The sequence below is a fragment of the Vombatus ursinus genome, unplaced genomic scaffold, assembly GCF_900497805.2.
Source record: "Vombatus ursinus unplaced genomic scaffold, bare-nosed wombat genome assembly UNPS02014813.1, whole genome shotgun sequence".
In the NCBI taxonomy this organism is placed as follows: Eukaryota; Metazoa; Chordata; class Mammalia; order Diprotodontia; family Vombatidae; genus Vombatus; species Vombatus ursinus.
The window spans coordinates 6,816,087-6,888,175 of record NW_020954591.1 but is presented as its reverse complement, the minus strand read 5'-3'; the positions used below and the strand labels follow the sequence as shown (position 1 = coordinate 6,888,175).

The window sequence follows — 72,089 nt, the reverse complement described above, 5'->3', positions numbered from 1 at the left end:
ATAGGAAAAACACACCTTGGCCAAAATGTCGTCTAGAATTCTAGGAAAAAAAAAGGAAACAAGAAGGAAAAATAAATAGATAGATTAGATAGATAAATAGATAAAATGTAAGTGAAATGAAAGTTTTAGACAAAAGAATTAAAAAGATAGGAGAATACTGAAATAAAAATCTTTGGACAAGAATTATAAAATCTTAGCCAACTAACAGACTCTCTGACAATTAGAATGGATAAAATTTAAGTTAAAAACTCCATGAACTAACAAGAAGTGTTAAAACAAAGTAAAAAAAAAACTGATCTGGAAAACAGGTCAAGGACAAAAGATGGTTTTGTTTGTTTGTTTGTTTTTTTAAAGAATCACTGGACCATGTGAAAGTCATGGCTGAAAGATCCTGGATATAATATTTCAAGAAATCATGAGTGAAAATTTCCCAGATTTCTTATAATAAGAGGGCAAAGTGAAAATTGAAAAAATCCACTGATCATTTTCTAAAAGAAACCCCAAAATGAAAACTTTCAAGAAAGCTATAGCCAAAATCCAGAGCTTTCATATTAAAGAAAAAAGCACTTCAAGCAGCCTGAAAGAAAGAGTTCAAGTACTGAGTGGCCTCAGTCAAGACAATATAAAATTTTACAATTACCCTTATAAAGGAGCAGAAATCATGGGATATGATATTCAAAAAGGCAAAAGATATAGCTATACAACCAAGAATAACTAACATAGCAAAACTGAATATAATCTACAGAGGAAAAAAATGGGCCTTTATTGAAACAGAGGACTTCCAAGAATTCCTGATGAAAAGGCCAGAGATGAGTAGAAATTTTGAAATACAAATGCAGGAAATAAAAGAAACATAAAAGTTGAATATATGAAAGCAAGTGGAAGAAACTATACGAGGATAAAATGTTTACATTCTAACTGGGGTTATGAAAGAAGTATTAACTCAGAATTCTAAAGTCATCAGGGACCATAGAAGGAGGTAAATAAGATAGAGGTCCTGGGAGTATGTTTTGATGAACTTAAAGGAACCAAAAAAAGTGTGAGAAAAAAATCAATAAGCTAGGGAAGAAGGGGAACTTAACTCATATAATCAGGGAACACGAGTAGAAGACTATAAACACAAGGAAGAAGGGGTGTGGAGAACATCCTACCTAAGTCCTGACAGAGAGATGATGGACTCAAGATACAGGATGAGAAACACATTTTTGGGTATGAACAATGTGAGAATTTGTTTTGCTTGACTATGTATGTTTATTTTAAGGATTTTGATTTTCTATAATCAATTGAGAGGTGGGAAGGGGAGGAAATAAATGCTTGTTAATTTAAAAAAAGCTTTAAAAAAGAGTCAGTCTTCCTTAGTTTTGAGTAAGTTTTGGAAAACATGCTGTATTCTTTTGTTGTTGTTATATTGGCTTTAAGAGCACTCATTGTATGAGCATGCATTATGACTGAGCTAGGAAAATGGAACTTGGGGTGAGGTGGCATTATATGTTAAGAAAACTAATGTGAATAAATCCAAGAAATGTGGGGAGAGATAAGCATAACAGAGAGCATTTAGGTGAAGGTCAATGGAGGGAGAAGCAGAAGCGATTTTTGTCACTTGGGCTTACTATAGACTACCTGATCAAAAGAGGAAATAAATAAGGAATTTGGGTAATGGATTGAAAAGTTGAGACAGAGGCATGATATAGTAGTGATGGGAGACTTCTATTATCCATATATTTATTGGAGCTCTCTTTGCTAAACATAGAATTGCTAATAATTTCTTGACTTAGTGCAAATTCATCCTTTAAAAGGGGGAAAGTGAATGAGGTCACATTCTGTTGTGGATTTGAAGTCATTCTCACTATTAGGGAGGAACTGGTTGCTAGGGTACAAATGATAGGAACCCTGGGTGGGAAAGGGCAAGTGACTGCCCCCTTTCAGTGTTTTGAGAAAGCAGATTTCAGATGGTTCAGAGAAAAGGTAAGTATGTGATCCCATGGACTAAAATTATACCAAAATTATAGGGGCAGCTAGATAGGCTCAGAGGATAGAGCATTGGGCCTGGAGTCAGGGAGACCTGAGTTCAAATCCTGCCTCAAACACTTACTAGCTATGTGACTTGGGCAAGTCACAACCTCTGTTTGCCTTAATCCACCAGAGAAGAAAATGTCAGACCACTCCAGTATCTTTGCCAAGAAAACCCCATGGACAGTATGGTCCACAGGGTCACGAAGAGTCTGACACAACTGAATAAACTGAACAACAGTCAGGGAAGAAAAAATAGGAGATGCTGAAAAATGAATTCTGAACTTACAAAGAGAAACAATTCCAAAGCAGAGGAAAACAGAATTTTTCTGGAGACTGACAAAGTTGCACTGAGAATTTACTAGCCATATTAGATGGCTTTTTTAGTTTTGTTAATTTTTTTTTGATTTTCAGAGTTTCTATTTTTGTATTAAATTAAGATTTTGGGGGTTTCCCCCCCCCCAATTTTTTTGGTTACATATTCAATTAATCAGTTCTTCTCTTTTGGAGACATAAATTTTCTCTTAAGGACTGCTTTGGCTGTGTTCCAAAAGTTCTGGTATGTTGTCTCATTGTTTCTGTTTTCTTTAATAAAATTGTCTATTATTTCTATGATTTGTTCTTTGACCCACTAATTTTTTTAATATTAAATTATTTAGTCTGCATTTAAGTTGAGTTCCTTCTTCAAATTCCATTTGTTGATTGTAATTTTATTGTTCCATCTCTGGAAATAACAGAGCTTGAGTCCCATTGAAAGTGGTGTCTTTGTATTTGACATTCTGTCCCGTTTTCCAGTTTTCTACTCTCCAGATGCCAAATGGATTTAACTTCCCAAAATGGTTCCCTGATTCCTGGTTCTCATGATTCCCTGAAGATAATGTGATTGTCTTCCTTATTTCTGGATTCCGAATTCTTGAGATTCTTTTTTGTCATAGTCAGGCATAGCATCCCCTTTAAATTCCAGCTTTGCTACCTAGTTAGGGAAAATGGAAAATACCTATGTGTTCTAAAATGTTTATAGCAGCTCTCTTTGTGGTGGCAAAGAACTGGAAATTGCAGGGATTCCTATCAAATGGGGAATGGCTGAATAAGTTGTGGTATATGATTGTGATGGAATACTATCATACTATAAGAAATGATGAGCTCAATGATTTTAGAAAAACATGGGAAGACTTGCATGAAATAACAAAGAATGAAATGAGCAGAACCAAGAGAACATTGTATACAGTAACAGCAATATTGTTTTAAGAACGACTTTGAGCGAGTAAGTTATTTTGTCTATTGTAAATACCCAAATTAACTATAGAGGACATATGGAGAAAGACACTATATGCATCCAGAGAAAGAACTGATAAATAGAAATATATATAGAATAATTTTACATATATACATATATATATATATATATATATATATGTATACACACACACACACCTATTTGTGTCTAATGGTAGCCATCTCTAGGGCAGGAGGAGGGAGGAGAGAAACAAAGGAAAAAAAAAGAAATTTGCATGATGATTTTGTTGTATATTTGAACAGAATAGCAAGTTGTGCATAGGAGATTTGAAGTTTCATGTGCAATCATCTTGTTTATTGTACTATGTTATGGAAGTGCTTGTTTTAATCTAGAAATTAAAAATATAATAAATTTAAAAAAACCAGCAACCTGGCTTCCAACTTTATCATTCTACCAAAATTGCTCTCTCCAAAGTTACTAATGATGTCTTAGTTGTTAAATCCAATGACTTTTTCTCAATTGTTACTCTTTGACCTCTCTTCAGCCTTTGATACTGTTGATCACTCTCTCCTCTTTCATACTCTTTTCTGCGTAGGTTTTTGAAACATCACTCTCTCTTGGTTTTCCTTTTACCTATCTGACCACTCCTTCTCTTTCTCCTTTGCTGGATCCTCCTCTAACCCTGAACCCACCCTCTAACTACAGGTGTACCTCAAGATTCTGTCCTGGGGGCTCTTCTCTTTTCCCTTTAAACTATTTCACTTGGTGATCTCATCAGTTTCCCTGGATTTAATAACCACCTCTATGCTGATGATTCTCAAATCTACCTTTCCTGCCCCAATCTTTCTGCTGACTTCTAATCTTGTATCTCTGGTCGCAAACATCTTGAACTGCATGTCCAGTAGATATCTCAAACTCAGTATGTCCAAAACAGAACTCATTATCTTTTTCCCTAAAAATTTCCCTCTTCTATCTTCCCTTTTACTGTCAAGGTCAACACCATCCTCCCGGTCCATCAGGCTCACAACCTAGGATTCATCCTGGATTCTTCACTATTTCTCATCTCCCATATCCAAGTTGTTGCCAATGGCTGTTGATTTCATCTTTGTAACATCTCTTAAATATGTCCCCTTTTCTCCTCTGACACTGCCACTACTCTAATGCAGGTCCTGGTAATCTCATGCCTAGATTACTGCAATAGCCTGCTGGTGAGTCTGCCTACCTCAAGTCTCTCCTCCATTCAGTCACTAAAGTGATTTTCCTAAAAGACAGGTCAGATCATGTCACACCCCCTACTCGATAAATTCCATGGCTTCCTATTGCCTCTAGGATCAAATACAAAATGTTTTGTTTGGTGTTCAAAGCCCTTCATAACCTAGCCTCTGCCTACCTTTCCAGTATTCTTACACCTTACTGCCCAACATGTACTTTTTGGTCTAGTAACATTGGCCTCTTGGCTATTTCACAAACAAGACACTCCAGTGCTCAGCTCTGGGCATTCTCTCTGGCTGTCTCTCATACCTGGAATGTTCTCCCTCCTCTACTCTGACTACTAACCTCCTTAGCTTCCTCTAAGTCCCATTTAAAATTTTACCTTCTACAGGAAGCCTTCCATAACCCTTCTTAACCCTAGTGTCTTCCCTCTGTTAATTATTTCCTATTTATCTTGTATATAACTTGCTTTGTATATGTTTGTTTGCAGGTGGTTTCCCCCATTAAACTGAAAACTCCTTGAGAGCAGAGACTGTCTTTTCTTATTCTTGTATCCCCAACACTTAGCACAGTGCCTGGCACATAGTAGGTGCTTAATAAAAGTTTACTGATTGATAAATATGAGCAGAAAGAAAGAGAGTTTCTGCCTTTAAAAAACCTACATCCTCGTGAGGAGGATGGGGGAGGAGAAGATAACAAGTACAGGGGAGTGAAATAGAAGGGGAAAGGAGAAGGTACACCGAGATGGGGTATAGTAGAGAAAACCAGCTGAACAGAAGTACAGCTTGGGGAAGAATGAAGACATGGTTGGCCTGGGCCTCCTCCTTAAAATGGAAAAAAAGAAAGTTTTGGGAAGAAACTAAACAATCAGAGGGAGAAGCCTCCAGAGGTGGGAAGGTTCTTCCAATGTAAGAAATTGCATAGGGTGGAGTGAGTTTCCATAGTAAAAAGGTTTTATCTCATGTTAGAGAAAGTCTTGTGGGAATCAGTCAGCACTGCATCCTAGAGAACAACTAAATGGGATGTGATAAAGTAGCTAGCTTTCAGCCAGACACTTTGCAAAATCTGTTTTATCTTTTCCAACAAGATGGAAATGTGGGATGAATGACAATAAAATTAGTTGGATTCATAGTTCTTGAACTCCTTTATCCAAAGAGCATTGATTAATGGATTAATGTCAACCTTTCAGTAGTAGGATGCAAGCCTCTGTCGTTGTCACTAGTATGTTTCAAGTTTTTTTTAATCAAAGACTTAGCTATAGGCATAGAAAGGATGTTTATCAAATTTGTGGATAATAAAAAACCGGCAAGGATTAGCTAATCTATTGAGGGACAGAATCATGATTTGAAAAAATCCCAACAGGCTGAAACAATGTGCTAAAGCTAACAAGATAAAATTCAGCAAGGATCAATGCCAAGTCCTACACTTGGATTAAAAAAAAAATCAACTTCCCAGGAATAGGATAGAAGAGATCTGGCTTAACAGCAGTTCATATGAAAGACCTGATGTTTTTAATTAACCACTGATTCAATATGAGCCAATAGCATGAAACAACTGCTTAAAAAAAGACTAATCTTATCTGAGACTGCATTAATGAATGCAATGACCAGATCAAAGGAGGTTAAGAGTCTCCCCACTTTGGTCAGATCATTGGAGTGTGCCCAGAGGAGTATGATTAAGATGTGGAAAGCAGATCACATTAAAACCAGTTGAAGGAGCTAAAGATACTATCTCGGGAAGGAGAAGATTTAGGGGAACAGAATAGTACCTACAAATAATTTAATGGCTATAACATTGAAGGAGGTAATGGCATTCTGTATAGCTATGGAAGGCAGAACTAGGACCAATAGGTAGGAATTACAGGAAGATTTTAGCTCAGTGTCATGAATAGAAATTGTAATAGTAGAACTGTCCTTAAATTAAATGGATTGCATTGTAAAGGAATGAGTTCATCAGCAAAATGGTTTAGCAGCTGGATGACTATTTCAGGGATGCTATAAAGGGATTCTCACACTGGATGATGCTCATACTAGATGATCTCCAAAGTTCTTTCCAGATTTCATATCCTATGCTTTTATTATTCCTTCTCTGCAGAAAACCAAAAGCTTTGAATGGCATGGGTTAAAGAAGGTATACTGATCCTGAATGATATTGACATATAGATTTGCATTGTTCACACTCCCCATTCTGATTTTCTGCCAGACTTTTCCATTTTTTCACTCTCTGTCTTCTAACGCTCTTTCTTTTGCATTTTGTAATTATAGTCTGAGAACTTGTGCTGAAGAATGGATACATGAGTGAATTTATTAAGTGCTTACTATGTGCAAAGTATTGTACTAAGCTGGGGGATACAAATAGAAAAGTAAGACAAACCCTGCCCTCAAGGAGCTCACATTCTAATGGGGGAGATAACACATGGAAACTTTCAGTTGCAAGTAAGATGGTCCCAAGGGTACAGCAGCAAGGCAGATAGTAATGCCCCTCATTTAATGTCATTTCCATGAATAAAATAATCAGATTCTGATATTGAAGCTTTGATGGTGCTAAGGATTTTTGTGACAAGAACTTTGTTTTCTGGATCTTCAGTAGGTATAACTGTAGCAGGCAATTACCAGGCTGCTTCTGCAAAGGGATTGCTTCCTAGGATGATGGCCAAGGGCAGGCACTTGCCTGGAATCAATGCTACTCCCAAGATTCTTGGGTTCAAGGTCTTGCACTGACTGAAGGAAGATTGTGGTCAAAGTGGTATGGGTGATTTGACTTGTCCAACACATGCTGCTTCTTTTCTCCCCCTAAGTCTGCCTTGCTGCTTCAGCTAGGCTGGCATTCCTGCCCTGTGAGTAGCAATTGGTTGACATTTGGTAGGTATGGTTGGCCCCTTCTGCATAGGAATTGCTTCCCTGGATGATGGCTGTAAATGCTGAACTAGAAGTAGGACTGGTGATCTGGAAAATGCTACCAATTCCAGGGATCCTGTTCCTATCTGCCTGTCAATGACAATTGGTCAGTAGCTTTTGCTGATGGTGATGAGGAAGGTGGGCCCCTTCTTCACAATAATTTCTCCCCTCAATGATGGCTCTGGGGGCTGGTTTGAAAGCAGACCTGTAGCAGAAAGAGCAGTTGATAAAGAATTAAGATACCTGGGTTTGAGTCTCAGTTATGTCAGTAACTAGCTGTTTTACCATGGGCAAGGCATTTCATTGCTCTAGACCTTAGTCTCCTCATTTGTAAAATTAAAGGGTCAGACTAGATGATTTTTAAGTTTGTTTCCAGCTATAACCTATTCACAAATATCTAGGAATATCTATGAAAAAAAATTATTGTTTGAATGTTCAGATTATGCTCTTAAGAGGAAAGAATAAATAAGAAAATGAAAAATATTTTATATATACATATACATACATACACACATACACATATATAGATACAGATATAGATACATATATATGTGTATCTATATATGTATATGTATGTATATATATAAACTCTTCAGTCACCATCTTGGATTAGATCCAAGCTCTAGGAGCAAGAAATGGAAAGGGAAAGAACTTTCAGGAAAGCCAGGAGTATAGAACTGGTATTGAGGTTCAAGACAGTAGATAAAAATTTACGACTGGAAATTGAATAGAAGCATAAGTATAGAACTAGAATGTAGCTTGAAGATTGTCTTGTCCAATGCCATCATTTTCCAGATAAAGAAATGGAGGCCCAGAGAGGTTAAGTGACTTGCTTAAGATCACACAGGAAGTAAGCAGAAGAGCTAGGATTTGAACCCACATGCTGTGACTACAAATCCATCATTTTTACCCAGAAAGGAAAATATAGTTGAGCAAGTAGAAGGAACTAAGTGATGACGAACAGCTTGCAATTCTAATAGAGGAGAAAAAACAAGTCCATTCAGAACCTCGCTATCTTCAAACAAGCAAAACAAATTAAATTCAGAGGGTAAATTATAAAGGGGAGATCAAAAGGAAAGAAAGAACTAGTGATGTGGGTCTGGGTGAAGTGAAAAAAGGAGGGGCAGTAAAGCAGAAGGAGAGAGTTTCAATTACAGTTCATTGTGTTGATCAGAGTCCTTCTCTTACCACCTTCTTTATAAAGAGAGATAAGGGGAGAAGGAGAAGAAAATGTACAAGAGGATATGATGGAGGGATATACACAATTAACAATGAATGGGAATGGGGTGAACTCACCCATAAAATGGAAGGGTGGCAGAACTGATTGTTAAAGACTCAGCTCAAGTGATACCATCTCCAAATAACCTTTGATAGTTAATACTCCCCCATCCCATTTTTTTAGTCTTTTGATTTTATTCTAATATTTCTTTTTGTTTTTTGGAATCATTGAACACAGTTTGGTCCATTTTAGTTTTCAGGGAGTTTGGTGCTTGGGTATGCTTTCCATCTTTTGTTCTAAACTACTTATTCTCCTTTCCATTTTTTCCATCCACATTTTCCATACAGTTTTTTCCATTTATAATTTTTCTGGTGTACCAAGACAGAATATTATGGACCTCAGAGAGTTGCGTGGGTCACTGAGAGGTTAAATGATCTGTCCATGATCCAACATCTAGTATTAGAAGATGTATGCACCTATATTCTCATTTGTATCATAGTTATTTTGTGTACCTGTCTTATGTCCCCAACTAGATTACAAACTCCTTGAGGGAAGGACTGTGTCTAATTCATTCTTTTATCACCTAGGAGCCTAGTATCATGCCTTTAAACCAGGAAACTTTTAATATTTGTTGAAGACAGTTCATGAGGCACTATCTCCATGTAATTTCCCTCATCTGGAAAGTTAGAAATAATCTCTGGAGGTTCAGGCCCTAGGAATACAGAGACTTGTTGTGGGGAGGGTAGGGAGGAGTGGGTGTGTCTATGGCAATAGTGACTCCTGTTTAAAAGCTTGTACTGTTCAGAAGTTCATAACCTCTTTCAAGCTATGCCTTGTCTTCTCTCTCCAAAGTCTCCACTAATCAGGAGTCACATCTGGCTTATGTTTGATATACACAGTATCCCAGCCTCAGTCAATCAATACCTTTACTTGTCTAATGTCTAATGTCCTATCTTGGGATTGTTCTTCAGGAAACTACCTAACCCTCCTCTGGGCTTGAGTGTTACAAATATGTTGATAGGATGATGATATGCACATATTAAATTGTTGAACTGTTGAATTGTTGAACATAGAGCACTGTGATGATGACATCATGGTTATGATGTCACCTAGCTTCATAAAAGATTTCCTCTGATACATGGCTATTCAGTCAAACTGATTGACTAGATCTGTTGGCTATTGATTTAGTCTCTGACTTCATCTATCTCAATACTACATAAAGTCTTACAGTTGGTCTATAGTAGGAGTTATTGAGGGGCAGCTAGGTGGCACAGTGGACAAGGTGCTGGGTCTAAAGACTCTTCTTTCTGAATTCAAATCTGGCCTCAGACTCTTACTAGCTTTGTGACCCTGGAAAAGTCACTTAACCTTATTTGCCTCAGTTTCCTCATATATAAAATGAGCTGGAGGAGGAAATGGCAAACCACTCCAGTATCTTTGCCAAGAAAAACCCAACTGGGGTCACAAAGAGTTGGATGTGACTGCATAACAAAAAGTGATTCTTGACTTTTTTATGTGCTATGGACCCCCTTGATAGTTTGGTGAGGCCTGTGTACCCTTTCTCAGAAGAATGTTTTTAACTGCATAAAATAAAACACATAGAATTACAAGCAAAATCAAAAGTTAGTGAAAATAAAGATATAATTTTTTTTCTCCACTCCAAGTTCACAGACCTTCCCAGTGTATGAACCCCTGGTCTAGAGTGAGGCAGGATTAATAGTACAAATGAGAGGCGGCTCAAATGAGACCATGTTTATAAAGATCCCTGCAAACCTTAAAGTCCTGTATAAAAGTCAGTTATTACTATAGATTGAAATAGTTTGGATAATTGAGAGGTTGGATGAATTACTGAAAACTCATTCTCACTACAGGAAAAACAACTTTAGTCATAGGTCTTTTTGGAAGGCAAGTCAGGAACATCATCTTCATATATAAAATATAGGTTAGTATTCTTTCAAAAGAGTTTTGTCCTGGAATATCATTTATATTTATATAGCTAAGGTTTCAAAGAACTTAAAAAAACTTATGAAACTGTGGATTATCTTTTCCATTTTACAGATAAACCAAAGTTTAGAGCAGTTAAATAGAATTACACTGCTCTTAAGCAACAAAGGAGGCATTCCAGTGCAAATCTCCTGATTCGACATGGCAACTCAAATAAAATTCACATTACATGGTTGGTAATGGTTACTACAGGTCACAAACATTATGAAATAAAAAAGTTAAAATATATTGCAGTAGTAATTGGCACTTCAAAAATGTGATAGTAATCATAGGTGGAACTTTGATAAATAGATATTTCTAAAAATAAGAGTTGCTTATCACAAAGTCTTCAGTCAAGTTAAAAAAGGATATTATCTTCTGGGTACATCTATGGGTGAAAGTTTTAATATTACCCTAAGGAGATCTGTATTTCTTAAGTTTCTTTTGTACAGCTGAATTTTAGACATGATGCATTTCATTAGCTTTTTCTTTTCTACTAGTTCTAAAGTTATCTTTGGATTTTATGTTGTTTAAGTAAAAGAGTAGTGGTAGATACAATCTATCCTGATGAACAAAGTACATGGAAGTTAATACGTAGCCTAAACTTTTTTTTCCATGGACCTCTGAAGTATTCCTAAATGAAATTTAACATGCTACATAGAGCCAAATCATTTTAAGAAAAAAGTGAGGCTGCATTCAACAATTATATTTTATTAAACCCATGGAATGGTAGTTATATTATTTCATATTTCAAATTTACTCACAATTTCAGAATTTTCATGGCACTGACGTTCTAATCTTACAGATAATGTTGCATGCTAGTTACACCTAAATTTAATAAACAGTGCAATATTTACAAATGCAAGGGAAGAAATGGAAGTAATATCATTTGTGGTATTATGCTAAGCAATCCAGAAATGACTATTCCATGATAATGGGCTACTGTATGGTCCATGATTTCAGGGATATCAACAAGTCCTGTGGCACCACAGCTTTTTGGATCAAGATTTCTTTTTGGTATCTGGTAAAATATAAGGGTGTTTTTTATTGTTTTCCCCTCTCATTCTCCCTATTTCCATGAGCTTTATAACACTTAAACAGATCATTTGTTGGCTGAAGCCTCTAGGCATCGCTGAACTTTAAGATAATTTAGTTGCTGGTCTGTAGGAGAAATTTTAAAGAAAAGAATAGAAAGAATAGTGGGATAAATTACCATTACTGACCATCCAAACCTTCATGCTAGATACATGAAAAAGTTAATATTGTTGATTTGAATTTCAACCAGGCATTTTTCATAATCTCTTGGAAAAGCTAATAGGCAATGAAATGGCTAAAAGACCAAGGGTAAGAGAAAAAGGAAGCGGAAAAAGCACTAACCACGCAGAGAATGGACAATTAACTCTGAATCATTGAGTAGTGGTAAGATACATTTCTATCACAATCAGGTACATCATCGGAAGACCTCATTTAGTGGCTGGTAAAATGTGCGGGGAGGGGCAATGCCCTGAGAATGTTTGAAGTTAGGGTCCTGAAAAACTTGTCTTCATTTTGAAAAATCACTTACTCCATCCTTTTCCTTTCCCAGCCGATTAAAAAAAAAAAACAACCCAAACACCTCTTCTACAACCCAAACACCTCTTCTGCCTATGTTTCAAGGTAAAGTATATTTTTAGGTAACAATCTCGGTAACAAAATGAGGAAGCAGGTGCTTTTGGGGGAAGGTCACTTGTTTGATGATAATGTTGATAAAGTAATCCAGACAGGGAGGCAGATTTCCTTTCTGGGCTGTCTCCAACCTCTTTTGTGGAGATGGAATACGGTTTCAGTCAAAGATCTAGTTCTGTACTCCGGGAAAGTTGTTCTTCCTCTCACTTTCCCAAATGGCTGCACACACACCCCTTGTCTTCGCTGATCTAGATTTGTAAATGGGAGAGATTTCTCTATCCTTATGCATCAGTTGCTTCTCGAAGAAGAGCAGTGAACTGAAGATTAACAGGTGCTTTTTCTGCTCTGATGCGTTGTCTCCAGTAGAAGATCCGTGTCTTTCCCCTCTCCCTGGGGTCTCCAGGGTGCCTGGCTCCCTCTGTCCCCTCCCTCGGTTCTGCCCTGGGTATCCCTCTCTCCTCTTCCAGATCCTGGCACTAACCTCACCACCAAGTCCCGGGATGTAGGTTGGGAGGGGAAGGAAGAGAGGAGAAGAGGGAAAGGCGGGGGCTCCCAGGTAATTATTGACAGACTTGCCCACTGAGGGAAGCAGAAGTGGGCGAGACTGTGGAGAAGGCGCGGAGCGCGTGCAGGGGCGGGGAGGGAGGCAGGCGGGCGCAGAGATAAAGGGGTCCGGCCTGGGAGCGAGGGCCTCACATGCACGCTCCCCTGCTACCCCTCAGGTAACATGAGCCCCCACGCTCGGGCCAGGGCCGCCCCTCTGCGGCTGACTCTGCCCCTGCCCCTGCCCCTGCCCCTGCCCCCGCTGTGCCTGCTGTGCCTGCTGGGCGGCCGCTGCTTGCGCGCTGATCCCGGGGATGGCGTGCAGACTTGGGTCAGCTTCAGCCGCGCTCCGTCGCCCGAGGCCGCGGGCTTCCTCCACGACAGCTTCCCCGACGGCTTCCTCTGGGCGGTGGGCAGCGCTGCCTACCAGACGGAGGGCGGCTGGAGGCAGCATGGCAAGGGCGCCTCCATCTGGGACACCTTCACCCACCGCCCCGCTGCGCCCCCGGGGGACCTCCCTCCCCAACTCCCAGCCCCGTCCCACTCGTGGTCCTCACAGCCCTCTTTGCCGCCGGCTCCGCCCCGTCCCGCCACGGGGGACGTGGCCGGCGACAGTTACAACCATATCTTCCGCGACACCGAGGGGCTGCGCGAGCTCGGGGTCACCCACTACCGCTTCTCCATCTCGTGGGCTCGCGTGCTGCCCGGCGGTGGCGGCGTGGGCGCGGGGCCCCCCAATCTCGAGGGGCTGCGCTACTACCGACGCCTGCTGGAGCGGCTGCGCGAACTCCGCGTGGAGCCCGTGGTCACCCTGTACCACTGGGACCTGCCCCAGCGCCTACAGGACATCTACGGAGGCTGGGCCAACCGCACCGTGGCCGACCTCTTCAGGGACTATGCCGAGCTCTGCTTCCGCCACTTTGGCGGTCAGGTCAAGTACTGGATCACCATCGACAACCCCTACGTGGTGGCCTGGCATGGCTATGCCACAGGGAGGCTTGCCCCTGGTGTGAGGGGCAACCGGCGGCTGGGCTACCAGGTGGCCCACAACCTGCTCCTGGTGAGTCCCGGGGGGAGTGGGGTGGTGTCAGTCCAAGGAAGCTTTGCAGGACTGGGGTGGGGGGTGTTGGGGATGGGGGAGGGCCGGGGAAGGTGGAGCGCAGGGAGAGACCTAGGGACCACCTAGACCTAGAGCTGGAAGGGACTTTGGAAGTCATCTGGCCCAAACTTGGCCCAAACAGGTGAGGAATCTGAGGCTTAAAGCGGGGAGATTGGCCCAAGGTCACCCAGTTCAGTTACAGCTGGAGAAACTAGTTGGAAAGGGCTTCGATATAAAAGTAGAGTAAAAGAAGACAAGTGTTCCAGATGTTCCCATCTGAAAATGAAGCTAGCATAAAAAGTTGTGGAGGTACCAGAGCTGGGAACCTAAGGGACCAAATTATTAATAGAATTAAGAGGAAGATCTTGAAGGCGTCTAATACAATTTGGTCCCTTATAAATGAGAAAAGTGAAGTAAAAAGTTCACCAAGATAGCAAGCATGGGAGTTGGGATTTAAACCTAAGTCGTCTGACTCCATTGCTAGGGATCTTTTCAGTGTACTTAGTTCCCTCTTCAGCAACCCAGACTTAACAAAACTGGTACTAAATTGGAACAGGGTAGGGAAGTAGTGAATCGGGATGAGTCAGAATAAATGTATTGGATCATGGGATTTAAACTCAAATAGACATAATGATAGTAGTAATAATAATAGTAATAACAACTGTCTTATATACCTCATTTGACCCTAGAGATCATCTACCCTGGTACCCAACAGCTCATTAAGAGGTTTAAAGTGCCTTTCCTGGTAAGAATACCTTTGGGATCACCCTGAATTTTTGTATTAAGCAAGTCCTAGAGGTTTGGGAAGGGTTTGTGGGGTTTTTGTTTTGTTTGGAGTTGTATGTTTTTTACTTATTTAATGATTGGAGAAGAAAGAGGAAGTCCACCAGACAAGTTTTTCAGAAGCCATTCACATAGTCAATTACCAGTCTTATGTAGTGGGTAGATATGGGATGAATTGAATGTTGCCAAGAAGGGCAGGATACATTGACCCTTCCAAGAAAAAAAACCACTCTAGCAAGTTTTCTTGTTCATACAGTAAATAAAATAGTTTCAAAATGACATCTCAGGGGTCAAATTGTACTTGAAAGTATCACCTGTGGCAGAGTGGCAGAACTACTTGAATTACCATTCCAAATATCTTTTGGTTCAAAATCTCATAGAAAATCTCAAAAATAAGGTCAAAACACACATTTTGTTTTTTATTGTACTATGATTGTTGATCTATACATACTAGTTTCTCTGCAGTGTCTCCAGTTTTGAAATCTTCCACAATGAATGAAATAAATCATATTAACCCACTACCTGATAAAAATTAGTTTTAACAGTAAGTTGCATAAAATTTTAATATAAAAAAATGGTAAAAAACAAACAGTCCCCCCAGTGGAACAATGGTTGGTAATGGGTTAAGCATCATACTCTCTTTTTCTTTTTAGGTAACATTTAATCTTTTAGCATAGTAGCTCTGTGCTGAAAGGTTTCAGCTCATTGTAAACATATTATTTAGATGCCTAGAGTTTCTACAAATATTGCTCTTTTTTTTTTACAAAAAATATCTTATTTGCATTTTACATATTTGTGAAAGTTATTTAGTTTTCATGTAAAGCTTATGCTAAAAACTTCTGGTTTGAATGACTTTTAACATCTATGGGTTTTGACTAGATTCTAGATCAAGAACACTAATAAAAACTTTTTTACCCAAAATTTTGTTTAGAACTAAAAGTGAATCAGTTCAAAGATATAGCACTAGGATGTCACAGAGTTGGACTGATAGTGTTTGTAAATTACTTTATAAAGTGATCTTCAGGTTTTAAATAATGGCAAGAGCAGCTTCTTAAAATCTGTTCCTCACAAATGGCACTAAGCAGTAAATAATGTTGAATGTTTATGTGTCTATTGATTTTTTTTTTTTGTATTGATGTGCCCATTCTGTTGCCATATTCCTTTAGAGAATACTTTTTTGGTCTGTCCATGGACCACTTCAGTCAGAGAAAGGATGTGAGGACGACTTACCTCTCTGTTTCTACTTGCCATTGGAGGAAAAGCCAAAAGCCAAAAGCCAAAAGCCAAAACTTGAACCCAGTATTACAGCTTAATAAGGAGTGCTTTGGATGAGATATCATTGAGTAATATTATAATTAAATCATCAAATTCAGACCAGAAAAAAAGATAAGATACTGTCATTAGTTTTAAGGACATAAGCAAGCAGTCCATGGAACGCTTGGAGCTCCATACTTTGGGGAACCACAGCTATAGATAATTATCTCAGCCTGTATTGTTAGTGTCTATTTTTTTCTCATGTACAGAAATGGTATTATCTTCATTGAAATAATGCCTATGCCATATATAAAATGAGGAATTTTGTCTGCGTCATTATATATTCCACATTTACAATCATCAAAAAGTATTGAGTTGTTAACCCCCCCTTTTTTTATTAACATCCTTACTGCTCATGTTTGTGAAACCTTCACACAGAAAAAAATTACAGAGTAACAACATATCCTTCATTGAAACAGTAGACTTTGAAACTAAAGGAAATTAGTAACAGATGAACACCTATTTTTGCTGATGTTGCAAATAGAATGTTAATGGCTATAAAATATTAACAATTTGAACAGAATTTGAAATTTGGACATCTTTTTCTTAAAGAGAACAAATTAATTGACATCTCAGATATCTGGAATATTCTAATTATGTAATTTCTGGGAAAATTTAAATGGAAACAAAAATTTACTTTTGTGTCACAGACAATAATTACAAGTGATGATATAAATTACATCTGTGAGACTCAATGATAGAATAATAAGTTTGAAGGAGATGGTGTCCTTATTTTGCCATACATCTTTCAAGTATGGAGAAAGGTAAAAAAAAATCTTTCTCTTTCATGTTTGGGGATTGAATGTCTGTTTGCTATATATCAAAAAGAAAATTGTTTTTAATTCTTTCAAAAGCACAAATTCCCAAGAATACTGATCAATTAAAGACAACATGGAAAGAACATTTTTTCCTAGCTATTTTGAATTATTTAGTCTTAGATTAGAGAGGTCATGGATTAGATTGGATAGTGAGCTGGCCTTGAACCCGGGAAGTCCTTGGGTTCAAGCCCTGCCACTGACCCATACTGTTAACACTCTAAAAGTTTTATGTCACAGAAAAGGTGCTGACCTGGATTGGTAGAAGGAATTTTCTCTCTAGGAGTTCTCTGTAGTAATGGAATCACAGGGTCAATCCCTATGTTTTAATCTTGGATGAATTTATTTATATACCCTGGACATACAGAAGTATGCTAATCTTATTTTTGATCCTATCCTGTTCATTACTGACACTTTTTACTTAAAACTTTCAATGTAGTCTCAAATTAATATTTTGATGATAAATCTTTTTAAATTTTAAACTCACTTATTAACAATTTTTTCATTGTTTGCTTAATGATTTATTTCATAAGCTAAATCCATCTTTAAATAAATTCATAAATTTATTAAATTTATTAATATTTAGATTCCTAAATATTAATGTGTCTGTCTTAAATTTTTAATATCTTCTTATTTTTCTCAAAGTATGGCACTTAAAGCTAGTATGTCAACCCTTTATAAGTGGGATTGTTTCATTTATTGTATTGGTATTCCCAGTAACTGGCGCATACTATGTGCTTAATAAATGCTTTTTGATTGTTGATTGATCCAGTGAAATTCAAGTGAAACCTGACTGTTGGTAAGTAGAAGTAGGATTACTTATGATCACCATGAACAAAAAGCATTTATTCCCCATTTGGAGGGTTTCATTAGGTGATGTGCAAATAAAGTCTTGATCTTAGAATTTTGGGACACACTGTATTATTAAATAGACATGACCCATAGTTTCTAGAGTAAATGCTCTCAACCTCGTTTGTATCATGGACTCCTTTGGCAATCTGGGGAAGCCTATAGATTGCTTCTCAGAATGTTTTTAAATGCATAAAATTACAAAAGAAAACAATTACATTGAAATACTGTTATCAAAATATTAAAATCAAATATGTGATATAGTAACATGTGCTTTATTCAATAAATAATAAAGACATTATATTGAAAATGTAGGCAAGATGTCTTGGTGAGGGGGAGGGAAGGGAAGGAAGGAGAAAAATTTGGAACTCAAAACCTTTCAAAAAATGAATGTTGAAAATTGTCTTCATGAGTAATTGGAATAAATAAAATATTATTAAATAAAAAATTAATTAAATTTAAAAATGAACTATAGGCAAGTTAAAGGATCTAGTACCTATAGTACTTTAGAAGTAGTAAGAGGATAAATAATATTTCAATATAGTTGCAACATCTATAATGAGAAATAAAAATATCTGATTTCTATCAGCAACAGTCACAGGTACTACTAATATTACTGTGGTATGTTGCCTCTATTTATAATGGAAGAAAATGCTAAATTTCAAATAGAGGTTAGTGAAACAAAGATGTTATCTTTTTTTCTCTCCACATTCATAGATCCTTTGCAGTCTTTCCAAGGACCCCTAAGGAGTTTGTGGATCTCAGGTTAAGAACTCAGGTTAAGCTTAGATCATATCTCTACACAGACATTGTATTTCGCTGTGGCACAGCTAATAGAATAATTTTGATTCTATATGTGATTGTGAAACAATTTGCATTGATTGTCAAGATGGCTAGAGAGAATTGGTCAGAGTTGTAATCTGTTTATTTTGTGAATGGAGACATTCAGTATTCACTACAGTCACTAATCATATTAATTACCAATTGTAATTTGCTTCCTGCTTCAACCACTCTACATTATTGATTGCTTTTAGTTTATAGGTTTTGTCTTATTTTTCTCTGAATTAGTTTTAGCCATTTTGCACTTTGGATTTGGGATTTTAATTTCTGTGTGCCACCATCCCACTGGATTTCATATTTAGAAATTCCTCTGATTTGTATGTTATCTTCTATTTTGAAGGGCAGTATAGCATCATAGATAGAGCGATTTACTTTGTCAACAGGTATCTTGCAGTTTGGAATATCTAGATTTAAGTCCTTCTGACATTTAACAAACTCAAAAATCACTGTAGTCATTTTTAGTGAGTGCCCCAGACAACTTTATAAAAATAAACATTTCAGAGTTGTAGATTGGTTAAAATAATTTCTGCACCCAAGAGTTCCCCATTCTGATGAAAACACAAGTTTGGAAAACAAAACCAAGCCACCACAATCCTCACTACTCAAAGATTTGTGGGCTATGTGAATGTGACCTCTCCCTGGACCCCCACCTATTTTTAATTATGTTCAGTCTCTGAGTTTTTCATGTAGATAGTACCAAGCCCAACACAGAATCCTGCAGAATTTGGGTCTATCATTTTAATTTCAAAATCAAATTTGTCTGCTTTAGTCATATCTAAATTATGTCACCATCTCTGAAAATCTACTATTCCTTTCACAAGATTATCCCTGGATTGGTAGGGCTAACTAGGAAACCTGAATTTCCGATAATGGAGATTCTTAGGTAATTCAGTATGGTTGATAGCTCTCAGGGAAGCTTGATTATGAAAACTCTTGGTATCTAATTAATAACTCTGAGTGCCACTAATTAGAGTTGGGATAATTAATTTGCTCTGCTGGGCAGTGTTGGAAACTTGTCTTTTCCTCACGCTAGACACCTTCATAGTAGCATTCATGATTTGACTTACAACAAAGTAAGTATCTACATACCATGGTGAGTGAGATTTCCTGGCACCAAAATTATGTGCCTTTATAAAAAGTAACACTTCAGAAGGTCTTTTATTTTATTATTTCATTTCTTCCCTTTATTTCACCTAATCCTACGCTGACTCTGCCACAGTCACTGGGTTTACCTCAGGAAACTATCAGGAACAACCGAGGTATAATGAGATTTGCTTAGGTTTTTTTTTCTTAACAACTTTTCATGAAACACCAACATTGCCCTCCATAATATTCCATGGTAAACCAAGGAGAGCTTCCCAGACTGATGGACTGTAGCACTGTGGAATCTCATTTAGTTGGCTTGCTTTGCTTCTAGAATACCATTTTAATGTTTCTGTTGAGGTTTAGAGGTTTAGGGACCCCAGAACCACAACATGAGGGTCCTATCCAAATGAATTCCACCCAAGCCTTCTTTCAAGGTTTATTAAGGATCAGTCAAAAAAAAAAAAAGATCAGCCATATTGGCCAGACTCTTAAGGAATCTAATATTTGTGATACTCGTATTGACAAGCGGGATTGAACAAGTCTCAGTGGTTGGCTAGACTTAAAGAATGTAAGTGTTGACTAGACTTTAAGAATCTCTGCACCTTAATGAGACAAGATGGACCTTATATACAGAAAGACTGTGGGAGGGACCTAGGAGTGGCCAAGTAGTTTGGGGTGACTGGAGGAAAGGTCTGGGAGAAAGGGTATCTTGATGGGAGTGGCCAGTAAGCTGGGGTAACTGGAGGAGGGGTTTAGGGAGGATCTTGATGGGAGTGACTGGGAGGTCTAGATAGGATCTAGGTCTAAATAGGCTCAAGGGTGGGAAGTAGTGGGCCATTGAGAGGTAATAGACAATGGAGAGCTGGGCTAGGTTAAGGGTAACAGAATTGGGAGATTGGGTTTAGGTGATAATGAAAGTCCAGTTGAGTGGATTATAGCCTCTAGCAGGCAAAATTAGAGACTTCCTTGATCAAATGGGAGAATTCAAGGAGAGTTCAATGGGGATCCATAGACAAATGGGGCCCAAATTCTTTTGGGTGAGGGGCAAAGGTCTCAGCTTGGGCCCAAACCCCATCATTTCTACTTTATAATCTTTTTTTAAAAAAAAGTCTTGAGTAGTTTTTCAAAAGGAAATATATCATCTAAATTCTATAGCAGTGATTTTATTCCATTTAATGGAAATGATGATTTTTGTTCTTTTAGTCAGTACATTTTATTTTTAAGTCATAAAGGAAACTTAGGAGTGGGCAAGAATATGTCTTTGGAAAGAACAAAAGAGGAAACAGAAATGAACTACCAGAATATATGTTGATATTGAGACACTCTGAGAGTCCTTAGGATGCTTCAAATTATAGTTTCATTCTGTTATGGCACAAAATGACTTGCTAGAAGTATGGTATATATAGCTTTTGCATCTTTTATCCAAAATATACTAATGAAATCCATTTCTAGTGTTCAACTAAAGAACTCATATTACTACAAATTGGTTCCCATTGATTTTTCCATGCCCCCCTTTTCCCCTGTAAATTTGGTATCTCATTTTTTTTTTTTTAACATTTTCACAGATAAGCTATGAGATCCACAAAGAATATACTCAGAGATGAAATTTGCTATCAGGTGTGGACTTTGCTGGGTTTTCAAGGCCACAGAATTAACAATTTCAAATGATCTCTCCCTTCTAGCCTTGAGGTCAGTGGGACCTGCTCTGGGGGATCATTATTCCACCTCCCTGGGCCCTGGTGAATCAGGTCCCCGGGATTCAGTTATATCTCTTCCTCCGTAGGGGTGACCCTGAGGAGCTAGGAGGTTCTAATGCTATCCACTTAAGCCTCTATTCAGCATAATCCCTTTAGTATCATTTGCCAGTACTTCTATAGATTTATTTAATCAATGGATATTTCCTTGATATCATTGATAAGCAATTAGAATCAACTAGTTTTTACAAAGGAATATTTACTGAGAAGATTATTTATAAGAATTTTTACAAAGGAATATTTACTGAGAAGAATATTTACAAGAGCAGAAATACAAACATATCTATACTTCCCCCACCCTGGCCCCAAAACATTTACCCCTGGAAGAGTCCCTTCAAATTTAAAGTGGTTTCTGCCATTTGTCCCAAGTTCACTTTCTGATTGGCATAGGCACTGAACAAATCACTCTTTTGCATGTAGGATTCTATGTCTCAGCAACTGAGTAGATTTATTTATGATCCTTTAGGGATGAGTTAGTTCTTAGCTGGAGCAGCTCCAGCAGTCTCTGTCATGGACTCCCATTGCTGAACCTCCATTGACACCTGAGACCTTTCAAAGATGAGAAGGTCACAGCCATTTTGGCTTGATAATCATTCACCTAAGAGCAGAAAAGAACACAAACAGGCAAAAGAAACAAAGGTGCCATGTGTTCATGGCCTCGTGATGGTTTGGGAGAGTAGACTTCTGGTGCTATCTTTTTCCCTGCCTAGAAGTTTACAACTGTCCTTTTCTTGATCACTACCAGGAAAGAGAACAATTGGGTTCCTCCACTGGAATCTTTTTTTTATGCACACTCAGTTCCCTCTCAATAGTCAGTTGAAAGGCTTTAATCATATAGTAAATAGACAGGAAATAGTTATAGAATACCTGTACATACTGTGAATTAGGGATGGGCCCCCTCCATCATGTGCCATCATGCATTCCTGGAAGCAGGATCCTAAAGCATTCATGTGGGTTGGCAGCAAGGAGAGTACACTGCACATGCTCAAAAGACTGGTCATTACTGGCCACTCCATGGTTTGTATGCCCAGCTACCTACTGTACCACTTTGAATATAGCAAGTGCTTTTTAAATAAATATGTATTGAATTTTGGATAATGAAGTGTTTGGGCTAATAAGGACCAGATGGGACTTGTTCAGCACTTAGCACAGCATCTGGCACATAGTAGGTGCTTAATAAGTGTTTATTGAGTTGAGTTGAATGTAAAAAATCTTAGCCCTTGGATTTGATAAGACAAAAATACCTGAAACAGTTTGGATGAATATCAATAAAGGCAGATGCAATAGTGGTATTTTCATGAGAGTATAAAACACAGAACACTTGGACAGAAGAAAGAATTAGATGAAAAAATTCAGAAATTAGATAACAAATTTAGCACAGAACATTGCATTGTAGTGATGGAGAATTTCAGACATCCAGACATCTTCTGGAGCTCTCTCTGTGCCAAAGGCGGAGCAATTGATTTGACTTAGTGATCATCTTTCAAAAGGTGGAAAAAGCAGCAAGTGATGTTACTATTCTTGGCCCAATTTTGGTTGACAAGAAGGAACTAGTGGTAGAATAAAGACTCCTCCATCACAGTAAAGTCAGGTATAGTATGATGTACACCCTAGATGTTAGAAGAACAGATTTCAAAGGTTAAAGATGAAGGAAAGGTAGGCTTCATTGACCATTCTATAAGGGAAGTTAGCTTAAGATGGTTGTGAATCTCAAAAGAATGACCTTATGAGGATACAAGCAGAAATTACTAAAATGAGGAAGAAATGGGTGGGCTGCCCAGTGATTGATGCAGCTATAGACCAGCCAACTCAGATTTTTGCAAAGTCAAACAAAGCAAAGGCAAAAAACTCAGGATAAATTCAAAGGAGTAGTATGGTTCAGTAATGTTAATGTCTAGAACGAAGTGAGGCTAACAATGAATGTCAAGGACATTAAAATGGTCTTGTTTTCTTATGGAAGCAAGAAGAAGATGAAATTCAACCACTCAACTATCATTTTCCTTCTGTTTTTCTAAGGAGAATGATCTTTTGACTAGGAAGGATAGATCAAAAATAGTTAACATGGGTAAGACCCAAAGTAAACCTATCCAGATGGTAAGAGTTCTTGCCCTCAAGTAGTTTTAAATTACCAAGCACAGATGAAGTACATCTTAGAATAATGAAGGAACTGCCAGGTATGATACTGAATTGCCTTTTGAGATCTTTGAAAGATCTTGGGGAATCGGACAGCTGCCAGATGTCTAGAGAAGGGTTAATGCTCTGATTTTCATAAAAAAGGAAATGGATTGAATCGTCAAACTGAGCTGCTGAGCTTGACTTCTATTCCTGGAAAAAATTGTATAACACATGATTAATGAACACTTTGTGAGAATTTTCAAGTGAAGCAGTGATTACAGAAAGCTAGCATGCCTTTTGCCAGAAATAGGTGATGACAGACTAACCTAATTTTTTGTTTTAAAGAACTGATAGATCATGGGAATTCTGTAGATAAGGAGAATAATCTTTGGACTGGAAAGGATAGAATAAATATGGCTAATAGGGAGTTGATACCCAAGATAAGTAGGGAAATATAAGACAAAAAGACAGCATCTAACTGCCTTTGGCATTTGACTAATCCAGATTAACTGCATCCTCAGGCATCAAAAAAAATGGGCAGATTTATTTGTCAAGCTATTCTATTATCTTTGAAACATTGTAGGCAAGAGAGGCACCATGGGATTAGAGGACAAAGTCCCAATTTTCAAAAAAAGGAAGAGAATGGAATTCTCAAACTATAGACCAATGGGCTTGGCTTAGATTCTGAGCAAAATTCTAGAACTCATTTTTAAATGGAACATCTAGAGAAGGAAACAGAAGTCAGAATGACTTCTAAACTGGAAGATGTAATATATTGATAGATCAGATGAATGTTATAGACATATAGGCATATTACCTAGATTTAGCAAAGAATTTGACAAAGATACTTGTGTAATTCTTATGAACAAGATTGGAGAGATGTGGACAACAAGATAGTATAGTTAGGTGGATTTGAAAATAGCCTGTATGAGTAAATGAGATTTCCAAGGGTGATTATATAGGGGAAGATGACATTTGGTAGAAGGGTGGTGGGAAAATTGGCACAAAAATGTGCCGCTGGTAGAACTGTAAACTATTTCAACTAACCATTCTGTAAAGCAATTTGGAATTATATTAAAAAATTCATTAAACTTTGACCCAGCAATATAATTATTAAGCCTATACCCCAAAGAGATCAAAGAAGGAGAAAAATTATATGAGAAGGGGCCCACCATCTCCACCAACTGCCAATCAACTGCCACACACAGGATAGGCAACCCACCTTTGCTTGTAGCATGGAGTTATATTGAGGGAAAGGCAAGAAGGCAACATGTGACAGAAGCCAAACTATCTTCATCACTGTGACCACTTTCTCTCCTCAGATGGAGACAGTCCAGACCCTTGAACCCAAGAGCCTTGTGAATAGCAGATTTTAAGCCTACTGGCCTCAGCTATTATCTTAGGAAGTAACTCTATGAAGATGCAGCCAGGCAACTGCTCCTGCCAGTGCTATAGCCACAGCTGTTGAAGACCTAGAAACTAAAGATCTTACCACTAAATGCCAAGGCACTGTCAAGTAGTTTTACATCAGAAACTGATCTTATTTTATCAGTGGAAATGACTTTAAATAAGAGGCACTAATATCTGCTTTGCCACTATACTCTGAGGACTGTGGGACTTTTACATCTGACTTGTAGCTAACACTTTTCACATGTATTGTTTCCCCCATTAGAATCTTAGCTCTGGGCACAGGGAAGGTCATATGTTTCTATTTTTATCTCTGTTGCTTAGGACAGTGCTTTGCACATAAGGAGCAATAAATACTTCAAACGTGTAAAATATTTATAGCATCTCTATTGGCAAAGGACTGAAAACTAAGGGGTTGTTCATTAATTGGGAATAGTTGAACAACTTATTTACATAAATTTAATGGGATATTATTAATGCTCTAAGAAGTTAAGAAAGGAACCCTTTCAGAGAAACTTGGGAGGACTTGTATGAACTGATGCAGAGTGAAGTAAGCAAAATCTGGAAAAATGTGTATTAACAACATTTTAAAGAAAAATGACTTTGAGAGACTTAAGAATTCTAATCAATGTAATAGTGAGAAACTAAGAATTCTAATCAATGTAATAGCCAGCCACAGTACTAGGGGATCAATGATGAAGCATGCTACCCATCTCCTTATAGAGAGGTGATGAATCAAGATGCATAGTGAGACATACATTTGCAGCTACAACCAATGCACACTAATGCCCTATTGATAGAACTGGTAGTTTAGGGGATTAGTTTTGCTTGATTGTGCCTATTTATTGAAGGGGATTTTAGTTTTCATTGGGGAGAGGGGAACTACCAATAGGGTAGTTAAGAAAAGAGAGTAATTAAAGTATTTTTAAAAAAAAATTGACAGAAGACAACATCAAGAAACAGAGAAGTGGGATATCTTTGGAAGTTTCATGTTGAATTTATTATATATTTCAAAGGAAAAGCAAGCTGCATAATAATAAATATTTATAGTTTCACATACAATCCTCTTTTTTGTTATAATTTGAATACAAAAATGATCATTTTATGTGATATTTGTTAGATTCAGAAAAAAATAAAATTTTAAAAAGATATTGCTAAGGATGGTAGTGTAGACTAGGGGTTCTTGACCTGGGATTAGGGTCTATAAACTTGGATGGAAAAATTACATCTTTATTCTTACTAACTTCTAACTATAATTTAGGATTTACTTCATATATTTAAAATACTATTCTGAGGAGTCCAGAGCCTTCATCTTCAAAGGTCAAGAACCCTTGGTGTAGAATGATAAAAACAAAACAAAAAACAAACAAAAACCTGGCCAAGGATAGATACTTGGGGGTAAACACCCACGGTAATAGGAAAACAGGGAAGTCTAATGAATAAAAGAAGTCATGGGATTTGATATTTAGAAGGTCACTGGTGACCTCAGAGAGGAAAAATTTTAGTAAAGGGGTTATCATAGAAACTCAATTACATTTACATAGTCTTATTTCTCCTACTAGATTAAACTTTTTGAAGGTGAGTATCAAATCTCATTTATCTTACAAGCACATACAGATGCTTTATGAATGTTGTTGAATAAAAGAACTACATTCCCTCTAGATTTACACCTGACTGAAATGGATAATCATCTTCAAGATATCAGGTGCTTAATGGGACTAGCAACTAGAAGCTTTGTTATGTCTAACTCATAGAAACTTATGCACATAGAACTCAAAGCTTATACAAGATCTGATGATGGTGAGTCAGTAATGTTACCTTAGCATATTTAAACAATAGCCCTTTTTAAAAACTTATATAACTAGAACCATGGAATGATAAAATTTTAGTTAGAAAGGATGTTGAAAAGGAAATACCATATATTGGATAAAACATTGAACTTGGAGGAGATCTGGGTTTGGGTTTGGGTGCTGCCATTTTCTGGAATTTTTACCTATTGGGATAAATGAACTCTTTTTTCAGCTGTATAGTGCAGAGCTCCCATTCTGGTTAAATTCATTCTTTTATATCTTTTTACTTCAATTCTTCCTTAAAAAAAAAAAAGAAATCAACCTGGGAACTTACTTTTGAATTTATATTCTTGAAATATGTGAAAAAATAAAGCATATCCAGTGGAATTTTTGTACCCAGTTAGCTATTGTAATTGGTTATCTAAAGAAATGAACACCAATTGATAGAAATAGTTTTCGATGGATTGACATCACTATTACCTGATAAAAGTCCACATTAATAATTGTTTCTGGTACACCATTTATGAAATTCCTTTATTCCCTTGGAATAAGCAACCATTTTGATGGATGAACTCTTAGAAATGAAAGCACTATTGTTACCATTTTGCAGCTAGTTAAATTTTTAGTGTAGTTCTGAGTGTCTATGGTGGTTTCAAAAACATGATTTATTGGGTGTGTCTTACAAAAGAGGAAGTGGGAAAGCGCCTAAAGAAAAGCAATTTAAGACTCAATGCTAATCACTGATTTATTGTTCTGATTATGATTCCCTAACAAAGCACAAATACCAAAATAGTGCCATTAAAATGTGTTGTACTGGTAGTATTCATCACACAATGTTGTTGGGTTTTTTAAAATTCCAAGAACCGGGGCTTAAATTGTATTCTAGCCATGTTATATTTCATTCATTTTTGGATTTTTTTTTGCATGCTTATTTTGATTCCTCTTCCTCATCCTATATATCACCCATAAATTTTAAGAGGAGTTACTTATAAGTAAGGAGGCAATATGCCTAGGAGGAAAACAAAAAAAGATTTAAGGTTTGACTAATGAGAAAGAGTTATAGAAATTGGGATTATTCAACTTGTGCTTTGTTATTGATATTTGAAGACCTTTAGAAAGAATCTTTAAAAGATATATGAGGAGAGAATAATAAAAATAAACAGGGATAATCACAAAATTAAAAGAGATATTTATTCTGTGGACAAGTTTTGGTGCCTGTGTTTATATAATATATGATGGCTAGAATTGAGAGAAAAATCACAGAATTATTCTTTTTGTAGTTGTATGTTGGTGGTAGTATTCTGGTGGTATTCACTATATGCTTCCTCTTCAACATTATTATTAATGCTATTTTTCATTTCCATGAGATAATGAGATTGCTGTGCAAGGGGAAAGGAATGTAGGGTGTATTGGTACTATCTTTAAAGTTCATACATATTGATTTGTTCATGCTGATAGCAAAGTCTTTAAGGTGAGCATAGACATGCCAGCTGTACCTCCTTTCCCAGTAAGCATTTCAGCAGATGTGGGGAAGGGATATGAAAGGGAGGTGCGGCTCTTAGAATCTCCTAGGTAAAGTTTTGACGACCTTAATTATAGCTGAGAAGTATATAGCACTTTGTATGCTTTATTCATTTGATCTTCATAATAACCCTGTGAAGTAGACACTACAAGTATTATTGTAAAGGATGTGGGAAGGGGCTGATGAAAAGAGTTACCCAATCATTTTGATCATGCTTCTCCTCCTCTACTCCCAAGGATGACTTGCCCATTGACAACTTGTTTTTTTTATTTGTTTGTTTGTTTTTTTGGCAAGGCAGTTGGGGTTAAGTGACTTGCCCAGAGTCTGTGTGAGTGTTATGTGTCTGAGGCTGGATTTGAACTTAGGTCCTCCTGACTCCAGGGCCAGTGCTCTATCCACTACACCACCTAGCTGCCTGGACAACTTGTTAAGAGAACAATTGACACCTTTTAACAAACTACCAAAGTCCATACTCTACATTCTTGATGGGATGGTTCCCAATCAGTTCTCCTTACATTAGCTTTATTTCATTACAGTTTGCCCAGATGAGCTCTGCATGCTTCCAGTTGGACAGATGTGACTTAGCATTTGGGCACATGGGAAATGGTACGGAATATTTGCTCATTATGGTTTACCGAGATCAAATGGATTTGTCCAAGGCCATGCAGCTAGTGAGTATCAAAGGCAGAATCTGAACTCAGGTTTCTCCTGACTCCAAGTCCACCCCACTTTCTATAACACAGCACTGCTCTTTGGTGACCTTGATGACATACAGCTCTCTGGTTATAAGAATATATACAAGAGAAGGCTGTTAGTAAGACAAGGTAAATAGAATATGTTGGTAGGACAAGGCAAAAATTCAGTGAGAGCAGGGAAAGGAGTTGAATGTGGCTTTTAAAGTGTTAATGAGGTACTAATGAGGTGAGAAAGAGATTGGCATTTCCTGTGTTGAACCCCACTTGCAATTGTCCGTAGCAGTTCTCTAGGGGTGCTTATACCAAGGAAGGCAAAGACTGAGGATATCATTTCCAAGAAGTATGGATAGCATGAAGGTAGAATTTTTCAGTGACTTGTAAAGAGTGTACTTTGTTTATATTTCTGCTGTGACCAAGTGCTACCATTTATGCTTCAAGTATAGGCTTGTCTCTCTCCTAGAAGAGTAGGATAAAGGGCTTAAAGAACATCATTCTACCTCCAGGTTGTTAGTGAAAATAATGTATTCCTTAAAAAAATGGAATAAGGGCTTCTGTGTGAAAATGAAGAAGAAGAAGAATCTGAAGAGGGAGAGGAGAATCTTGATGTGTGTGTATCAAAAGGTTGAAGAGTAGAAGAATGTTAAGTAGAAAAGAAAAAAGAAAGGGATAAAGGCCCGATGAATGAATACTTGGAAGTAAGAACATAAAGCTCTTCCTGAAGAGGAGGGATCTGTGTAAGGTGTAGAACAAGTAGTTGCTTTCCTTTAGGTGAATGATGTTATAGATTCATTGGTTTTGTTAGGTATGAGATCATCCAGGAAAGGTCAGAGGAAGAAATGATCAGTGGTGGTGGTTGGTAACCTCCTGCTGAAAGGTCCTAAAATAGCTACTTATTGACATAATCCCAATAGTGACTTATGCTGTGTTTTGGGAATGTATTTAAAGAGCTTCAAAAGGAAGGTCTGAAAACTTGAGTAGATGACTTCTACCCTCTTCTGGTGGTTCACATGAGCAGAAGTGATGCTGTTAGGGAGAATGTTAAAAAAAATAAATAAAACATTGTTAGAGATGATAAAATCTTGGTCAAGAAAGTAAAGATCAAGGAATTTAAGAAAGAGGCAAATTTAGGAAGTGAATAGGTGGATTAAAAGGGCCCCTACCTGCCAGAATTGTTGTGAGGATAAAATGAGCTAAAATTTGTAAAGTGCTTTTCCAACCTTAAAGCACTATATAAATGCTATCATTATCATCACCATCACCATCACCATCACCATCATCATCATCATCATCATCATCTAGTATTTGGATTTCTGTATCACTGTTTCAATGGCCTGGTGAGGACTGGAATACAATGATGATAATGAATTTGCTAGAATATGGGGAAAGACTTTGAAGAAGAAACTCCCTCGCCTCTCTCCATTCTTACATAGTTTTTGTGCACCCAATTACGTGGGGATTGGGACTTTGGGGGTTTTCTCAACCATAGATATTCAGTGCTGGGTAAGTTGAACTGCACAAAATAAAGAATTTTTAAAAAATGTATGGGAGAAATTCTATAATTAGTAACATACATAAATCTAGAATAAATTGAACTACAGAGAATATGGACTCTCAGAAGAAACATTAACTCAACAAAGAAAATACAAATGATCAAAAATAACTCCTATAACAAAATTCTTAATTATCCAAAAAAGTAAGGTACTTAATTTTTCTTCCTGAGAGGACTGCACTAGATTACAATTGACACCAGTTCTGGGCCTACTGGGATCCAAGTAAATGAGGAATTTCCTAAATCCTTATCAACAAAGAAAAAGAAAAAAAAGGAAACAAAACCAGGATTACACTTCTTGGGCTCAAGTCCAAGTTATAGAAGAGTCTTACGGCTGTCCAGCAGGAAATGAGGTCCAAAGTTTAGTAAATAGCTCCTCTTCCTCTAGGCCACCAGAAAGGAAGTCAGAGCAACCTCACAAAGTTGTTCTGTGGCCAACCTCAGAAGGGAAAATATGGAGAGGCAGAGAAAGAGGCTACTGAAGACCTATCTGACCCCATTCTGACCCCATGTCTACTGATTCCAATCAAATTAGGTCACATCCAGTAAGTGTCCCCTCATTAGGACTCAAACCTATATTTTAGCTCCTCCTCCTTCAACAGCAGGTGACTTAAAAGCCTTTTCCACAAGACAAATCAATTCCTGTCAGTATAGGAATCAGGAGGGTTTTGGCCAACACTGGTAAACAGAAAGGCCCACTAGGAACCACTGTACTCAACGAAGAAGGACCTACTTCATTTTACAATAGAGAGGCACCTCCTCAGTCCATTCTCTTGCAACAGCAGGAGCTAAGTGGGTAGAGAGGCAAGTTATTCTATTTCCCCTCTCCCCATTCAAACATTCTGTTAGAAGGAGTCAGTTGTCAGATGTGATCTTTCCAAGGGTAACAGGGAGCTAGGGAACCTTTGTCCCATCTAACAAACAAGTCTGGTGAGGATGTATTTTCTGAGAGTTGTACAAATTTAATCCAAAGGGCTCAGAGAGGAAGGGGGAGGGAGAAAACTTCCTCTAAATAAGATATCAAGAGTATCTACAAAGTATGAAAAAGAGCAGGGATGATACCCAAAAGTTTGCAGGAGACATAATCTGCAAAGAGTCAATCATATAACTCATGGCTCGATATGTCTGAAGAAAGCAAGAACTAAATATCCTAATTCAAAGAGGAAATTTTTTCCTCATAGGTGTCATTTGGTGGGATGAGGACTACGACTACAGTATGACTCTGTAAGAGTAAAACATATTCAAAAGAAAGAAGATAGATATAAAAGGTAGCATTTTATACTTGCTCACAAAGAAATTCTGGAATGAAGCAAGCAAAGCACGGTGGAGATTACGTAGGAAGATAGAGGCAGAAGAAATACAAATGATATTGACGTTAGAGGGGTAATAGTAATGATAATTTGTATTTATATGTAAAATGAACTGAAGAAGGAAATAGCAAACCACTCCAGTATCTTGGCCAAGAAAACCCCAAGTGTAGTCACAAAGAGTCAGACACAACTGAAAATGACTGAACCACAATATTTATATGTAGTACTTTAAGGTATACAAAGTACTTTACATATGTTAACTTATTTGATCTTCACACCATACCCCTGTCAGGTAGGTGCTTCCTATTTTATAGTTGAAGAAGATGAGGCAAAGAAAAGTTAAGTGACTTGCCTAGGGTCAGACATCTAGTAAGGATCTGAGGCCATATTTGAATTCGATCTGACTCTAAGACTTGTGCACTATCTACTGTGTCACCTAGCTGCCTGTTTCTAAGAAGAAGAAATAGAAGGACAAAGATCACCAGCTTTGCATATAGGCATGTAGGAGTGGTGACATGTTCTGTTTTGACATAGATCTCAGTTTCTGAAGTTCATGGTGAAACTATTTTTCCATCTCTCTTCAATTTTGCAAATAGCCAAAGAGAATATTTCATAAAGGCCCTATAGTTATGAATTAACAAATGAATTGCAAAGCACTATGCAGTTATCTTGATCTGATTCTAACTCAGGTGACTTCAAATAAAGGGAAAAAGGTCAGTGGAAAAGGTTTTATTGACTTAATCTATTGACTTAATGATCACTTCATGCTTAAAAACAAAGAATCCAACAAGGGAAAATTTATATTTTGGATCTGATTCAGACCAGGAAGGGAAGACTGGATTCTGGTAGGTAGAAATGGTGGAAGCCTTGGGGAGAAGCTTAGAATTTATGATAAAGAGAAGCTAATCAATCATGGTCTGCCTAGCCCCTTAGATTTTGGGAGCAGATTTCATGTATTATAAAATTCTATGGAAGAAGTAAGCCCCAAGAAGGATGGGAGTCATTTGAACATTTGGAGTCATGACAACCGCTCTGATATAGTATCTCTCATTAATATAGACCTTCAAGTTTTACAAGCTGCTTTATATACAGTATCTAATTTGATCCTCACTCCAACCCCAAAGTCTATGTGCCACAGATATTATTATTATTTACATTTTACAGATGAAGAAACACATGGTCTGAGAGATGGCTTGACCATGATGAGCTAATACTACTAAGAAGGCAGGATTAGAACCCACAAGGTTCAGGAAAGGTCCAGGACTCTTTCCACCATACCACCTGGCAGTTGACAGAGTATTTCCTGATAATGAACCCCTTCTGGCAACTGTCTTAAAGCCACCACTAAGTGTAGTCCTAAGTAAGAGGTATGACCAGGAAAGGAAGACCTATCATGTGTCTGGAGTGAGAGATAACCAATGATAGTAATCCACCAGTAGTCACAGACTATCAAGGGATCTAGAGCAGGGGGTTCTTACCCTTTTTCTATATATGGACCCTTTCGGCAGTTTGGTGAAGCCTTCTCAGAACGGTGTTTTTACACATAAGATAACAAAGGAAACCAATGTAATTGAAATACAGTTATAAAAATATGTATTTTTAAAAGAAAATAGGTTCATGGACCTCGTGTTAAGAACCTTAGATCTAGAGGAAGGCCCCAAGTTTATTGGGTAGGTGGACCCCTTTGACTGATTTGCAGAAGGACTTGGACAGCAATTACACACAATGAAGAGGTGTAGGTGGATTGTGTTGCCCACAGCACCAATTTTGGGATCAGAGAGTCATTGAAGTACTGAACTAAGATCTGCACAACCTAAAGGATGGTTGTGAAAGCAACTAAATTCAAAGTACATTAAGGAGCTTTTCTGATAGGTAATCCTCCAAGGCACCACCATTTACTTCAGTTTCCTTGATAGGTCTCAAGCAAGTATCCTCTTTCCTCTTCCCACTCTGCTTTTCTATATCTCTTTATGCCTTCCCCCATTAGACTGTAAGCTCTTTGAGGGCAAAGGGCTATCTTATTTGCTGTTTTCAGAGAAAGTATCTCCAATACTTAGCATTTAGCTAAGTTATAAATTATTTGTCTATCTATTTATCTATCATCTATCTAAATGTGTGTTAGTATATACTGAGTGAGTGGAATATAGATATTCTTAATGACAGAGTATAGGCCCTGGACACCCCCCACATTATCCCCCCCCCCACAAACTCTCTTTGAGTTTTCTCTTTTTCCCACATGGTCAAGTCTCTGGCGGTTTGCCTGAGACATCATCCCAGTAATCCTCTCAACTGGCCTTTCATTGTTTGCACCTGGCCCCACCCTAGACCTCCACTTCTGGATCATATCTAGACCCTAGTCTTCCTTGGCCACTTGGTCCAGGTCCCTGGCATTCCCAGTCACCCCAGACTACTTAGCCACTCCTAGATCCCTCCCTCGGTCTTTTCCATTAAGGTGCTCAGATTCCTTAAGAGTCTTGCCAATGGCTCGGTTTCAATCTGGCCCCCTTGCATTAGCAATACAAATGCTTAGATTCCTTAAGAGTCTGGCCAATATGGTGGATTCTTAATCTCACCCACCCTGGATGAATGTTCTAATAAACCTTGTCTTTGGCTGAAAGAAGGCTTGGGTTGAATTCATTCAGGCAGGACCTGTATATTGCTATTTTGGGATCCCATTACCCCTAAATCTCAACACTTAACATCACTTTCTAGTCAAGTAGACTCCTAGAATGGTATGTTGGGGCTGGTATGGGACCATCCTGTTCAAGATGATGGCTGTGTGATGTGTAGTTCACAAAATATCAATGCAGTTACCTAGGAAAACTTTGTCAAGTTTGACACTACTGTCTGAGTATCTGGTTTTTAGGCAGTCTTGTAACACTCTCTGAAGACTGAGGTATACCTGAAGTCACTGAGTTAGAATTAGATCAAGATGACTGCACAGTACTCTGCAATTCATTTGTTAATTCTTTTTTTTTTTGGCAATTGGAGTTAAGTGACTTGCCCAGAGTCACACAGCTAGTAAGTGCCAAGTGTTTGGTATGAGGCCAGATTTGAACTCAGGTCCTCCTGACTTCAGGGCCTTTGCTGTATACACTGTGCCACCTAGCTTCCCCTCATTTGTTAATTCTTAATTATAAGTTGGTGCCTTCATGAGAAACTCTCTTTGACTATTTGCAAAATCAAAGAGAGATGGAAAAATAGTTTCACCATGAGCTTCAGAAAGTCTGGGGAGCCTTAGAGCACTTTCAGAAACAGGGCTCTTTGTTCCTGATATGCCTGTAACCCACTTTGAAGCGACAATTGTTCCCTTCAAGTCATTTGCCCTGCTAAGAGGTATTTATCACATTTGGGATACAAGTGTCCATACCAAACATTTTTTTAAAGATCACTGGACTATAGTCAAGGTGAGTCTTGGGGGGGAGTTTTTTTCCATAAACCTTCTATATTAATCTGGGAACCTTACTTCTTTCTTATTTTCTTGGGAGTTTTTTCTGTCATTGGCAGGGGTGGGTGGGATATGGTAACCTGACAGTTAAATTTTGGAACATGAGCAAATGACCCAATTATATTAATGAAAATGTTTTCTTGCATAGCACACATTGAAAGATGGGTATAAACATATAAAACATATAAAATATGTTTTGGAAGAAATCGTTGGTCCTCAACAAATGCTGATCGGTTGGGTAGATTGTTGTAGCATGTAAGGTATTTTATAGACTACAGCACAATAAGCAAAGTATCTGCCTCAAAAATCTTATAGTACAAGTTAGTCATAAATGACTTCATAACTTTGAAATGTGTGGGTGACTTCATAATGTGGATGAGGCTGTCCTTGGACAGACACACATAAATGAGCTGCAAGGAGAAGAATATTTAGGGAAGAAAAAATAGGTTTGTCATAAAGCTTTCACTGGGAGCAGTGTGAAAATTGGCAGGATTTGATGAGTGTGAGAAATCAAAGGGGAAAAATAAGAATAGAAGCTTCAAATAGAATGTCACACAAAATTCACTGGAGCACTTAAGCTTGAAAACTAGAAAAGTAAGTCAGAATGTTTCAAAGTTGGAGGGCAACTAAATTCAGATAGGAATGAGAAAATATCATCAGCATCTTAATGGACAGGAAGGGAAATGCAAAAATGAGATATCAAAAAGTTATTAAGAATTTATGGTAACAAAGGAAACTCGATGCTAACAAACCATTGTTTTCAACAGCTGTTAAGGAAGAGGTGGATATCTAGAGGGTTGTTGTTCCCTATCAGCTACAGTTAGGTGTTTTGTACCCTGACTCATGGGGAGAATCCTGAAAAGGCCTTGCTAGTCTCCAGGAAGCCAGAGCTACCCTTTGAATTCTGAGTATGGGTTAAGGATCAAAAAATGAATCCTATTGCTTCTAGGATCAAACACACAATGCTCTATTCAGAATCCAAAGACCTTCATAATCTAGCCCCTCCTACTTTATCGATCTTCTTACTCCTTACTTCCCTACAAGTACTCTTTGTTCTAGTGACACTGGCCTCCTGGTTGTTATATGATATATATTTTATAGAATGTGGTTATATATATGCACACTCCATATCTTGTCTCCCAACATTTTCTCTGACTGTCCCCAATGCCTGGAACTCTGTACCTCTTCAGCTCTGATTACTGACCTCCCTGACTTCCTTTAACTCCCAACTAAAATCCCACTTTCTTCAGGAAGCCATTCCCAACCCCTCTTAATTCCAGTGCCTTATTTTCATTTTTGTTATTGTTGTTCAGTCATTTTTCAGTTCTGTCTGACCTTTTATGACCCCATTTAGCATTTTCTTGGCAGAGATATTGAGTGATTTGACATTTCCTTCTCCAGCTCATCTTTTTAAAAATTGTGTTTATTTATTTATTTAGGCAATTGAGATTAAGTGACTTGCCCAGGGTCACATAGCTAGTAAGTGTCAAGTGTTTGGTCAGAGGCCAGAATTGAACTCAGGTCCTCCTGACTTCGAGGCCAGTGCTCTATCCACTGCACCACCTAGCTGCCCCTCCAGCTCATTTTTACAGATGAGGAAACTGAGGCAAACAGGGTTAGGTGACTTGCTCAGGGTCACACAGCTAGTAAGTACCTGAGGCAAAATTTGAACTCAGGAAGATGAGTCTTCCTGACTCCAGGACTGGTACTCTATCCACTAATTTATTCTTTATATAGCTTTCTTTTATATATTTGTTTGCATGTTTTCTCCCCCATTAGATTGTAAGCTCCTTGAGGGCAGGAACTATTTTTTTTTTGCCTCTTTTTGCCTCTCCAGTGCTTGGTACAGTATCTGGCACATACATAGTTAATTGTTATTATCATTCACTCTTGAAGAGGACCAAAATGACATCACTAAGTTGGAGTCAAGGTACAACATGTTGGACTGTGGCTCATTGGACCAATACGAGCTCAGAAGGCTGTACCTTAGGTGGGGCCCGAAGAGTCCACATGACTATTTGGAGTAGAGATATCTCTAAAATTGTGCATTTCATGTTTCTTTTGAGCTACTGCAATTCTGCTTCACTCATACAGCCCAGTGCTTTCTTTAATGCGGGCATGCCATGATGGGTGGTCCTGTGCTAGTGTCTCCCATATCTCACAATCGATTCGAAAGTTCCTCAGAGAGATCTTGAGAGTGCCCTTGTATCTATTCTTCTGACCTCTGTGTGAGCATTTGCCTTTTGTGAGTTCTCTGTAGTCTTTTAGGCAAATGTATCTTTGGCATCGGAACAACAGCCCATCTAGTCACACTCTAATAATAATAATGATGATGGTAATAAATGTTTATTGACTGATTGATTGAATATTTGCTTAGCTTTACCTTATTTACTGAATTCCCTTCATATATATGAGAAAACCATATTTTTCCCCGGCTGATAATATAGCGCTGGAGGATATTAGAAATGTCTGGCATTGAAAATGACTGTTTTATTGCAATGGTATGGTTGATAACTGGGTTGGGTGCTGAAACCCATAACAGTAGAAGTCATTGCTGAAACATGTTTCAAGTCAGAACAGAAGGCAAACTGATTGTTCTTTTTTTCTTTCTTTTCTAGGCCCATGCTAAAGTCTGGCATCTCTACAATACATCTTTTCGTTCAACTCAAGGAGGACAAGTGTCTATTGCACTTAGTTCCCACTGGATCAGTCCCCGAAAGATGACTGAACGTGACTTAAAAGAATGTCAAAAATCTCTTGACTTTGTATTGGGCTGGTTTGCCAAACCAATTTTCATTGATGGTGACTACCCGCAGAGCATGAAAGAAAACCTTTCATCTCTTTTGCCAAATTTTACTGAATCTGAGAAAAATTTCATCAAGGGAACAGCTGACTTTTTTGCACTTTCCTTTGGACCAACCCTGAGTTTTCAGCTCCTGGACCCTCATATGAAGTTTCGTCAATTGGAATCACCTAGTCTGAGGCAGCTCCTTTCCTGGATAGACCTTGAATATAACCATCCTCAGATTTTCATTGTAGAGAATGGCTGGTTTGTTTCAGGTACCACCAAGAGGGATGATGCCAAGTATATGTATTACCTCAAAAAGTTCATTATGGAAACTTTAAAAGGTAGGAGTGTTGCTAACATATTAATTTCTTGTAAAAAACTCATTAAGAAAAAAATTCCTAAGCTTATTAAATCCCAATATTTTAATATTTATTAACAACAACATTATTATAACAATAATTAGAACTTATATAGCGTTTTAAAGTTTACAAAGCACTTTACAGTTATTATCTCATTTTATCTTCATAAGAACCTTGGCAGGTAGGTGCTGTTATTATCCCCATTTTTACAGATGAGGAAACTGAGTGACTTGCCCAGAGTCACGTAAGCCAGTGTTATGGCAATAGTAATGTTTAGCTGTTATGTAGTACCTTTCCAGTTTGAAAAGTTGAAAAATTTTATGAATAACAATATTAGTTTCATTTGATAAAGGTGAAAATTGGGGTATAGTGAGTAAAATTCTGAGTTGGGGTCTGAACTCTTTCTGTTAGATCACACATTAAGAATGATGCTCCTCCCTTCCTCCCCAAGATATGTAGCTCCTAGTTTGTGTGTTTATATACTATTAAATGATGGTAAAGGGCATAAATATGTAATTTTGAAAAGAGCACATCAGAATGTCATAGGAAAATAATTATACAATAGTTTTTCTGTACTTTTAAAAGCACTGTCTTTGAATGAAATGAAATTCAAGCTTCATTGCTAGGAAATCAGAATTAGTTTTGTGAGATACAGTAACATAAGCAGAACTTTTTTGTTGGGTTAATATTAAACTCTAGGCTTAATTGCAAACTTGTGTAAATTTTTTTTTTAAATTAGTTTACTAGGCCATGCACATTATACTTAACCTGGGTATTTAAATAATAGAACTAAAGATCTATTTAAATGAATTTAAAAAAAAAAACATTGCTGGAGTGCTGCTACTGAAAGATGCTTTTAAACTAAGAGTATATTTTTCAGTTTTAACTTTAGTGAATGATGTAGACATAATTATTAATTTGTACTTTTAAAATTATCTAGGAACCATTAAGTATTTAAGAAAAGAAGTTGAAATTTTTCCCTAATAGCTTTGAGATAGTTCTAAAAATCAAAAGACTCAGTATTAGCACTATTATGTACATTGCCAGGTTGGTTATTATAAATAAATATCTTAATTATGAGGAGTTGTATTTGTTCATTTATATTTTAGAGATCTGGGGACTTCATATAATGTATTACTCATAAGACAAATGAGTAATTCAAGGTTATTTTGTCTCTTCTTCCCTCCCTCTCCCCTTTCCTTTCCTCCTACTAGCCATCAAATATGATGGAGTCGAAGTCATTGGTTATACTGTTTGGTCCCTCATGGATGGCTTTGAATGGCACAGAGGATACAGCATTAGACGTGGATTATTTTACATAGATTTCCTAAGTCATGATAAGAAGCTGCTGCCAAAGTCTTCAGCCTTGTTTTACCAAAAGCTGATAGAAAGAAATGGCTTCCCTTCTTTACCAGAAAATCTACCAATAGAAGGGACATTTCCTTGTGGCTTTGCTTGGGGAGTTGTTGACAACTACATTCAAGTAAGTCAGCTGTCACAAATCAACAGTCCCATCAAGTCTTGTTTCTAGTAAGTAGTGTTTCATTTTTAGGCTAAAAATAGCTATATGCTTTCAATTCTTTGGGCCAAACAGTTCCATAATGATGCATGGCAAACACCAAATTCGATAAATTATACCTTCCACAAAAATATTCTTACTTTCATAATGAACTTAAAGCATTTGGAAAAAGAGAAAATTAAATATATCAAAGTTTATGAGAAAGAAACAGTATGAAATCAGTTATCCCTCAATAATTCACTAATCTTCATTTATAAAACTAAATATATTCTTCATGTTAATATTCACTGTGGTATGTAATTACTACAAAACAATCCATGCAGAGGTATTTGTTGGTATTCCCACATTCAGTGGATTCTTTTATCTCTTAAAATTTAAAGGTGGTAGTCATTTTTACAGTTATATTAAATACTTTTAAAAGCAACTGGCTTGAATGGAAAGAGCAGGTAGGTATGACTGCTGAGCCGCAACAGTACTAGTTGAAGGATCATGGAGTGAAGGAGAGATACTGCAAAACTGAAGGAAAAATCTCCCAGTTTTTTAAAAGGGAAAGATAGTAGAGTTTGCCAGACCCTAGGCTAGCAGCTTAACTTTGATTACAAGCAAGATTTTAGAAGATTTGAAAAAAATGGTTATGAAACATCTAGAGTCAGTGAGATTCCATCAAGAACAGGCCATGCCATGCCAGGATTGTTCTCTTCTCTGATACGATAGCAGATGGTGTAATGCTGTGCTGAGATTCTTAACCTGAGGTACAGGGATAATCAAGGGATCCGTGGGCAGGTTCCGGGTTGGGAAGAGGGGGGACTGTGAATTAAAAAACATGTTTTTGATAACTATACTTCAATATAATTGTTTTCCTTTGTAATCCTGTATATTTTATTTTATCCATATTTTGTGCATATGCAATAAGAATGTGACTCTGAGAAGAATCTATTAGCTTTATCATATTGACAAAGGGGTCCATGACAGATAAAAAGGTCAAGAAATCTTTAGATTCTAGATAAATTTAATCTAGATTTTAGCAAAATATTTTAGCAAAGGAGCTCATTCTGTTCTTATGGAACCTTGGGCTCTATTTATATGGATAGTACCCATGATTGCATCATTATATGGATCTCCCAGGTAAGGAAAAATCTCTCTCCCAACTTAGCTAGGCAACTTCTCTACAACATAGAGTCTTAGGGAGCTACCAAGAACACTGAGAAGCTAAATGCCCGGCCTAGGGTCACAAAGCCAGTCAGTATAACATTTTCTCTGGATGTCCTCTATGCTTGGAATGCTTTCCCTCCTCCCTTCTCCTTACTGACCACTCCTTTTAAATTCCAAATGAAATCCCGTCTCTTATTTTCCCTAACCCCTCTTAATTCTAGTGCCTCCCCTCTGTTAATTATTTCCTATTTATCCTGCAGATAACTTGCTTTGTATATATTTGTTTGCATGTCTCCCCCACTAGATTGTAAGCTCCTTGAGGGCAGGGATCGTCTTTTACCTCTTTTTGTATTCCTAGAGCTTACTCAGTACCTAGAATTTAGTAGATGCTTAATAAATGTTTATTAACTGATTGACTGTCAGAGGCAGGATTGAACACAGATCTTCCTGGCTTCAAGACTGGCTGTTAAGTCACATTGCCTCATTTTTATATAATCATGACAAAATTGGTTGATTTGGAAAGACTCAAAACAATTTATGACAGCTTATTTGTCTCCACAATCTGAATAATGGAAATATAGAAAAAATTAGTCCTGCAATTTGTGGAGCTACTTTCAGGAGCCACAGTAACTTATAATGATTGACTAAATGAAAACGCTTTCATTAAGTGCTTGCTATGTGCTAAGTGCTGTGATACTGCTGGAGATACAAATATAAACGATCAGTAATGGCCATGTATTTTGTTTATCTCCAATTCTGTTTCAGTTTTGTAGACCTGGGCTTATGCAAGATATCCTGAAAGTCCTTTTGCAGGTTTAAGCTTGCACAAAGACTTTTGAGACACCTTGCATGTTGAACCACAATGAAGAATACTGATAAGTCTTTAAAAGAGTATAAGTAGGCCTTAAGTTTTGTTACTCAGGAAATGAAATTTCCTCTCATTATAAAGAGATTACAAGAAATGTGAAATACTTTAGATTGTGGACCTAAACGAGATTATGTTATGTTTAAGACACTATTCTAGGCACCTTGGAGAATACAAAAAAGAACTCATCTGTTCTTTCAGTAGACATTTATTATATGCCTAGTATGTGTTAAGACTTTTCCTGTTTAAGTCTGGGCCTAACTCATTGTTCCTATTCACTATCTGTACAAAAATTATATTTTGATAGATAAACCCTATGGATTATTCACCTATCTGAATGCTATAATCTAGATAATAGCTATTCTTCAACCACTTGGTTTTTCTTTTGTTAACTATTTGTTGAATCATCTCCAGAGAGCTCTGCCTTGTTCTGAGGCTTGACTGAACCAGCAAAATGACACAATGTCATCCTCAAACAAGAGCATTTAGGGTTCCTCACCATATATAGAAACCTTCCAAAATTTAGACCATGCTAAATCTCTTCCATGACAATGGCAAACACCTTAGGTGAACATACATGTCCCTGTTTTGTGGTGAGCCCATGTGTATAGAGGAGCCTCATATGGCAAAGGTGCTGTCATTATGTATGGGTTGGAGGGAGGCAGAACAGACCACTCTAGCTTATTCTCCTGGAACCCTTCTCCAAGGGAGACCTTCATTCCTGCCAAGAGGGCAGAGACTACTCTGTTTTCCTTAGAGAGAGGGGCTACCAGGCTAGAAGTAGATCTATCTGATGGGGTGATGGGACCTGGACCCCTAAAAGGAAAAGATCATATCCCTAAACTTTCCCACACAACCTAGTCCCTGGCATTTCTTTTAAGGCATATAACCCATCCCAACCCACCTAGATACTCCATAATCCTTTTGATTGCCCTTTCACTGTGGCTCTCCAAGTACTTAACTCCTTTCATTGTCTATACCTGGCCCACCCCAGGCTATTTATCACTCCTTAATCCCATCAAGATCTTTTCACTGACCCTTTTTCTGTATAAAAGTATCAGTCTAATATTCATCAAGCTGCAAATTTACTAGGAATCTTGCCCACCATACTGGTGTTATAATACTGCAGATTCACTAGGAACTCTGCCTGTTTCTATTGGCGTTACAATAAACTACTCCTTGACTGAAAGAAGGCTTGAGCGATTGAATTCTTTCCAGGCAAAATCCCCCTGTATCCTTACATTTTGGGGTCCCCAGCATCCCAACGTTACAACGTATTTGCTCTCTTCTATATTGTTTGTCTAGGAGATGTGATCAGTTTACATCTAACTAATGGTCACTTTGTTGTTTTGAGGAGAAAGAGGAACCTCCAAGGCTTGACCCTTTTCTCATCAAACACCATTTCCACTAGAATGCACATAGTGAATAGCAAAACAGAAATCAGAGAAGTTATACATAGGAGAATATATACCAGACTATACAAAGTGAAGGAGATTTCCTATTGAGAGCAAAATGCCTCAGCTCAACCAAGAGAGTGTCCTAGATCTTACCCAAAGGGAAATTCCATGAAGTCTCCAGAATAGCAAGCTAGAAATAGGGACATGATAGAAATTTACCTCTCCTCTCATGTCTTCCCAGTCTTTTGCTTCAGAAACCTGAAGTGAAGTTGGTGTCTTCCATCTTCTCTCTTGAAACTGGAAGCCAAGAGCTTCCAAATGATGAATCCCCCAAGGGAGACTGGGGAAAGCTAGAGATCTCTTATCTCTCACCAACTTTGCCCTGTCTCTTATGCAGGGCAGGACATTCATCTCCACCAATAAGGAGGAAGTCCCATACCAATAGGCTTTGGGACAAGGGATCACATAGTCAATAAGCTATAATAAATAGACTGTAAGAGCAGATCTTGTATTCTCTATATCTTTTATTCATTTGATGTATTTGTGATGACAAATATGTGTCTTGCTGGGGAGCATCACTTTTGAAAGTCTGCTTCTTCCCTTGAGGCATACACACATCATTTTCATAAATATTTATATAGATAGGAAAGGTTTTTTTTTTTAACTTTGTAAATTCTTTCTATCTTTCTTCTGTTTGGTGTCTTCCTTTTGGTTTCATGCTTAAATGCCCTTAGATTGACTTTGCTTATTTGGGGTCTCTTACCAAGCTTCCTTTTAAACTTGATTTACCTTCCACTACGTTTCTGTATTTGATGATGTAATAATACTCAATATCTTCCATTAGCCTTCTCTGTGTCAGATTTTATAAATGAGTTTATAGTATAATAAACTTATGTTGCCCTTGGCTGCCATATCTTTCTGAATGACAAACAAGTCAAGTATTTGCCAACAGGTATTTAAGTTGCTTTGGGGTTGCCTATTATGGTCAAATCAGTTAAATTATATCAGTTAAACTTCTGCATAAAATTATTGTAATCGGTGTCTATAAACTTTATTCCATCAATATCTTATTTTTTTTGTTATCAATAACTTGTTTGTTAGGTTAGATTGGATTTGTTTTAAATTTGATGCCCTACCTTTTTCTATTTTATTTTTTCTTTCTTCTAGCTTCATACTAATTTCAATCTGTCCTTAGTAAGTTGGTGGTTTGACTGTATAGATAGCTGATTCAGGAAAGATTCCCACATTAGTAACGAGTCATTTCCTGAGGAGAACAGGCTTAATTGCCTTTGGGAAATTGCAGAGCTCCTTAAATGACTTCAAACTTTTTCCTGAAATAAAACCCATTTTTTTGACACCAATATTATAGCGATGTTGTACGGCCACAGATCTTGGAATGCAGTAGTCTCTAAAGCATTAAAAATGAGTAACATTTAGAAGACAATGAAAAGAACAGACTGCAACACATAACAAATAAGAAACTCCTGAAAAGAACTGGAGTAAAGAATAGAATCAGAGAGATATTTGATTTAAAACAAACAAAGAAACAAAAAATAAGATGGGCTGGTCACATGACAAGAATGAGGTAAAACCAGTTGACAAGGTGTTCCACTGGTATCCTTGTAGGGGTAAGAGAAAGAGAGGAAGGCACCCAGCATGTTGGGTGCACCAACTATGGCAAACTTATGGGAAGATAAGAACAGTAGTCACAAAAGATACAGAGGCAAAGAATGGGTTCCAGTCTGGATCATTGGAGACCACATTCAAATCCACAAGATCACAGATCTTGTCATATATTTGAGTATGTGTAAGTGATTATGTGCAAAACATAAGAGGAAAGACAATGAATCATGAAAAGCTTTAAGTGTAAGAAAGAGTATGTTCATAAATAACTATCTTATATATTGAATATGAATCACAGAACTTAGAGACAGAAGGGACATAAGTGCCCATCTACTTCAATCCATATCTGAAAAAGAATTCCCAGTGTTGCATACTCCACACATTGTTATCTAGTTTCTGCTTTGAAGATCTCCAATAAAGGAGAACCTACTACCTCCCAAGGTAACCTTTTCTACATTGGGATTACTGTAATTGTTAAAAGATTTGTCTTCATGTCAAGACTAAATTTGCTTCTTGATAATTTCAAGCATAGAATTTAATTCCCCGACCTTTTAAAGAATGAAATTATTATTAAGGCAAGTCAAGAAGTTATTAGCTCTCACTTTGGAAGAGAGACGACTGCAGCAAATACCTGGATAGCTGAAGCCTCTCCTTCCCCTATCAGTATTATGCTTCTATACCAGACTTGTGATTTAGTTCTTGAACTGTTGGGTTTTTTCTTCTCTCTGGCCATGTGTTCAGTAGTATATTCTAGTGACAAAATCATTTCTATTTTTTTCCTTTCATTGATTTTTACACAGGATGTTTTCTCTTTGGTTCCTGGATTTTCTTATGTCAACCCTTGTTCTTTTACCTATCCTGTTTCTTTGGAATAAAGTAGCTTTTGTACTAATGAAGCGACTGGGCCAAAGCCAAAAGGAAGCTCAGCTGTGGATGTGTCTGGTGATGAAAGAAAGTCCAATGCTGTAAAGATCCATATTTCATAGGAACCTGGAATGTAAGCTCTATGAACCAAGAGAAGTGTGATATGATGGAATTCCAGCTGAGCTATTTAAAACTCTAAAAGATGATACTGTTAAAGTGCTGCACTCAATATGACAGTGAATTTGGAAAGCACAATGGTGGCCACTGGATTGAAAAAGATTAGTTTACGTCCCAATCCTAAGGAAGGAAATGCCAAAGAATGTTCAAATTGCCAAAAAATTATGCTTATTTCACATGCCAGCAAGATTATGCAAGCTAGGCTTTAGCATTATGTGAATTGAGAATTACCAGAAGAGCAGCCTGGTTTTCGAAGAGGCAAAGGAGCTAGAGGCTAAATTGCCAACTTCTACTGATTACAGAGAAAGCAAGGGAGTTTGAGAAAAACATCTACTTCTGCTTCATTGATTGCACTAAAATCATTGACTGTGTGGATCACAATAAAAAGTGACAAGTGTTCAAAGAGATGGGAGTATCAGATCATCTAACTTGGGGGTGGAGCCAAGATGGTGGAGGGAAAGCAGTAACCTGCTTGAACTCTCCCCCAAACCCCTCCAAATACCTAAAAAAATGGTTCTAAACAAATTCTAAAGCAGCAGAACCCACAAAAAGACAGAGTGAAACAAATTTCCAGCCAAAGACAGACTGGATGGTTGATTGGAAAGGTATATCTCGCCAGACAGGTAGAGGAGCGCAGAGCGGCGTGGGCACGCGGGCCACAGCAAACCTGGAGCAGGCCTCAGAGGACTGAATCGCAGGCAGCTGTGGCGGTTTCCAGACTTCTCAACCCACGAATGCCAAAGACAACTTAGAAGGTCAGTGGGAGAAGTCTGTGACTGCGTTGAGAGAGGAGCTAGGTCTTAGCCGCAAGTCCCAAGCGTGCCCCTGGGGCTGTGGCTATTTCCTGAGCTTCTGGCCTACAGACTGAGGGGGAATTCAGTGGCTAATCAGAGGGGGATTGCAGGAATCTCTTTGCCAGTGCTGAGGCAGGAATCTCTTGCTTACCAGTGCTTGTATCTGGGTCACAGTGCTGAGGGGGGGTCCTGGGGTGAGGAGGAACGCTGGTATGGTGGAGCTTGTTGTGGTGGCGGACAGAAAACACCTCGCCCCTTATCATACCACCTTGGAAGAACTGAAAATTTACAGGTCCCTAGAAGTACCTCTGAAAACAGCTGTACAAACCCCCGAAGCTTGGGACAGTACACTCTTCACATTGGAAGCAGCCTCAACAAAGAGTTTAAAACTCAAGTAATTGGCCGGGATCATGAGTAAGCAGCGCAAAAAGAGTCAGACTATATTATCTTACTTTGGCGACAAAGAAGATCAAAACATACAACCAGAAGAAGACAACAAAGCCAAAGCTCCTACATCCAAAGCCTCCAAGAAAAATACGAATCAGTCCCAGGCCTTGGAAAAGCTCAAAAGGGATTTTGAGAAGCAAGTAAGAGAAGTAGAGGAAAAACTGAGAGTGATGCAAGAAAATCATGAAAAACAAGTCAACAACTTGCTAAAGGAGACCCAAAAAAATATTGAAGAAAATAACACCTTAAAAAATAGCCTAACCCAAATGGCAAAAGAGGTCCAAAAAGCCAGATCATCTAACTTGTCTCCAAAGGAACCTGTATGTAGGCCGAGAAGCAACAGTCAGAACCAAACATAGAATGACTGAATGGTTTAAGATTGGAAAAGGAGTATGACAAGGCTATATATTGTCACCTTATTTAATTTATATGCAGAGTACATCATGTGAAATGTCAGGCTGGATGAATCAAAAGGTAGAGTTAAGATTGCTGGGAGAAATATCAACAATCTCAGATATGCAGGGTGATACCACTCTGACGGCAGAAAGTAAAGAAGAATTAAGAAGCCTCTTGATGAAAGAGGGGAGTATAAAATCTAGCTTGAAGCTTAACACACACACACACAAAAACTAAGATATTGGCAACTGGTCCTATCACTTTCTGGCAAATAGAGGGAGAAGAAATGGAAGCAGTGTCAGATTTTATATTCTTGGGCTCAAAGATCACTGCAGACAGCATCTGTAGCCATGAAATTAACAGATGCTTGCTCCTTAGAAGGAAGACTATGTCAAATCTAGACAGTATACTAAAAAAGCAGAGATATTACCTTGCTGACAAAGGTCTATATAGTCAAACTATGGTTTTTCCAGTAGCAACGTATGGCTGTGAGAATTGGACTATAAGAAAAGCTGAGCACCACAGAATCAATGTTTTTGAACTGTGGTGCTGGGGAAGACTTTTTAAGAGTCTCTTGGACAGCAAGGAGGCCAAATCAGTCAATACTTGAAAAAAATAATTCAGGCTATTCACCAGGAGGTCAAATTCTGAAGCTGAAGCTTAAATACTTTGGCCGCATAATGAGAAGCTGGGATTCATTGGAAAAAACCTTGATGTTGGGAAAGATTGAAGGCAAAAGGAAAAGGGGACAGCAGAGGATCAGATGGATGGATAGCATCATGAATCAATGAATATGAACTTGGATAGACTTCGAGAGATGGTAGAGGATAGAAGGGCCTGGTGTGCTATGGTCCGTGGGGTCACTATAAGAGTTGGACACAACTGAATGACTGAACAACATACAGTTGAGACCACAAATTTTACTACTGACTCCTTTCTTGGATTTCTTCTCTGTGAATTTCTGTAGCTTTCAACTGATAATCTTCTTCTCTGTACTTTGAATGCTATTATGTTTGGGAGGTATATTTTGGCATTTTTCTTCAACTCCTTTCCATTTTTCAGATGATAATAGAGTATAAATTTACCAGGCAAATACAGTCTTTACCAGCCTTAGTTAGGTAGACTCCATCCCTCTCCAGGAGCCTGGTATTCCTATATTTTAAGTTGTCTTCCAGAAATTCAAATCATTCTTAAACAATGTATTCTTAGCCAACTGTTTGCTTTCCAGATCAATTTAAAAAAGAATTCTTTATCCCTTTCTTTTCAATGGGCAGCAGTGAAGAAACCACACTTGTATCCCTGTGATTTGCAGATTCAGACTTCATAAATTTTGGCAGAGCTTCTCGGTTCCTTCTGGCAGTCTCATTAGTGCCTATGTGAATCATAAAAAGTGAGGAGTAGTCATCGATTTTAACACAGAAATAGGAACACGTAGAGAATGTTTGGGGAATAGGGAAAAGTCTTATTTGACTAAAAATGGAGGATGCACGATATGCAGTAGTAAAATATAAGTGTAGCAAGGTAGGATGGAAACAAATACTGTAGTGGAGGGCCTTGAATACTAAGAAACCTCAACAATTCACTTCCATGCCTTGCTTTTCCTGCGTATGACACTCCATCTCCCAACTCCTAGCATTTCCCCTGGCTATCCCTCCATGCCTGGAACACTCCACCTTCTCATTTCTGCCTTCTAGCTTCTTAGACTTCCTTCAAGTCCCAGCTAAATTCCTGCCTCCTGTAAGATATTTTTTTCTAGTCTTCCTTAACGGTAGTGGTATCTCTCTGAGATGATCTCTAATTTATCCTGTAGGTATCTTGTTTGCATAGTTGTTTGCATATTGTTTCCCTTGTCATACCATGAGTGAATCCTTTGAGATCAAGAACTTTTTTTCTTTTTTGTCTTTCTTTGTACCCCTAGTGCTTAGCATAATGCCTAGAACACTGCTTAATAAATGCTAGCTGGATTGAATGACAAAAATTCAATTAGACGTACGTTAGTTGTCCACTTTGTGGAGGGTATTATACTAAATGTTGGGAATACAAAGGTGAAATGAGAAATAGTACATTCCCTCAAAGGGGCTTTCACTCTAATAGGGGAAATGAACTTTATTTGATAGGTAACAGGGAGTCATAGGAGGCTTTTGAGTTGGGAGCAATAGAACCAGAGCTAGGCTTTAGGAAGATTTATATGGAAGAAGTGAGCAGAATGGTGGGCTAGAGTGGCCAGAGATTGACCAAAGCAGTTAATTAGGAATAAAATGTGAGAAATATTAAAGACCTGAACCAGGGTGGTGACAGTGGGAATTGAGAGAAGAGGATAAATGTGAAAAATATTACAAAGGTAGAAATAATAGACTTAGTGACTGAATTTGGTAGGGGCAGGGGAAAGGAAAGTGTAAAGGATCATTCAGTAGTTTTCAACTTTGAATGCTGGGAGAATAGAGGTTCCATGAATAGAAATAGAGTCCAAAAGCATAGGCTATTGCATATTCTATAGTGACAATCCAGAGGAGCCCATTATTACCAGCTAGCTCCCAATGCTTAGGCTCTGTTACCTGTTAACAACACCCGTATCTCTCCTGGTTCTGTGTTTGATCCCTCTTTTGGTACTCCAGTTGATTATTAAGCTGGACAAGTGTGCTCATCAGTCTTTCTGTGAGTGGTCTTCAATCAAGTTATTTTTCAAAATCTGTGCCAGTAGCATACTTCTCCCAGCCACAAATCATTCTTAGCTGCCAGAACTCTTTTACAAATTGAACCAAATATTTCTTTTCTTACCCAATATTTATGATTGTAGTTGCTGCAATTTTTCTTCCTATTTTCCTTTCCTTCTCAGGCAGCCAGTTATCACCTAGAACTGTCCTTTGGTGTCCTGTTAGTCCCATGACCATGGGCTCCCCTCTTCCATCCGGGGTACTGTCCAGTCAGATTTGGCTCTTTTAGAGACAGCATGGTGCAATAAAATGGGAATCAGAGCACTGGGGCTTAAATCCTGGCCCTTCCACTTAGTTGCCATGTGATCAAGTAATTCAACCTCACTGGGTCTCAGCCTTCTCATCCATAAAATGAGATAGTTATGCCTGATGACTTCTAAGGTCCCTCACAGCTCTAAATCCATGATTTTATGACCTTCCTATTCACAAGAGCTGCTACTCAAACCTGACTATTTGAAATTTATGGAACTGTGTCTGAAAGATGAGGTGATACTGCCCCCCCAAAGACTATAAACTTCTACCCATTGTCATTGAATAGTAGGTGGAGATCCTGAAAAGCTATCACTATGGGAGGTGGAGGAAGTGTTTTCACGTCACCTTCATTGAACACACTTGCCATGGTTCTAGGGGTCAGAGTTCTTGAAGTCAGTGCTTGTAACTGCTCTCCCAGATGCTTTATATACCTACCATTCAATGACAGGGAAAGCAGAAGCTGCCTTCAGAGTTTGAAGGTATAATTACTGAATTGTCTAGGTAGTAGTGACATCCTTCCTCAGAAACCTTGCCTTTAGGAACCAGCTCAGCTGAAGTGATTCAGATAAAGAGTATTGGGATGGACTTAATATCATAGCAAAATTTATTTGCTTCCTTTAAGACATTAGGGGTAGAGAGGGAGGTGGAGCCAAGATGGTAGAGAAAAGGCAGCGACCTCCCTCAGCTCTCCCCCAGATACCTCCCAACACCTTTAAATAATGCCATAAAACAATTCCTGGAGTGGCAGAACACACAGAAGGATGGGGTGAAATAACTTAGACAACTTAGGAGGTTGGCAGGAAAGGTGTATTGCACCTGGGTGAGAGTGGAGCACAGTCCAGCTCAGGCTGTGCTAGCATAGACCAGTCCTTAGCAAACCAGGAGCAGGCCTTGGGAGTGACTGAATCAGTAGCAGCAGTGCCTGCTTCCAGAGCTCTCAGCTCACAGATGGTAAGGGGATTGAACAGCTGATCAGAAGGAGATTACAGGGGTCTCTTTCCTGGCACTGGGGGCAGAACTCTGTTGCTTTGCCCATACTTAGATCTGGGTTGCAGTCCTGGGGGGGCAATCCTAGGGTGGGGAGGAGTACTAGCACACCTCTCTTTAGATCATACTACCTTGGAAGAACTGAAAACTTACAGGTCCCTAGAAGTATCTCTGAAAACAGCTGCACAAAACCCCAGAAGCTTGGAACAGTACATTCTCCACACTGGAAGCAGAGCCTTGCTTTCATAAAGAGTTAAAAGTCGAGAAATGGACTGGAGAAATGAGCAAACAACAGAAAAAAATTCTGACCATAGAAAGTTACTATGGTGACAAGGAAGCTCAAAACACACCCTCAGAAGAAGATAACAAAGTTTAAGCTCCAACATCCAAAGCTTCAAAGAAAAACATGAATTGGTCTCAGGCTATGGAAGAGCTCAAAAAGGATTTTGAAAATCAAGTAAGAGAGGTAGAAAAAAATTGGGAAGATAAATGAGAGTGATGCAAGAAAATAATGAAAAAAGAATCAAAAGCTTAGTAAAGGAAACACACACACAAAAAAAATTGAAGAAAATAACACCTTGAAAATAGAATGGGCTAAATGATAAAAGAGGTACAAAAAGCCAATGAGAAAAAGTATGCCTTGAAAAACAGAATTGGCCAAATGGAAAAAAAGAGGCACAAAAATTCACTGAAGGAACAAACCCCTTAAAAAGTAGAATTGGCCAAATGGAAAAGAAGGTACAAAAGCTCATTGAAGAAAATAATTCCTTAAAAATTAGAATTGAGCAAATGGAAGCTAATGACTTTATAAGAAATCAAGAAACAATAAAATAAAACCAAAAAGAATGAAAAACTAGAAGACAACATGAAATATCACATTGGAAAAACAACTGATCTGGAAAATAGATCCAGGAGAGATAATTTAAAAATTATTGGACTACCTGAAAGCCATGATAAAAAAAAAAAAAGAGAGACATGAGGGGTAGAGGTGGAAGAGTTCAGTAGGCATATGCGGAGGACATCCAACACCAAAGTACTGTAATCCTGGCCTGCCTCTTTTTTCTCCTACTCCTTTACTATCTTTTAACACTTTTCTTCTTCCACTGCACACCCAGTGATTCATCTCCAACTGCTTCATCACCATTCTTGTTTCTCCACACTTCTAGGCTCATTCACCGCTAGTCTTCCCATGCCGCTGGGTTTCCTGGCACCAGTAACTAGCTCTTGGAACTCCATTCAGTCCTTTCCCTCCTCAGATACTGTTACAGTGGTGAGAGCCATGAAGAGAACTTGCTATTTTTCTCCTTGTTTCTCCCAGCCCTATAGCATCTTCAACTTCTGAGACGAGGAGGATCTTCTGGGGCAGGAGACAAAACCAAGGAATAGCCAGAGAGGTAGGAGGAAAATGACAGAAGAAACTGTGCTAGGGTAAAAATCATTAGAAATAGTGAGAATTTTTCAATTAGATTTGTGTAAAATATCAGAGAAGAGGGATGTGGAATTAAGTATTTATGGATAGGAAGTTAGCATCCTTGGTACTTCTAGTCAACTTCAGAGCCTTAAAAGTGGCATTTTCAAAAGAAACATTTAAAAGAATACTAAAATATCAGTAACTGCAGACTGGCCATTTAAATTTATTATGGAAAATCATAATAAACATGCTAGCCTAAAAATTAAATTATACTGTCATTATTCTCACTTTGGGCCTCAGTTTTCTCATCTGTAAAATGTAGAGGTTGGACTAAGTAACCTCTAAGGGCCTTTCCAGATTTAGACTATCAATAGTTGCTTAGATATGCCTATTATTTGGTCTTATAGAATATAAAAAAAATTTCATATGTTTGGAAATTGGAGGAGATAATTCTTAGAGTTTTATGAAACATGAGAAATTATTTAAATTTTTTCCATAACCTATGTAGAAAGAATTCTTGTCTAAACTAAAAGGGATAGCTACAAATAAAAATAAATACTTACGCGTAGAATATTTCCTTATTTAAACCTTTTTGTGTGTGTGTTAGGAGAACATAAAAATGGTTTCTCTTCAAAATTTTAGGGTTTTAAAAAAATCTAACCTTGTTATCAATTAGCCCCCAGATATCTTACCCCTACCACTTCATTAATTTCTGTTTATTATTCCCAATTTTTCCACTTTCCTTGTCTTTTCCAACATTAGTCCCATTTGCTGTTGTGACTCTAGAACATAAATTGATGAACAGTCATGCAAATCAGCCTTTTACATACCAAGTCTTTAGTGTTTCACCTTCATTCGAATACAGGGACTCTTTTTCATTTATTTATTCATTTATTTTGTGAGGCAATTGGGGGTAAGTGACTTTCCCAGAGTCACATAGCTACTAAGTGTTATGAATCTGAGGCTAGATTTGAACTCAGATCCTCCTGACTCCAAGGCCAGAGCTCTATACACTGTGCCACCTAGCTGCCCCTGAATACAAGGATTCTTAATCTGGGGTTTGTTAACTTGAAGAATTCTTTTTCGATAGTTGTATTTCAATATATTGTTTTCTTTGGTATTTCTCAGTATTTTGCTTTATGCATTTAAAAAACACAATTCTGAGAAGAGGTCACCTAGAATTCTGAGAATGACTTCACCAGACTGTCAGTCCATGACACAAAAAAGGTAAAGAGTCTGTACTATGATATGAACCACTCTCTCTTTACCTGCTTCTAATGCCTCATTGTGATCTGGAGGTGACCCGGAGATTCTGAAGTCTGTGCCAGGGGAGAATAAGCATTGGCATGGCCCATCAAGCTGGAGAGGTGCCTTCCATAGACCAAGCAGCTCTCTAACTTTATGTCAGTCATCCAAGCTAAGTCTGCAGAGGCTCCTCACCAGTTGTTTGGCCACCAGTCAATGAATGTTTTTGGCCACAACAACATAGGAAGCCAGACTACTAAATGGTAAAGGGTCATAGTCATTGGCAGTGGAAGGACTCTCTTGGGTGAAACCCCAGGCCTTCCGATGTACTGAAATATATATGCATATATATATATATATATATATATATATATTTTTTTTTTTTTACCTAGACTTGTAGGAGATTGCCAATTGTGTACTCATGCTGCCTTTATCCTTCCATCAACAGTCAGAAAGGCCAATGTTTACCTAAACAGACCTTGGTAATTATCACTGGTTTTTTGCTAGATTTTTCTACTGGAGACTGGAGAAAATGAAGTTAAGCTAAGTCTATATGTTCACTTTCAAACTTAAGGAATAAAAACAACTTTGTGATATCGCTCACAGCCATCAGATTGATTAAAATGATAGAAGGAGAAAATGGCAAATGTTGCAGGGGATATGGAAAAATGCGGACACTGATACACTGTTGGTGGAACTGTGAACTGATCCAACCATTCTGGAGAGCAATCTAGAATTATGCCCAAAGAGTTATAAAACTGTGTATACCTTTTGACCAAGCAATACCACTATTAGGTCTGTTTCTCAGGGTGACCAAAGAAAAAAGGAAAATCTGTACATTGCAAAATATTTATAGCATCTTTCTTTGTGGTAGCAATGAACTGGAAATTGAGGGGATGCCCATCAGTTGGGGAATGGCTGAACAAGTTGTGGCTTATGATTGCAAAGAAATTCTACAGCGCTATAAGAAATGATGAGTTGGTTGATTTTAGAAAAACATGTAAAGACTTGCATGAAATAATGAAAAGTGAAGTGAGCAGAACCAAGAAAATATTGTATACAGTAACAGCAATATTGTTCGAAGAACAGCTATGAGTGACTAAGTTATTTTGAGTATTGTAAGTACTCAGATCAACTACAAAGGACTCATGAAAGAAGATGCTATCCACCTCCAAAAAAAGAAATGATTAATAGAAATATGCATAGTATGGTTTTACATATGTACCTATGTGTATCTATTTTAAATGGTCGCCTTCTCTAGTGCAGGGTGGGGAGGGAGGGAAATAGTTTGGAACTTAAAATATAACTAAAAATAAAGAAAGAAAGAAACTTAAGGAACAGCTTAATCTTCTGTCGCTGTCTACTTGACAAAGATGATAGTAACTCTCTGTCTCTTCTAAACTCAATGGTGGCTTTATATTATGTTTTATATGAGGAGTAAGAGAAGGAGGAGGAAGAGAAAAAAGAGAAGAAAGAGGAAGAGAAGAGGAGGAAGGGGGGCAGGAAAAGAAGGAGAAAGATAAGAAGGATGAGGAGCAGGAGAAAGTTAACTACTTAATTTAGGAAGGGAGGAAGAGGTTTAGGTAAAAACATTTATATAGCACTTACTATGGGCCAGGTACTGTGTTAAGCACCTTACAAATATTACCTCATTTGATTCTCACAAAACTGCAAGGTAGGTTCTATTATTTTCTCCATTTTAGAGTTTAGGAAATTGAGGCAAACAGAAGTTAAGTGACTTGCCTGGGGTCCCACAGCTAGCAAATAAGTATCTGAGGCCAGATTTGAACTGCTTTAAGATCTGCCAAAATGAAATGGGAAAAATTTTTGTTACTGCAAGGAAATGTCTATGCCTCCAATATGTGAGTAGTACCATGCTTACATCCTATAATTTGGGAACCAACCCATCTGGGTGCATAATTATAATTAAATGAATTGAGAGCAGACCTAAATAAACTGCATAGCTCTTATTGTAGATTATCTTACAGATTTTTCCATTTAAACTTAAGCTTCATTATCATTAGGACTGAAGCACTTTGTAAAAAGGCAAAATTTTCCAATTTTGGAAAAAGGTATTCTTCAGTGGCTACCAAAGTCTGAATTTTTAACATACAGAAACCCAGAGTAGTAACTTGTACATTTCTTAAAAATTATCTTAGAATATGTAATATAAAGAACTTACTCATTTCTAGGCAGCTAGGTGGCCCAGTGGATAGAGTGCTGGGCCTTGAGGCAAAAAGATAATCAACAATAAGGACTCCACAGTTAATTTAGGCTATCAGTTCATTTAATCAATATTATGTACTCACATGGGTTGGTTCCCAAGTTATAGCATTTCTTGTGTAGAATATAAGCATGGCACTACTCATATATTGGAGGCATAGACATTTCCTTACATTAACAAAAAGTTTCTCCCATTTCCATTTGGCAGATCTCAAAGCAACATTTCTTTCTGCCACCCACTATATCCTGTATCTGAGCTCTATAAGGAAAAAAAATGTATGAAAATTGAGATTCAATGTCCTGGTTTAGTTTTCTCTAAACAATTCATTACAAATTCCTCTATGTTCGGCAGAGCTTTGCAGAACCCTAATGTCATTTCTAATTTTAAAATATTTTGTAAAAATACATTATTGCAGAAATCATACCTGATGAATTACTTAAAAAAAGAAAAACCTAAAAATAGTTTTCCATATAGGCTATCATTGAGACTAAAATTAGAAATATGGCTGTTGCCTTTGGAAATCACAGTTATAAAATTTTGACTTAATTTAGGGTTCTTTTAAAAGCAAACCAAAAAGTTATTTACAAGATGTATATTTTCCCTTCAGAAAGGGCATGCAAACATTTTTCTGCCACAAGGCCAAGAAAGCATGATTTGTGGCTACATCACAGTGGAAAAATACTTGTGACAGCATTCCTGCAGTATTATGGGAAATGCATGCACAGGTAATCTACAAGGGACAATTCTCCAGAAAAGCAATTTCCCTCTGACATGCAGCTTTTTATTACTTTCCTTTGTAAGTGTAGTACTGACCTCCCCGGAGAGAACCACAGGCTGATTTTCAACAGTCCTATAAAATTCAGCAGAACCTTTACCGCACATTGAAACTGCGATTAGGCTGACCCCTGCTTTTGGAATGAGGGTGGAGTACGGGGTCAAACCAAGACACTTGAATGCTATGAGGATTTTTTTTTTTAAGTTTTAAAGAAAATGTTGAGGCAGAGGAAAATGCAAGGTGTTAAGTGTCATGCATTTCACATTTCTTGGGGAGAGTAAGCTTACAGGGCAATAGTTTTCCTGATTTTGCCATTTGAAGAAAGTTCACTTGTTCTAATGATTCATGTTCATTTTGGATACCTATGTTTAAAATGATTAGAAATCACTGTTGCCACAAATTTTTTTTTAATTATCTCTCATTTTTTATTTTAAATCACCATAAAATTAATTGTTTTGCTAACTCAGTATAGCACTAGAATGTTCCGTTTAGTAGGAGTTTTAGCTACTTTTCTCTATTTTTGGGGGTCCATGTGTAGACTTGTACCAAGGGTGAGGCTTTCTCCTTAGAGTTGAGTTTAGAGGAAACCAGATGTAGAGGGTACTGACAGTATTTGCACTCCTTCTAGGTATAGAAACAATAGTGTTTAGCATTTAGCTAATAAGATAATTAGCTAAAATAGGAATCTCTCAGGTGGCAAGCTAGAGTGAGGTCTTCCCTTGTGATGCCCAATACCTCCTACCTCTTCCTTCTCTCATTTCCACACGGTGATCTCTAGTGCCTTTCCGTTACTATCCTCTGACCTCTGTTTGCCAGCCCGGTGGGAATGTCTCGCCACCCTCCCCTTTCTCCATCCCACCCCCTCCCCTATCTGAGGAGACAGTTTGTGCAGCTTGCTACTTTTATGCTTTGAGCTACTTGCCCTATGCACAAAAATGTCTAGCTATGGCTCTGTCAATATGTTAAGTTTGCTCATTGACACAAATCTTCAACAAAAGGCAGCAAAGCTACAAAAGCTTAACATTGCATAAAGACTTTTGGAACACCATGCCTTACTCTTGTGAACACAGTAATCATTCAACAAATGCTAATAGTACCTTAACATATTTTTCAGTTGACATTTGAATAAGCATGTATTTGTGACAAGGAGTACAAGTGTATCTTCATACATATACATATATACACATATGTTTCTTTCTCAAAAATTCATTGATTCTGGCCCTTTAGACCTGCTCATTTCATTGAAAAACTTAACTCATTGCTGCTTTATTATTTTAAATGATGTATTTCAATTAATACGTCACTTCCATTATTGAGCAGGTATATGTGTGTGTGTGTGTGTGTGTGTGTGTGTGTGCGCGCGTATACTGTAATTTTGTAGTTGGAAGGCACTAAATAAGCTTGGATTTTTTTTTCTTTTTCATGTTAAGATGACCTTAGAGATTAGAAGTATGTGCTCGTTTGTGGCAACTGTGTGTGTAATAAACAGATGATCACAAGAAAAAATCCTACTTCTTCTGTTTTAAGACATTCATAGTGGGTTTTTTAAAAAGCACATTCAACTCTTTTTATATGATTCATTGTTCTACTTAATGAATTTTCTGTGCTTACTGCATTTTCTAGGACTGTGCAGCTAAAACTAATGCTTTCTTTATTCTCCTTAGGTAGATACAACTCCTTCCCAGTTTAATGATCCAAATATTTATGTCTGGGATATCCATCAGAGTAAAAAGCTTATTAAAGTTGATGGGGTTGTGACTTCAAAAAGGAAACCTCATTGTGTGGATTTTGCTGCTATCAGGCTCCAGATTTCTCTGCTTCAGGAAATACATGTAACTCATTTTTACTTCTCTCTGAAGTGGGCCCAGATTCTTCCTTTGGGGAACCAATCTCAAGTCAATCATACAATCTTACATTATTATCGCTGTTTTGTAAGTGAACTCGTCCGTGTCAACATAACACCTGTTGTTGCATTATGGCAACCAGCCCCTGAGCATCAAGGTCTTCCCCTTCTTTTAGTCAAACGTGGAGCCTGGGAGAACCCCCTAATTGTCAATTCTTTTGAAGAATATGCTAGGCTGTGTTTTAAAGAACTTGGCCAGTTTGTTAAGTTTTGGATCACAATGAATGAACCTCACATACAGAATATGACGTATAATGCAGGACATAATCTTTTGAAGGCCCATGCACAAGCTTGGCATGTGTATGATCAACATTTTAGAAGATCTCAGAAAGGTAAGATATCGATAGCCTTACAGGCTGATTGGGTAGAGCCAGCCTGCCCTTTCTCACAAAAAGATAAAGAAGTAGCTGAGAGAGTCTTGGAATTTGACATTGGCTGGCTTGCTGAGCCCATTTTTGGCACTGGGGACTATCCACATGTTATGAGAGAGTGGCTAAACCAAAGAAACAATTTCTTTTTGCCTTATTTCACTGAAAGTGAAAAGAAGCTAATCCAGGGATCATTTGATTTTCTTGCTTTAAGTCATTACACCACTATCCTTGTGGACTGGGAAAAAGAGGATCCAGCAAAATATAATGACTATCTAGAAGTACAAGAAATGACAGACAGCACATGGCTAAACTCCCCAAGCAGGGTGGCTGTGGTACCCTGGGGATTACGCAAGGTACTTAACTGGTTTAAGTCCAAATATGGAGACATCCCTGTGTACATAATAGCTAATGGAATTGATGATGATCCACATGTGATGCAAGACAAGATGAGGATGTATTATATACAGAACTATGTCAATGAAGCTTTAAAAGGTAAGGATTCCATTATACAATGTGATAGCAGATTTTATATGAGTGTTTAATATTCTATTCATGTGTGCATATCAAAATTACCAAACCCTAAAAATATGAGCAATATACTGATGTTCTTATCATGTCTAAAGGAAAGCTAGTTGGCTCCTTAATTCTAAGCAAAAAATGACCAATTCCCTGTGACTACTACTTATATCTAGCAGATCACTTCAGTATTTCTCAACACTGGGATCTAGGTTGTTAGAAGTTCAGTTATTTTTTTCCTGTCATGTCCAAATCTGTGTGACTCCATTTGAGGTCTTCTTGGCAACTATACTGGAGTAGTTTGTTATTTCCTTCTCCAGTTCATTTTACAGGGGAGGAAACTGAGGCAAACAGGGTTAAATGACTTGCCCAGGGACACCCAGCTCGTGTGTCAGAACCAGTCTGCCCACAGGTTCTCTATGTTTCTCAGACACTTGTCTGAGGCCAGGTTCGAACTCAGAAAGATGAGTCTTCCTGACTCCAGGCCTGGTGCTGTATACACTGCTCTACCTGACAAGCTAGATATAGAAGGATACATATTCAAGTGTTCTCTTTAAGTCACAGAGATAACCATGATTCAAGGCAGTGCCAGGACAGGTTCTGGCAGATTTTCGCCATACTGGAAAGTGTTAGAGTATAGATCTGGTGAGAGATTATGTTTACTTCCTGAAGGTCAGTTTAGCTAAGTATGGAGAAGCATGTCACTCAGACTGGCCACTAGGTTATTAATTCATTGTCCATAGGGACCCATGAAACAATGAAGAATAGGCTTCTTTCCACTTTCATAGACGTGGTAGCAGAGAAATAGAAAAGGAGTCAGAGAGTGCTAAGAATCAGGTTTCTAGCCAAGTCTAGGGCATTTTTCATGCCCTCATTTGGAGAATCTCCTAATTGGTAGAGGAAATGCTGACATGACACTCCATCCCTGCATCAGGGAAGGGATTGGTATGAAAGCTTTGAAGAGAAGAGACATTCTTCTCTTTCTTCTTTGAGAAAGGTTTCAAACTCTCCCTGGGACAATGAGGAGAGAGAAAAAGACTTTGGAAACTACTTGACATGTAGGGGAAGCTGACTCCTCAATTACGTCTCTGCTTTTCTTTCCTTTTTTCCTTTTTGTCCTCCCTGAGGACCAGGAAGTTTGTTTGGATCTCAGTTATTCATCTCCTTCCTTATCCCTCACTAGTTTTGCTTTTGAGTTTGGTGTATTTCTACACTAAACTATGGATGTTTAACTCCTTTATTTATCCATTTCAGATAAGAATAAGGTTCCTTTCATGTCTACTTTCTCCACCCTTCTTTCATCTTTGTATACTTCTCATCTACTTCAATTTTGAGAAGTAATAGGTTCTACTTAGTTGTTCCTCTTTTCTATACCAGTATAACATTTTCATCCTCACTTCTCTGTCCTCTGCTAAAACCTGCAGAACAGAACTAGTCTGCCCACAAGTTCTCTATGTTACTTTAACTCCATCAATACTCTTTGAGTGCATTAAGGTTCTAAGGAGACACTTGTTCTTCTTTCCTTAGAATATTAGCACTATATTATGATACAGCCACCTCTAATTGCTAAAAATAAATTTCTCTTTCAAAGTTTCTCTTGACTCTGATGTCTGCATTTCAGAGTTGCTACCCAGCTCTGACCTTTTTATCAAAAATTATTAAAAGTCCTTTATTCCATTAAGGGTCTGTTTTCCCCCCATGGGAGTACACTCAACTTTTCAGGTTAAGTTATTTTTGCTTGTAAGCCTGTATCTTTTGCCTTATGGAAAGTAATATTCTAAGATCTCCCCTTCTTTATACTACAAGCTTCTAGGTCTTGTACAATAATGATGAATGATTACCAAGTTCCTTGGTATTTGAGCTCTTTCTGTCTGTTTGCAGTATTTTTTTTTAAATAAAAGCTTTGGATATTGACTATGACATTCCTGGGATTTTACTTTTAGGTGGTAATTAGTCCTTTATTTCTTTACTTTGCCTTCTGGTAAATAAATCTGGGAAGTTTTCTTTTGTGATTTTTAAAAGTATAGTATTGTTCTTTATTATTTTTTTTTGTCATGGTTGTCAAGATATCCAGTGATTTTAGAATTAGCTTTCCTTGGCCTATTTTCCAGGTCATTAAAAAAAAAATCTTACTTTCTCCCTATTTTTTTAGTATTTTGATTTTGTTCTAATATTTCTTGCTCTCATTAAATAGATGATTTCTATTTGGTCTATTCTAGTTTTCAGGGAATCCGTTAGTTGGCTAAGTCTTACCAATTTCTTTTTTAAGAGATTTACTATCTTTTCAAGATTTTCCTTCAGAGCTGTTAATGCATTTTTAAAAATCTCTTTCATTTCTTCTAGATATTCATGTAGTCTTTGTGGACAATCCATTCTTTCCTTTGAGTCTCTGCTTTGAGTTGTTACTGAAATACTTCTTATTCCTATGCTGGATTTGGGGACATTTCTAAAGCTATAATCATTTTTTTTTAATATAGCTGGTATCTTGTTTGGTTTAACCATCTCTCCAGCTTTAGTACTGTATTGGAGTTCAGTATCAAGGCCAAGCTCTATCCCCTGCTGTGCTTTTGGGTATGGATGATTGGCCCTTGTTGATCTCACCCTGGGTAATGTGGGTTTCCTGCTGACCTCTACCTACCAGGGTTAAGCTGCTTTACATCTTTGAAGTTCAGAGTGCTGGGATTTTAGGACTCTCTATGGCATTTCAAGACCACATTCTGGGGACATTGGACCCCATGAATTGTTGTACTGGGTTATAGTGCTGCTATACCATACTTACTGATTTCTGCTGCTTCCCACTCTTCCAAGAATGCCTTGGGTCTTTCTGACCACTCTGGAGATTTCTCAGGGGAACCCTTTACTTTTGCTTCTTCCAAATATAGAGCCTTACTGGCTATAGGTGTCTCTGACTGATCTATGGTTGCGCTGGAAGGCTCTAAGCTTGTTTGCCTGCACTGACACTGACTTTGCTGGCAGCCCTCTTTGCTGTTGCTTATGGGCATCCTGCTGACTTTTTGTATAGTTCCAGTCTGAAAGTAGTCACTTGTAATTTCTCCTATTTCTTTTTGGTCTGTTGTAAATTTCAAGCTTTTTCTGGAGTAGATGTGTGGTAGCTGGGGGTGGGTGGAATCTGCCTCTGTTAAGTTATCCATTTTGCCTAGAATTCAACTTTTTTATAGAAATGATTTTTTTCTTTATAGATGTAAATTTTTTTCTTTAATAAGATAATTGAGAGATACTAAACATGTTGAGAACCAAATAATATCCCACAAAAGGAAACTGACAATATAACTTATACAGGAAATATAGTTATTGATGTAAGAGTTGTTTTTAATCTTCTGTGTCTACAGTCAGACTATTGACTTGTTAGTCAATACCAAAATCAATGTCAAATTAGAAAAAAAATAAAAATGAGAAAACCATATGGCATACAATTAAACTAACTCCAAATGACCCATTTAAGCAATCTATTAATGTTTTTAAAAATGGGAAATGGGTGAGAGAACAGACATTGACAAAGAGTATCAATATGAAAGCTGGTAATAGACTCAATTAAACCACATCATCCCAAGTATGAAACTAGAAGGACAATAAACAGATAAAAATAGAAAAAAAATCTACCAAGATTACTATAACAAACTAATTTTCCATCAATAACAGTGGAAGCACCACATTTGAATTTCTAATGTAACAACTCCTGATGTTCTTGCATGAAGAGATGCATAGCACTAAGGAAAATAAAGATGGTAATACCAGCTAAACTAAACAAAATTTATAGAGTGGATTTCTCTACTGGAGGTGATACAATTGTGAGGACATTGAGGGATAGATTCTCATGATATTTGGAAAGGGAAAGATATCAAACACTTGGGAAAAAGACCAGACATGATCACTATCCTCAAAAAAATTAGTCCCGAAAATATCAGTAACTTCCAATGCATATATTGACTTTCCCATCTCTACAACATTTTTATCAGAATAACCTAGAAATCTTTTTAAAAAATTCTTAATGAAGACATGAAAAAAGAACAGACAAGATTTCAAAAATGATATTTCATGGTACACCAGTAAGTAAATGAGTCAACAAATGTTTATTAACTACCTACTACATGCCAGACACCATGGTAAGTGCTGGGAATACAAAGAAAGACAAAAAATACTCCCTTCTCTTAAGGAACTCACCATCTAATGAGGGATACAACCTGGAAACAACTGTATATAAATAAGACATGTACAGCATAGATTGGCGATGATTAACAGAGGGAAGTCACGAGCTTTAAAGGGGAATCAGGAAAGGCTTTTTGAAGATGAGATTGTGACTGAGGCTTGAAGGAAACCAAGGAGACCAGGAGATGGAGTTTAGGAGGGAGAGAATTCCTGGGATAAAATCAGCCAGTGAAAATACAATTGGAAGATGGGTGTCTTGTGCAAGAAACAGCAAAGAAGCCAATGTCACTGGGTCACAGTTTACTGAGAAGCATAGAGAATTCTAGGTACCATTGTGCTTATGGTTTGGAGACTATAAAAAAGTTAGTTGGTAGAGAAAAATAGCATCTTAAAGGATCTCCTCCAACAAGATGTCTGTCCTGCATATGTTGAAATCATATAAGCTTCTTTGAAATATTCAGCAACAAAGATTATTTTCTTTGATGGTCCTTGGATTAAAATATCTAGTGAAATATAAAAGAAGGAAAAATGAGTCTAAAGTGTTTGCCACAATCATGTAAAATGTCCATTGTACAGTCCAAATCAAAAAGAGATTCCTTATCATTAGTGAGATCCTATAGAAGCTATGATTTATGGATAATATTGTGCTAATTGCACCAATCTTTAGGGCTTGGTAGAATTCATAAGTAAGTTCTATTATCACTCAAAAGAATTTGATATAATTATCTTCATAGGAAAAAATGTATGAAAAAGTGTATGAGAATTCCTGTTGTCTAGATTATGATGTACATTTGAATGGAGAGACACTAGAGCTGGTCCATCTATCCGTATATTTGGATGGTATTTCATTCACAACTCAGTCAATCAACAAAGCAAATGAGATATTAAGGAATTTTCCTATATCCTCATCGCAGTGTATAGACAAAGCCCTTAATCAAATGGAAAGTATCATAGGACTTTTGACTATTGGATGAAAGCAGATGACATCACACAGGCCATCTCTCAAGAAAAGAATCAGACAAAACCTCTCGACATATTTAAAAAGAGCAGTTTGCCCATTGGTAAACTCAACAAAGCAGTGACTGAAGGCTCCAAGTTGAGGAGCTGAGGTTTCTAGCTAATCCCCTGAGAAGGAATCAGCCTGGACCAGTTTAAACAAGAGACAAGGCACACACATGCAATAAGGGAGACAAACACAGATACAAATCCAGGAGGATAGCCCCTGGAGGAAGGAAGCAGTGTGAAGGAATATGACCCTTTAGTGTGGCGAAAAGGGTCCTCTGTGGACTCTGCAAAGGCACTGACCCTCAGAGTCCAACTGAATCTAAGGGAAACTTCATGAACACTTTAAGAAAGGAGAAAAGGACTATCAGAACCAAGAGCTGTGAGTTATATGTGTATTCCTTATATGTCTACCTTACCATCACTGCACTTGGAGTTTGATATGACTCTCTCCAAGAATCTCGTGCAAGGGGAGAGAGCCCCTACTCCCCAATTTAGGAGGAATGTTTTGTGCCAACTGGATTTACAATACCATCTTGGTAAATAACTTTGCTAAAAAAAACTAATTAACTGAGAGAAAAAAAAGAGGGGAAGAATTAAATAACTAGATAAAAGCAGGAAAGAAAAATGAATGAAGTTGCAAAACTCCAAAGCGAAAGGGATAACAAATGGGAGAGGACATAGGGGAAGAGTGCCAGTGGAAATAGTGTTATCTTAAAAAAAAAAAATTAGGGCAGCTAGGTAGTGCAGTGGATAGAGTTCTGGGCCAAGAGTCAGAAAGACCTGAGTTCAAATCCATCCCCACATGCTTATTAACTGTATGATCCTGCATAAGTATCAATGCTATTTGCCTCAGTTTCCTCATCTGTAAAATGAGCTAGAGAATTACTCTAGTATTTTTGCCAAGAAAATGCCAAATGGGGTCATGAAGAGTAGAACACAACTGAAAAACAGCAACAAAAATATTGATAATCATTGGGAAGTACGTGATTAGGTGCTTCTGAGCTACAGTTCTAAAAAAACTGAACCTTTCAAGGTTACCACTAGAACTCTGAGGGAAGAAGTAATCTTTTCCCCTGTGGAGACCCTAACTTGTGAGTCCTCAGTTGGGGGGAGTGGTCCCAGAAGGACTACTGTACATACATCTTGGACAAACTCTCTATACTGACCAGGAGCTAAGCCCAGACTTGAATAAGAGGACAGTGGAACAGATCATTTTGGGGGGAGTCAAGCAGTGCTTTTATCAACTCCAAGATTTTCCTTGTAACAAAACCCAATATCAGTATTTTTCTGGTAATGTTATATGGTTGTAAAGCATGCAATACCAACTGTAGTTTCTAAAGAATTAAAGTTGAGGGTTATCTAGGGGGCAATGGACATACCCATGGGGCATGAGTCAGGCAAAGCATATTATTACTAATAAAGAATTGGTCAGGAGAAGCAGTGTAAAAGATACCAGAAAAAATACACAGACTGAAAAAGAGATGAGTTTCTGATGTAGGAAAAGCCAGAGATAATTGATTCATAGCTTACATGTTCAGTTGTTATCAGTGCAATATCAGGAAAGCCCCAGCACATTGGGAAGTCCTATGGGAGAAGATGGAAAAAAATGATACCTGATGAGGAAGCATGGATAATTTTTGATTCACATCATTGAAGGGAGAGCCCTCATTGATAAGATCACAGATCCAGGAAAGTATTAAAGAAGCTCTTCAGGATCCACAGTAACATGAGTTATCCTTTCACTCATTTTGCCTTTTATCATCTCCTTAATGAGCCTCTCCTTTTGGCAGTAAGAAATGTGAAGTCAGGTTAATTACTCCCATTACTAAAAACAAATGTCTTGATTAGATTCTTTGGGGTTTTTTGGAGGTTGTATAATCTTCATTGTCTTTTTTATTCATTTTAAAAATTTTGAGTTCCAAATTCTCTCCCTCACCCATTCAGAAGGCAAGCAATATCATACCTATAATACATATGAGGTCAGGCAAAATATATTTCCATATTAGGCATGTTGTAAAAAAAAAAGAAAAGGAAGAAAGTGAAAAATATGCTTCAGTCTATACTCATAGTTCATCAGTTCTCTCTGAAGGTGGATAGTATTTTTTTTAATCATGAGTCCTTTGGAGTTGTTATGGTTGATTAGATTCTTTTTTAAAAATTAGATTTAAAGTAAAACAACTTTTGATTTTTGATCTCTTCAGTTTCTAGAAATTTAGAACTAGAAATTTGGAGGGGAAGCTTTTTCTCATTCACTGCTTGGTTAATATTATTAACTGCAGTTACTATTATTAACTGCGTTAATTTAAGTTGGCACCCAGACCAAGGGTCTTAAATAAATTTTATTTTATGCATCATCACAAGCAAAAGTCTAATTAAATTTTTATTTATGCCTAAATTGGACAGCCTTGTGTTGGATTAATTTTATTGGTTATTACTTTGATTTAGAAATGACCACACTTGGAGAAATGATTTTGTTTTGTAGTAAAACAAAGTCTCTCAGGAATAACACAGTTTTCAAATACTGTTGTTTTCTGAGAATTTAGTTATAATATCCGCAGTGTTAAGGGAAAAGAAGGAATTTGTGTGTCAGAAAGGAATTTTAGAGGTCCCGTGTTGGATACTTACTGCTTAACCTCCCAAGGCCTCAATTTCTTCATCTGTAAGTAGCAGAGATGCTTATTGATTTCAAGTCTTCTGAATCCAGTACCCCTTGTTCTAGTCCCTGACCTCAGGAAGCTCAATATTTACATCATATTGAGCTAATTCAATAGGTGGAAAAGGAGTTGTCACTAAATTCATTACTCCATGTATATATGATTTGACGTTGGCATATGATAGCACTTTTTGATACTATAGAGCTGGCCAAGAGATTTAACAAATTCTTGGTTTTTTTCATACGTAAATTATTTTTTTCTAATTCCATCTTAGGCTTTATTAAAAAAAAAACAAACTGGCTATTTCTCAACTTCCAAGGCTATGTTAGATGTATTTCCTTTAAATAACTGTTGCCTGTCACATAACTTTAATAATCATCATCCTTTTCCTTTTGTCCTCTCTCTTTCATTTTTCAGCCCATGCATTGGATGGTGTCAGACTTTATGGATACTTTGTTTATTCATTTAATGACCGAACTGCTCCCAAATTTGGCCTCTACCGTTATGCTGCAAATCAGTTTGAGCCAAAACCTTCAATGAATCATTACAGGAAAATTATTGACAACAATGGTTTTCCTGGACCTGAAACTCCGAGGAGATTTTGTCCAGAAGAATTCATCCTATGCCCTGAATGTCATTTTTTTCAGACTCGAAAGTCTTTATTAGCATTTATAGTTTTTCTATTTTTTGCATTTATTGCCACTATTTCCTTAATTTTTTACTACTCTAGGAGAAGCTAAAGGAAGTAGAAAGAATTCTGGACTTTTCTTTTTCCAGTCATCCTTTTGGTAGTTCTGAAGAAATTATGCACAGTATTTGCTGTTATGTTTGGGGCCATTTGCATGCCCAAATATTGTGAAACTTTAGATTTCACATATGACTTTTACAGCAAAATATCTTTTTTCTGCTGTGTAACAAAAATTTTATAACAGATGATTGTTTTCAAATTTTTGAATTTGAATATTCCTATTGAAATTTAGTAATTGGACAACCTTTATTCCTTTGGATAAAATCTGAGATTTAAATAAAAAATAGAGACAATTGAATCTACTAAAATCAGCATAATATTTTCTAAATGCATAAATTAGGGGAAAACATAAATACAACATGCTCTCAGCAATAGAATGGTAGCTTTTCACTGGAAACATTGTATCTATCATCCCTATTCCAGAATGGGACTATTCCTAGCAGAAGAAAAATCAGAGGCATTCAGATGAAGAGATTGGGACCAAATGACTTGACCCCAGCTCAGCACCACAATATATCATGGCATAGACCTTCTGGCTGATCTGAAAGTTTTCCGTGGAAAAAGCTGATGAGAAAATATAGAACACTGGGGAAATAAAAGTGCCTAAAAATCTGAGAAACATGCAGTATATTTTGAAGTACTACTGACAGTTACAAAGTTGATATTTGTTTTATTGAATAGAGCCAAGTCTTATCCTGCTTTTAATAGGGAAGGCACATGAAACATAGTGTATGAAGTGTAAAATGTGGCACAGCCTGGGAAAAGAGAATAGGGAGAAAAAGTATGTCTATCAATCATTAGTTTTAGGTCTGATGTTCACAGCAGGTGATTTATTATAAATTTCTTATATTTATATGATGTATGCAGGCCTAGAAATGTGGGCTTGCCTTGCTTGCAAGGAGGAAGAATGTGAAGATTATTCCAAATTTCAAAGAGCAACTCAGAATGAGTTTTATGCAGATGCCATAATTTGGATATTTGGTGTAAATATTTAAGCAGCACATAACTAAATAGGACTGATCTTAAGACACTGGAAAACTGAACTCAAAGGTGTTGGGAGATACAGATAGCTATAAATATATATAGATATCTATGAGTGTATATATAAAAGATATACTATGTGATAAATGTTACATATTATGTTTTTGCTGCTAATCATATGGTACTAATCTTCAATTATTTGTTGGTTCCTGACATTGGAAGCTTTCAGCTAATCCTAGAGATGAATTTAAACTCTTCTCCATCCTTTACTATCTCTTAAACAGGACATTTTAGTTACTATTTCACAGGAATACAATGGAATATCTTATTTAAATTGTGTTGGACAATATCTGACCTTGTCATATAGGTCACCTGAATTATGTCATGTTTATGTTCTATTAAGCAAATTTTTAAGGAACATTCTTTGACTTTCAGTATAACTGAATCTATGTAATAATTAGCCATTATAACAGAATTCTCCTGTATTATAAAATCTGGCATCATGTACTATTCTATGGAAGCCGTTTCCCTAATAGAGATACAGATAGGGAATGGAACTTGGATTTCATTGGTATAGGGATGGTTATATATATCAGTTCCTTCCTTCAATGCAGATTGGTAACTGAGAGTATTAGATTGTTGCCCAGAGCATTGAGGGGTGCTTAGGGTTATATAAAAGGACTTGTGTGCATCAGAAACAGGACTTGAACCTAGTTCTTCCTGCTTCCAGGACAGCTTTGCCCATTAGATCTGCCCCTTGGGATATATAGATTTGGGAATTATCTGCAGAGACAGCCTAGTTAAAGTCATTGAAGTGAATGAAACAGTAAGATTAGAAATGTAGAGAAAAAAAGGGAAGGAACCTTGAAAAACAGCCACCCTAAGATGTTAGGAAGAAGAAGGGGAAACTGAGAAGAAGCCATTATAGAAGTTGGTTTTTTTATACTGAAAAGCATATGGTAATATTTTTAAATGTTTTTCTTAGGCTTAAGCCTTAGGAGACCTAGAAATTTAAGAATCCTTAAGAGGCCTCTTAAAGGTCCTTGAAATCTATTCTGTGTAGTTTGGCAAACACAAGGATAAAAATTTAGGTCCTAGTTCTTAAAAGGATTAGTCAGAATCAAAGAAAGAATTAAACTTTCAGTTCATTATTATTTTTTCCTTTTACTCCCCTAAAAAATAAAATTGTTCTTTCACTCATTATTTCTTCATAAATCACAAATAGAAAGGACAGAAGATACATTTTACTTGAATTGCATTATCATTAAGGGTATGCACAAGTAAGATCACAGGTTCACCCCCGCCTTCCTATACTTTTTGTCCTTTCACTTCCATTCAATAAAGAAAATTATTCTGACTAAGGAATGCATGGGATTTCAAAAAGCTGACTCTACAGTGTCGGTCCTAAATTACGGTTACTGTAGCATCGATGCCTCCTCATCATGATCTCTGGCCTCCTAATTCCTCCCAATTCTCCCAGTGCATCTCCCTCATGAAGGTTTCTTTTACCACCATAGCCATACCCTCATGATCTGTCACTTTATTGATTCACTAGCTATCCATTCTCTGACCTTCCACCAGTATCAGCCTACTAGTTCTCAATTTTGGGTAACCCCTACTAACTGTTTTCTTTGCTTATGCTGGTGAAAATAGAATTCTGCTATTTCACACACTGTAAATTTATTGTATTACCTAAACTGGGCCTTTACCATTGCTTGGCAATGTCTATTCTACACTTAGATTTTCCTTCTTTTATTTCCCATGATAACTGATAAAAACTTTTCCTTTCTCAGGCACCCAACTGTACTCCTACACCCTCCCCCATTTACAGTATATGGTTGACCACCCACTTTACTGAAAAGCTTGAAGTCATCCTGCTTGAACAGTTTCAACTTCTCAACTCAGCTTTCCAAACTGCTCAGCATCACCATTCATTCTCTCCTCCTTTCCTCTTGTCTCAGAGGAAGAAATCTTCCTTCTACTTTCCAAGATTTTATCCAAATCCTTTCATAAGCCCCTTTAGAACCTATATCGAGTGAATCATTCTCTCGATTCATGTATCTTCATTCTTTCTGTATTGAGTAGCTTCTCCCCAGCTGCCTACAAACATATTCAGCTCATCCTAATTTTTATTCTTCATTCCTTCTTCATCTAGCTACCAGTTCATCTTTTTCCTTTCCTTCTTGAAAGTTCTTGAAAGTTTTTCTGATCCTTCAACTTTCTTACCATCCACTCTCTCCTCAATCTGCTACACCATGGCTTCTGACCCTACCATCTACTGAAACTATTCTCTCAAAGGTCACCATTGACTATTTTTCATCAAATCCAAGTGCTAAGCTGTGGTTGGGAGGTCATAACTTGAGGAAAAGAAAGTCATTAATTTCTAAAGTCAAAGAGAAAGGTCAAAGTGCTGAAAAACAAAACAATTCAAACATATTGGCTGACAGGCCTGGATAAGAGGCTAACTTCATTGCTTGAGGACATACCACAATTGATGAAACAAGAGATCTATTAAATTATTGAAATCTCAGTCATAACTAAAACATCATGTTAATTTTGTGGTTATGCAGGAAAAAAAAATTCTAAGATCATTTTTTGCCTCCAGGAGCTAAG

General features: G+C 37.5%; 1 protein-coding gene across 1 annotated transcript; it reads left to right on the top strand.

Moving 5' to 3' along the window:
- The first annotated feature begins 12,950 nt into the window (after positions 1-12,950).
- KL (klotho) lies at positions 12,951-68,487 on the top strand. The gene is made up of 5 exons (XM_027835240.1): positions 12,951-13,826; positions 37,761-38,271; positions 39,504-39,772; positions 58,796-59,897; positions 68,165-68,487. Exons 1-5 carry the CDS (start codon positions 12,951-12,953, stop codon positions 68,485-68,487), a joined length of 3,081 nt encoding a protein of 1,026 aa, XP_027691041.1.
- The last annotated feature ends 3,602 nt before the right edge of the window (positions 68,488-72,089 follow it).

Bases quoted from the DNA above. Each gene is read 5' to 3' on its own strand.
- KL (XM_027835240.1), top strand. From the start codon at position 12,951: ATGAGCCCCCACGCTCGGGCCAGGGCCGCCCCTCTGCGGCTGACTCTG. The intron at 38,272-39,503 runs GTAGGAGTGTTG...TCCTCCTACTAG, and splicing joins CATTATGGAAACTTTAAAAG to CCATCAAATATGATGGAGTC. The intron at 39,773-58,795 runs GTAAGTCAGCTG...TATTCTCCTTAG, and splicing joins TTGTTGACAACTACATTCAA to GTAGATACAACTCCTTCCCA.